Source organism: Symphalangus syndactylus, chromosome 17, assembly GCF_028878055.3.
Source record: "Symphalangus syndactylus isolate Jambi chromosome 17, NHGRI_mSymSyn1-v2.1_pri, whole genome shotgun sequence".
Classification (NCBI taxonomy): domain Eukaryota; kingdom Metazoa; phylum Chordata; class Mammalia; order Primates; family Hylobatidae; genus Symphalangus; species Symphalangus syndactylus.
Window position 1 is genome coordinate 87,610,067 of NC_072439.2, and position 71,486 is coordinate 87,681,552.

Genomic DNA, 71,486 nt, shown 5'->3' on the forward strand with positions numbered 1-71,486 from the left:
GCCAACTTCAACTTCTAAGGGTTAACAGTGATTACCTGGTCTTGGCCGGGCGTGGGTGGCTCACGCCTGTAACCTCAGCACTTTGGGAGGCCGAGGTGGGTGAATCACCTGAGGTCAGGAGTTCGAGACCAGCCTGACCAACACAGTGAAACCCTGTCTCTACTAAAAATACAAAAATTAGCTGGGCATGGTGGCGCGCGTCTGTAATCTCAGCTACTTGGGAGGCTGAGGCAGGAGAACCACTTGGGAAGTGGAGGATGCAGTGAGCTGAGATCGCACCACTGTATGCCAACCTGGGCAACAAGAGTGAAACTATGTCTCAAAAACACACACACACACACACACACACACAAACCAACCAACCAAACCCCCCCACACACACCAAAAAACAGTGATTACCTGGTCTCTACTAACGTGGGATCCCATTTCATCTCCTCTTGCCAGGCCAGTAAAGCTCTTCAAATAGTTTTAACTTCATCAACTGATTACTCCTGGGGAGAAGGGATTATTTTGGATCTTGTCTTGCTAGTAAGGGGCAGAGTGGAATAGAACCAATCCAGTATTCTTGTCACTTTTAAGTCTTTACATTATATATTATATATAAAAGATTACATATAATCCTTTACAGTATATACGATAATCCTTTACATTACTGCAGTAGGATTCTGGCTTTTTGATGACATTTGGCATAAGCTAGCATTAAGTCCAATCCTACAAGAGCCAATCAGATAAAATCCACTGAGATGGCATGCTAAAGGAATATTGGAGGCATGTCCACTGCTAATAATAAATCCAGCCTAATCCATCCTCAAAATTTCCACAGAATTTACAGAAATTTTGATAACGCAAACCAAATCTTTTTATTTCTTCTGGGTGAAACTTCTAATTCTCAATTTCTCCTCCTGAGCCTTGCAGAATTGGAATCCTAGTCAATGGGGTAAGAGGGCTAGGGGGGTATTAGTTTTATCTTAAGGCATATATTCCTTATGTAGGGGCAACAATGTAAATATTGCAGAGCTTGAGCATTCTCTAACATGTAGTTAGATTTCCATAAGGAAATGTGAAGCTAGATCCCTCTCAAGCTCACTTCACAATAGGATTCCTGCTATGAAAATCTGCTGTTGCTGATGTGACAGGAGGCGGAGCTCAGGCAATCTATGGCCAGGAGGTCGAAAACCCCTGCTCCCTCCCAGGTCTACAAATCTTTTGACACAGCCTTATTTCCACTTGCTGGGACCCTGTTGATTTCCTGAGAAGTTTCACAAAAGCCTAGTATACAACTATTTAACTTATTAATCTTCCAAATGAACTTTACATTTGGTTTTAGTAGTCTCAGCCCTACAGCTATAAGCAATGGATTGTTTGTACTGGCATATAAAAGCCTCCAAGTCCCTTTGCCTTGAGGCAGTAGTAACTTTAAGACTCAAATTTATCCTTTCCCATGGCTTTTGTCCGATTCAGCTGCCCATGGCAGCAGTTACCTAGGGGTTACTGCTGCCTCCCTTTCATGAAACTGGTGACTAGCATTACAGCACATCGAAAGACTACCACTTCGTCTCAACTACTTTTCAGTCTGTCTCAACTTGGTAAAATTCCAAATTTTCCTCAAGGTCTTTTGCCTGTTAACACTCTTCGTAGCCATGTCAAATAGCTAAAATTCTTTCAAATCCAAAAGCCAGAAAATAACTCAAACTAGCCTAAAAAAGAAACTTTCAATCAGCAGGATAAAGATGGCTACACAACGAAAGGGCTAAAACTCAGGCTTTAGGATAGAAACTGAGGGTTATGTTCGAGATTATCAGAAGCATGAACTCCCAAAGCCATCAGTTAACTGATGGGGAGAGGTTTGGTTAGGGAGAAAATGGTGGAGAATGTAGTTACTTCAGGAAAGGATACCTTCAAGAAGTATGTACTACCACGATAAAACCAGGTTTCTTAGCCTTTAATTTATCCATCTATATAACACAACCCCCTCTGGGACATCCTAAAACTCAACTTCATATGTAAATACTACAAATTCTTGTTTCAAAACTCATTGAGAACAATTTGAAATAACCCATCAGGCATATACTAAGTTGTTTCCACATGCTTATCAGAAACAAACCTAAGGGCAGTTCTCTAAGCATATTAATTTACCAAAAGTTGGCAGACACTGAAAACACCCTGGACGGTAAGTTTTACAAATTAAGACCTGCCAATACTGCCTATGCTCCATTACTGGCATTTTCCATCACCCAGCTACCCAGATTTGAGACATCATGATTAAGAGAACTGTGGACTAAGATCACCTAGGTTCAGATCGTGGCATTGCCACTTCAACAGCTATTTGAACTAAGGTAAGTTACTCTACATCATTTCATTGCTGAAGATTATATGTAAAGTGCCTCCCAAAGTACCTGAAACATACTAATACCTAGATGCGATAAAGGTTAGCAAGGCAACAAAATAACCCACCTGTAGCAACATCCAATTGGTCATGAAAATTACTTAAATGCAAAATAATACTAAGAACATGTATTGCAAGTACCCTCAGTCTAGTTATTTACTGTAACTCCATCCCCAAATGGAGATCACTCTAATACCTAGTTATGCACTCTGAATTTTCCAGGAATACAGAAATCCATCCCCCCCTCACCCCACCCCCAAAACAGCAAAGATACACCTCAGCCCAAGGAACACATTGCCCTAACGATTAAACTACAGAAGAACTCTAATTGTAAGTAATAGAACAAGAACACTTCTTTGTGAACAGCTGCACCAATACTTTTCTTTTCATTTGCGTTTATTTAAACACAGTTCTCAAAACATTTGAGTGAAATTGGGCCTCCTTTGGTAAGCAAAGGACCTGAAAATAATATTTAAAAAATGAACAGGCAAAGTCTTCAGTTCATCCATGACACAGGTGTAGTGTTCCCTTATCATGTACTTTGAAGCACCCGGTTTTTTCATATAGTCTAAAAGCTAGAAGAACAAGAGTATATTTGTGGTGGAATGTATTGTCACTTGCTGATAACTAGTTGAAATACCATTATCCCCTTGTAACAGCTTTAAGTAACAGCCTTTTAAGGCATACACTGTGTAACTCTTCGTATTATTTCCTGCTATACATATTACAGATTACATAAAAGCCGACAAATCCACATTGATATAAGCATTAAGCACTGGCTGTATTTTAAGATTTGTAGTTCTAATACTAGCAGTACAGAGTTACAGAGCATAATTTTAAACACTTAGTTGCAGGTATATAAGTATGGTATGTTTCATGGACTGGAGGAAAACGGGCATTTGTCTTTAAATTTACTACTGACAATCTGAATAGTTCTGCTAAGCATTGATATGTTAGAAAAAAAAGTAAAAATCAAACTGTTTATTGTTGCTTTTTGCCATTTGGTAGCATTTTACACAGGCTTCGATCTTCAGAATACCCTGGATTCAGTAGAAAAACCTTTTAAATGAAGTTTTGTACAATAGAAACTTCTCAGCAGTCAAAATTTAGACTGTAAAAAAATACATGCAAAACATACTTTTCTGAAAACACTTAACTTTGAACAAAGCACCAAACTACACAAATGCAGAATGAAAACAGCATTTCAACTCCACCAAAAGTAGTCATCATAAAAGGTGTAAAAGTCACCTAACTTCACTAGGCACTGTTCACTTTTTAAACAAGAGACAATAAAAAATATTGTCCACAAACAATATCCCAGTTCTAGGGCAGGTTTCAGAAAGTCTTCATGCTTTAATAGCGACCTGGGAAAAAAAGAATGAACATGCTTTAATATTAAGTGAACTAATTATCAAGTATACTTCAACGCTGAGAATTTCAGAATATTCTGCCATTAAGAAATTCCTATGTATCAGACCCCCACCACCCCCAAATAGAGAAAGACTTCCATATAAGTATTACACCAGAAATGAGATAGCAATGTTAAATAACAGAAATTGCTGGGAAGTACATAACTCAATCTGAGAACTAAAGGGCTAAGTAATCCATGTTTCTGTGCTGTCCAAAAATTTTTAAGGACTCTTGAAAAGCTACTAAATGGTGGAAATATATTATTTACTATTTCAATTAGAAACAACAGGAGTCTCTGAGTCTACTCTGGCTCAGGAGGCTGTCCAATTTTTCTTTCTTAAAAAATAATAGGATTCTAAGGGTTATTTCCATAAACTTTCTTGAACCAAAAAACATTCAGGGTGTGTGGGGAATCATAGGCATAAGATTTAACTATTTGATATCTGCAAAAGGGAATACACTGTCATCAGAGCAAGCCATACTACAACATAAACAATCATATTAAGATAAAAACTTACGAGGTGAGTATGATCGAGATCTGGAACGTGATCTGTATCCTCCACGACTATAGTAAGGAGAAGGTGACCGCCTTCTATAAACAAATGTCAAGATTGTCTAAGTCTCAATAGATCACAATTAGACCAAACATATAAATTTATGACTATATATACTGCCTTTTCATCAGTTCCCACAAAAAGGAAAGCTGCATGAACCTTCAAGGCTGTTTAAATCTTGAGAATGAAGCACATTATCAGGCCCAAGTGTCAAATAAGCACTCTTAATAATTTTCAGGTCAAATAATCCTTGCTATATTTTAATCTGCTTATCTTTTAAATTTTGTGAAGTATGTTAAGAGAGGTAAAAGAAAATTACTGGCTGGGTGCAGAGGCTCAACGCCTATAATCCCAGCACTTTGGGAGGCCAAGGCAGGAGGATCACTTGAGGCCAGGAGTTTGACCAGCCTGACCAACATGGTGAAAACCTGTCTCTACTAAAAAAAAACTGGCTGTGTGCGGGAGGCAGAGACTGCAGTGGGCTCAAATTGCTCCACTGTACTCCAGCCTAGGCAACAGAGCAACACTGTCTCCAAAAATTAAAAATGAGAAAATTCCCATACCATTAAATAATTCCAACAGCACCCTCGTGAACACCCAAAACTAATTTCACAAGTGCTTCAGGATTTAGCTTTGTGTAAAAAAGCCTGGCTTGAATGTTCATGTGCTATTTGAGATGCTTACAAAAAGCAAAGAAAATGTATTACAAGAACATAATGACAAAAAAATGAGTTATCAGTGACTAACTTTAACATCACTGTACCTCATCACGGTATAAAATGGTACCACTAAATAACCTACTGTAAACCCAATTTTTATAAATATACAAAGACTTTACACATTTAGTTTCCGTTAGAATATTTTCACGAGCTTCAAACAGTCTGATTTTGGGTATTCCACTTATAATTTACCAAAACATTAGTAGGCAAACATCTTTATGTGAAGCTTTATATTGTTGTACAGATGCTAAGTCCTCTCCTGGCATACCTATAAATCTGATCCCTGTCTTGAGCAGCTCTCCATCCTCCTCCTCCTCCACCTCCTCCTCTGTGAAGACAGAAAGGCAACATGCATTCAGTTTGTGAGTTTTAAAAAATTATGTCATTCATTTAGTAAAATAAAAACTTTCATAGAGCATGAATGAGATGTTTCTTGCAGGTCAAGTGATTTGCCACCCTTTTTAGAAACTGGCATAGGGTTCTCTCTGGTGGCTGAAATGAGTAGTATTAGAACACAGAACATTCCTAAGTAAATACTCTTAAAAAAAAAAAAAAAAAAAAAAAAAAAAAGTCAAACTAACAGCTTAATCTTCTTAGCCCCAACAAATTTGTACCTTTAGTACCATTCAACAGAGTGATGCGGGCCGGGCGCGGTGGCTCACGCCTGTAATCCCAGCACTTTGGGAGGCCGAGGCGGGCGGATCACAAGGTCAGGAGATCGAGACCATCCTGGCTAACACGGTGAAACCCCATCTCTACTAAAAATACAAAAAATTAGCCGGGCGAGGTGGCAGGCGCCTGTAGTCCCAGCTACAAGGGAGGCTGAGGCAGGAGAATGGCGTGAACCCCGGGGGGCGGAGCCTGCAGTGAGCCGAGATCGCGCCACTGCACTCCAGCCCGGGTGAAAGAGCGAGACTCCGTCTCAACAAACAAACAAACAAAAAAAAACAGAGTGATGCTTTTAATAAAGGGTTTTCATGGGTGATAAAATGCTGAACAATACACTTACAGACTCACTTTCAGACAATGATTGACAACTGTTAACTTCTTAAACATTACCAAATAATGCACAAAAAAGACATCCACATACCTCAATACCATTATCAATGACAACTGTGGTCAATACTTACTAACATTATTTGACTTGTCAAATTACACATTTTGACAAGGGAGGACCAAAATGTCACAATTTTACTTCATTTTTATCTTTGGAAGTATTCTCAAAGATATCTTTAACTATGACTGACATTTCCCTACCCAAACCCCGACATACCAAACTTTTGGCAATAATAAAAAACCACATACCCTTGTCATACTAAATTAACGTCTTTAAAATTATTCTCTGGACTCTTTCAAGGCATCAGTTTTACCTGCCCTCAGTGTATGATGCATGCATTAAGAGACTCCAAGAAACTGCCTGAAAAGTGTTGGCTTTCCAAAATGGCTTATGAAATTTGCTTTTATAAGCCAATATAAATTTGCTTTTAAAAGGCTAAGACAGAGGCTGTATTTTTTTCTTTTAAGGTGGGGTCTTGCTCTGGGGGAGGAGACTCAGGTGGGAGCGTACTTGGCTCACTGCAGCTTCAACCTCCCTGGCTTCCTGCCTCATTTTTTGTAGGTCTCCCTATGCTGCTCAGGCTGGTCTCAAATTCCTGGGCTCAAGCAATCCCCCCGCCTCAGCCTATAATTTTGCTTTATCTATTCATTTTTTTTTTTTAGAGTCTCGCTCTGTTGCCCAGAGTGGAGTGCAGTGGTGCAACCTAAATTCACTGCAACCTCTGCCTCCCGAGTTCAAGTGATTCACCTGCCTCAGCCTTCCGAGTAGCTGGGACTACAGGCATGCACCACCACACCCGGCTTAATTTTTATTTCTGGTAGAGACAGGGTCCACCATGTTGGACAGGCTGAACCTCAGGTGATCTGCCTGCCTTGGCCTCCTATAGCGTTCGGATTATAGGTGTGAGCCACTGCGCCCGGCCTCATTCAATGTTTAAAAATAAAACACATTTTATTATTAATATTCCAAGTTATCATTTAAATCCCACTTATATTCTAGAATATTTGAACAGAAATCCAATTACACATTAAGACACAGAACCTTAAAATCTGATTTAAGCTTCTACTCTGCGTTTCTCAGAGTAGAAGTACTAAAGCAAAGCTTTTAACAAAGACTTAAGCATAGTGCTGCTCTGTACACTGTACTGAGATTCAGACGTTGACCCTTCTACCTCATAACTTACCTGTATGATCTGCTATAGTAGTCCCGATCATCATAGCCCCGATCATATCCTCTGTCATAGTAATCCCGACGGCGAGAGCTGCCACTATGAAGAAAAAAATATCAGGTGACCTCCCTTATCTTTCTGGGCATGAGTTTTTATATCTACTAGTAGGTCTGACACATTAACTGGAAAATGAACATTATTCCTGTTAAAATTCTCACCTATATTGAGCAAACATTGCCCTTTCCCTTGTTTCAATATATGTAAACCTATTTTTAAAAATCTTCGGTTAAGGAGGCACCCAGATCCTACCACAGATCAATCAATTTGCATATCCCACATATTTCTAAGAGGAAACAAAAATATTATCACCTTGCTCTATTGAAGAAAATTTAGGCCGGGTGCAGTGACTCACGCCTGTAATCCCAGCACTTTGGGAAGCCGAGGCAGGCAGATCATGAGGTCAGGAGATCGAGCATCCTGGCTAACATGGTGAAAAACCGTCTCTACTAAAAATACAAAAAATTAGCTGGGCATGGCGATGTGCACCTGTAGTTCCAGCTACTCGGGAGGCTGAGGCAGGAGAACTGCTTGAACCCAGGGGGCGAAGGTTGCAGTGAACTAAGATTGCACCACTGCACTCCAGCCTGGGCGACAGAGCGAGACTCAGTCTCAAAACGAAACAAAAACAAAACTAAACAACAACAAACAAAAAAGAAAATTTAAAAATGCACTTGACTAAGATTTATGGTTTTACCTGTAATGGCTGAACTTCTACTATGAGAAAAATGCCCTAATGAGCACTTAATCAACAGTCAAGTTTATGGCACAAACCTAAGTGCTGAAGACTTTCCACTAATACAAGTGTTTCTTTGACAAGTAAACAATTGCCAATTATATTTATTTTGAAAATAAACTTACTAGGTAGGTCTCCCCATGTAAATTCCTGGTGTTGGTGTATGTGGTCTTTTTGTTATAGAGAAATCAACTCTGATCCTACGCCCATCAAGCTCCATTCCATTGGCACGTTCTTTAGCCTTCAAAAGATAAATAAATTGTTATATACATCCTGAACAAAGCCACTAATTATCCTGTGGCTATGAGTAAGGTCCCACTGGACATTTCAGTTACGTGCGTTAAGTTATCTTAATGTTAGCCAGAACATAAGGTCTACAACTTACAAATGGTTGTTCCCTCCACTAAATGTTCATTTGTAAAAGCTACTCATAAAAACTTGAAACAATTATTTTATCTAACTATAATCCTGACAGTATTTCCAGCTCCAAAGCAGCACACAATTGGCAAACTATAGCCTGTAGGTCAAATCTGGCCAGCTGGCTGTCTCTGTATAACCCATAAGCTAAGAATTTAAATAACTAGGGGGAAAAATAGTATTTCATGACAAGTGAAGAAACACACAAAATCCAAATTCCAATGCCCCAAAATAATCTGTTATTGGAATACGGCCCCAACTCATTCATCTGGCTGCTGTTGGGTTAAAACAACAGAGTTAAATAGTTGTGACTGAGATCCTATGACTGAAACCTGAACATATTATTTAACCCTTGGAAGTTTTCTTAGCCCTTCTCTGGAGGCCAAAAGCTAAGACTGAAGTAAAGCCTTAATACATATAGTTCCTTTTCCCAGAGTACGTACTAATAGCATACATTAAAAAAAAAAAAAATACCCCATTTCAGAGACATTAAAGTTTGTTCATAATTTGAGGAAACATCCTTTCACCTAAATAGAATTTTTGTTTCTAATTCCAATACTATGCTATCTTCTAGTTCAGATGTTCAAACTAGTGTTTGTGCCCAGGCAGCTTCTGGCACTAGAGAGTAAGATAAAATTTATGCTCTTTTCCGAGAGCTATGACCCTACTGCAAAAACTTAATTAGGAAATGGGTGGTCGTGCACGGTGGCTTACACCTGTAATCCCCCAGCACTTTGGGAGGCCGAGGGGAGCGGATCACCGGAGGTTGGGAGTTCGAGACTACCCTGACCCAACATGGAGAAACCCCATCTCTATTAAAAATACAAAATTAGCTGGGTGTAGTGGCCTGTAATCCCAGCTGCTCAGGAGGGCTGAGGCAGGAGAATTGCTTGAACCCAGGAGGCGGACGTTGGGGTGAGCTGGAGATCGCGCCATTGCACTCCAGCCCAGGCAGCAAGAGTGAAACTCCGTCTGTCATTAAGCGTTTCTCAGTTCTTCCTCTTCTCTATACTTGGAGACGACTTTAGCTACCATCCTTAATGTACCTAAAATCTGAATTTCTCAAATGGGGTCTAGCCCCACATATCAAATCTTGACTCTTTCTATATTCTGCCTCAAGACAAATCAAAATCCAAATATGACATCATTCACTAGCCAAAAACGAAACAATGTTTTCCTTCTGCATCATAACTTTGCTTTTGGTTGTTTTTGACTCTAGAATGTGAACCCGATGTAAACACTGACTACATATCCTGGTGGAATTGGGGTATAGTTGACCCCAATAGGTGGCAGCTAATAAAGCAGGTGGTAGGACCAACTTCCCCAAGTTATACAAAATTTTCTGTTATTCTGCATGTATCTTGAGTTTCCACAAGAGGTTGGAGAAAAAGTTCGAAGTATTACTGACTTGTCCTTGTCCTTATCCTAGCAATTGGTCACTGGTACTTGGCGTCAACAATAGAACTGATGGTTTACAAAGGAACAGGTTGACTTTTACTTACTTCCTTGGCATCATCTACATTTTCAAAATATACAAAGGCAAATCCTCTTGAACGCCTAGACTGCTGGTCATATACAATAGACACATCGGCAATGGGACCATATTTAGAGAACACTTCTCTTAGATCTCTTTCTGTGGTGTACAAGCTCAGCCCAAATACTCCAAGACAACAGTTAGGATCAGGATTTGCCTAGGGAAAAAAAAAAGTTTTAAACTTTGGAAAAGTTGTCATAAAATCAAAGTTGTTTAAAAAGGGAGCTGTATACTAGCCAAAATGTCACTAACAAGAAAAGTACATAATAATTAGACCAAACACCACTTAGAAATTACAAAACTACAGCAAGTACTACGAGTATTTTTGGGAATGGGTAGCAAAGAATGCAAAAGAAAAAATTTCAACCTTAGAATTAAGTAGGGAAACAAGCACTCGTGCTGGCGAAAAGCAACCTGGCATCTTTCCTTCTATGAATTTAAGAAAAATTCACATATTCATAACATGACATACAAGGATAACTGGAACCACACTGTGTCTATCAGCTAGAAAAAATTGCAATGTTGACACACCTTCCATTCAATAGAATGCTCTGAATTGCCAAAAACATGAGCATGTATGGTTTGATTTTTTTAGAAACACAATACACAAGTCTATGTACATAAACGAAGCCTGAGGGGATGCGTACCAAACCATTTTACAGGTCATGAACAGCTTGCAATCATAAGAAACAAGAGTTGGTCAGGCGCAGTGGCTCATGCTTGTAATCCAAACACTCTGGGAGGCCAAGGCTGGTGGACTTCTTGAAGCTCAGCAGAGTTTTGAGACTAGCCTGGGCAACACAATGAGACCCCATGTCTCTACAAAAATGTAAGAAGTAACTGGGTGTGGTGGTGCATGCCTCTAGTCCTAGCTACTCAGGAGGCTGAGGTGGGTGGATCACTTAAGCCTGGAAGGTAGAAGCTGCAGTAAGCTGAGATTGCACCACTGCACTCCAGATTGGGTGAAAGAGTGAGGCCCTGTCTCAAAAAAAGATGACAAGAGGAAAGAATAAAGGGGTGAACCATATTGCTAACATTCCAGATGCTGTGCCGAATTTACCTAAAGATTCCATTTATTTCATAAACAATTTACTAGGGAAAAACTCAACTCTAAAAACATTAAGTCCCCCCACCCCGCACCCTCCTCCTAAACCACTTGGATTATACAATGAAATCACAATAAATATCATCTCATTTGAAGACTTTCATGAAATGTAAAAAATGCCTTAACAACACCCAAAAGAAATTAGCTTCAAAGTAAATGGGAAAGTCGGGAGAGCATCTAATTAGGTTTATGCAGCCTGGAAAGAGTTAACGTTAGTTAGCACAGAACTGTATTTTGAAATAATGTACTAATACCATAGTACAGTATAGTAATGCAGTCGAAGTTTTTTTTTTGATGGGCTAAGGAGTTACACCATTGTGTCAGTATTATGCTTAAATGACAGGTAGCCCAAATGCAGACCCCATCATGGAAGATTAACTTAAAAGACTCTCTCCGAACACTAAAAAAGCCTCTGAAGATTTCATTCACGCACCCACTGCTAAAGCTGTATTGTCAAAATCAGCTCTAACTTTAAGAAAAAGTAAATTTAGGCAGTTCACTGCTTCAAAACCAGTTTTTCATCTTACCCGATTCCCAACATGACGCCTGCGAGTAGACATGGGAGAATGGCTGTGGCTGTGCCGTCTACGATAATCTCGACTGTAAGACCTGCTACGTGATCGTCTATGGGAGCGGGAGCGAGACCGTGACCGGGTATAATGCCTTCGGGAGCTTCTTCTAGATCTAGACCTGCAAGACAAAGACCTCCTAAGGTTACGACTGAAAACAAATATTGTCTTCTTTATTACCTGTTCTAAAGTTAAACTCCAAAAGAGGGAACAATGCAGGAATATGCTAACATGGTTACCAATTTAGTAGGATCAATACTTTTCTTCTCTAATTAGTCATTTCAACTTTGCTAGGAAGCGTTCTAAAAACCACAAGCTCTCCTCCAGTATTTCTTCCAATTAAAGACATATTACTTATCTTTTACAAACCAAGGCATGCAGCATTTTACTAGCTTGGCTTGTGCCCATCTTTCCCCCTCAGAAGACCATTCTCTACTTTTCTGTCTCCCATTATGCCCACCATTAATTTAATACAGTAACAAAATCACAAGTATTCCCCAGCAGTTAAAAAAACAAAAAAATTGAGTGGCTCCTGACTAACTAGAGTGATTCTAAATTGTCATCAAAACCAGGACATATTTAAGGGGTGCTGTTAATTATGCCTGACCACAGGCATAAATGGTATCGCCCCAGGCAAACCAGGATGTATATATAGCCTACTCTTGACCAACATTTAAAAAAAAAAAAAAAAGCGCACCATGTATATACTTATTTATCAAGAATTCTAATTACTGAAAGCCAATGTTCTGCAGTATATTTGCCATACTAGTAAGCAGTTTATTTACATTCAGTAAATCCTCACAACAACCCTGAAGAACTGGTACTATATTACTAATTTGCCTTTTATGAAGAAGCTAAAGCTGAAAGGTTATATAATCTGCCCAAACCAGCAAAAATAAGAGAACCCTGACTCCAAAAGCCCAGGCTCTTAACCGCTTTTAGTCTTGCCTCCCAGAACGTAAGTTCACTTCTAGTGCCAATATTTAATAGGCCAACAAATAATCTAACCCTCTCTACCTTCCTGGTTTACAAAACACGCACCAATTTCAGAGCTAAGAGTAACGAGGAAATCTCAAGACAGTCTTTCTTACCTAGATTCAGATCGGGACCTGGACTTTGATCTGGAACGCCTGGAATCTTCCTTGGAGCGAGACCTTGCAGGGGTATGCCTTGCAGATTTCCCCGATCCGTGAGCACTTCCACTTCTGGAAGCAGAACGGGATTCCTACACGTAGATGTTAAAAGTTTAATTTGCACACTTTCTGGGCAACTTTAAAAACAAATAAGCTGCTGTGAGATAAATGGTGAGGGACAGCAATCCCCTTCCAAGATAAGAAAATGTAGGTAAGGGCAGGAACTGAGTATACCTGGTGTTAATAGTTTCATTGCTCCAAATGACATAAGTCAATTAACTTGTCCTTTCTTCCACCTTTTTGGAGCAGGGATAAGAGTTATTTGACCCCACTTCCTTCAGAAAGGGGTGCCAAAGTCAAGCAGTTAAGGGAACTGTCCAAGGACCGTGTTTCAGAATGTTACTCCATAAAGACTAGGGTGAGACGGAACCTTATTAACTATGACACCTATACTTTATACCTATTTCAATCAAGTTGCAATCAATAAAACAAAATCCTATAAAATTTATATAATTTACTTAAAAAATGCTTGATTTTTAAAAAGACCTTGACCTTTCAAGTTATTACTTATAATTCAGTGATAAAAGAGATAAAGATGATGATCTCAGTTTCAAATCCTAGAGAAAAGCAGAAACCTAGTGGAAAGCAAAGGCTAGCTTGAAGGACACTAAACCCTGTAAAACCCTATTGCATCTAGCCATGGTGGGAGGCCCCCTAAAAAACTGAAAGCAACCAGATGGAGCTACAACAGAACAGCGAACTACACACAAACAAGAGTAGAGAGGGTGTCAGAGATCCTCCACAGCTTCTCCAGCTAAACGGAGATGAGCCAGGGCAAACTTATGGGAAACCAGGAATTAACCTAACTTACCTAGTTACTTAAGTACACATTAAAACCAAAGCAGCTAAATCAGGAGCTCCTAACCTAGGGCCCAGGAAGCAAGAGAGTATAGAAACTACATACAAAAGCCAAAGTTTAGGTAAATATTGTGTACTCATAGCTTTCCCAACCAAAACTGGGATTGGCTGGCAGGTTAAGGGGGCATTTGTAATGAAAAATAGCAAAGGAATGGTAACCAGGATAACTAGGTCACCAACGAGCTAAAGATACATAGTCAATCAACAAAAGGGTATACTAAGTAATGAAACCAAGGAAAAGTTCTGCCAAGGCACCAAAACAGTAGATGAGGAAAGGACAGAACCTACTTCTAGTCAGTCTGATAGCTAGGTAAAATTATCAAGGCAACCTTTATTTTAGGTTATCAAACTTAGACAAAGTAAAGCCTGGTGAGCCTTTCTACTCCAGAGAGCAGAAATGGCAAGACTCAAAAGGAAGCAGTATTACAGTAAGTCACTATATGGCATGAATCAAAGGTGAAGCTTTCAGACAAAATTTAATCACAAGAGACTTCCTTGTGTGATACATCTTCAGAATATTCTGGACATTCTTGAAAGGATAGTAGAGGATTATTCTAAATTACAGCTCAAAACACTTTAGAAGATAGTTCTGTGGTTTACAACATAATGGAGAAAATTTGGATGATCCTTTAATGCTCAGGGAAAACATAATGTAACACAGAAGAGACAAATTAAGGTTTGAGGTTTAACAGAGAAGGAAAGGCTAACTCATCCAGTAAAATGAGTTCAGGTCTCTAGGCCCCAGATGACTCTAGAAACGTTCGAATGATTTCAAAGCCATTATAAAACATGGTGGGGTGACATGAAATGTGACAGCCTTTCCCCTCTACCTCCCTCCATGAGTGACTGTAAAGAGATTAAAAGAAAAATATGATACCCTTCTTTATTAATGAGGACAGCTCTGCCTTTAACATCAAGAAATGGTTGAAGAATGTAGTGATGCTCTGGGGATTCCAATTAACAACAATCCCTTGGAATTCCCTACTAAGTATTCTGAACGGACACTTCCCTTCTCTCCATGGACAAAGGAGGAAGTCTCAAAAATGAGGGTGTAGTTTTTGCTATTTTTACCACAGGCAAAAATTAATATAGGTGAGAATATAGAAATGGGGAACGCAAAAGTTGCTAAAAGCCTGTTTACTCCAACACTAGAAAGATTACCTCAATGGAAATGAAACAATTTTCTCAGGAAGTGAAAGCAGAATATGGGTGTTTCACAGTAACAGTTAAGACTACCAATAAAGTAACTGTAGTTAACAGAAATCAGTCGGCCCAGGAATCTGAGTATAAAGGAAGAATGGGTCAAGTCAAGATCCTCTTTAAGCTCCTGGCTTTAACAGAAAAGCCTTTATTCTAAGCTAAGAGGCTTCGGCAGCCTGTCCACTGAGGGAAGAGACAGTACTCCTAACCTAGAAAATAAGACTTAAATCTAGCAGATCACAGATACAATATTACTGAAATCACAGGAGTTTTCACTCAGCCTCCAAAACTAACGGACTATGCAGATATATTTTGTAAGCAATCATTTCTTGGGCCAGGAATAAGGGAAATACCAGAATGCAAAGGCTTCCTTTCTATACTGACACTTGTTTGCGTAACACCTAAACGTCTCCACCTTTATCAGGGATATTTTCTTAAAGAAGTTAAAGCTTTCTGAAATTATTTTGGCCATTTAACTGGCTGGGAAATATATATGCAAGGGAATAAAACTTGCCTACAAGAAGTAAGACCTAAAATTAGCACCCAAATCGAAAGCATAATTAACTTTAAATCTTAATGCAGACAGGCAAATCTATAAAACCAGTTGAGGAAGTCCCTAAATCTAAGGATACTTCAAATTCCACTCTCAGGGCTGACATGGTCAACACATTAAAACCACACCAACAGACAGAACTGGACACCACTGCCTCAAAAAAAGGGACCATGAAACGAAAATTAGCATGAATAAAGCCAAAATTTCCCTGAAAAAATGCTCAGGGAATCAATCAAGCTCTCACAGACTGGATCTCAGCCACATCCTAACACAAAACCTGCAGGGAATACATCAAGTAAAAATACAACATACTTAGCCTTCCAACAAAATAATCCACATCTCCCTATTCTGAGAACAGCAACCACTTTACAAAAACGTATTTGAAAGAAGGACTAACCATCCAATCCCTGTATTATTTTAAAAACTGAATGTAGTTTGTTAGATTTAAAACAGTGGCTCATAAACACTGCATCTCTTAAAACACTGTTTATCATACTAGTTAAGTCTGACTTACTTGACTTAGTCAACTTCAGAAGTTACATGCTTCCTACTCATTTTTTTCCCTTGGCAAAGGTATCTTTCTGAAACATTGTCATCCCCTTCCTTGTTTTGACTCCCCCTAGCATTAATCAGACCTCTGACTAAGGCAGTCTTTCACACACTGCCTGTTCTCAGAACAGAACCCGGCCTCTTCCTCATCTTCCCTATGGCCCGAGGAAGAGACACATTAGGACCCACAGATGTTTTGGTTAAGGGGGAAAACAAAAACAAATGGACACAATGGTCCACTAGCAATGTTTTCTCACCTTAAGTCTATCCAGCTTGGGTCATAACCAGATTCCAAATTGCTTGCTTTCCTTTAGTGGGCTGGGGGTTAAGAGGTCTTTTCCTCTTTTGCACCCCAAGGACCTGTCAGGTTTTTTGATAAAAGAATCCATGGGCTTGGAATTAAAATGTAATATTAATTCACACATTTACCTCAGTTTCCTGCCTGCTCTTTGAGTAATTTGGAACATAAAATAACATTTGTTATCATTACTTTATCTATGGCAAGAAATTTGACAAAGGAATGCAAAACTTCTCAGAAGAAAATTTTCTTCTGCTTGCAAGATACAGAAATAAACAGGCCTGAAAGCATCAGAAAATGGATTCTCCAAGAAATGCCATTTAAGTCACTTTCTCCAAGAGCATGATGACCTGACAACTCTCAGAGAAAGTTTATTTCAGGAAGACATGTATGAGATGATACCCTTGGCATTCTCAATTGGGTAGTAAAACTGTTGGCTGGCTACTACTGGGTATTATTTTTGATACGTGTACTTGTCTCATTCAACTGAAAGTAACGTTACACCAATCACTTGACCCCTCTACTCAGCTAAAACAAAACACACAGAAAAGAAGGGACTGCTTTTGGGTTGAATTCCTCAGTAAGTGGTAGGGATGGGTAACCAGAATAAAGCTACTTTGTAACCTTTACCTCTAACATTACAATAGCTAAATGTTGATAGCAGAAAAGGAGAAATAGGAATGAAAGCATCTGCCACTACTGCAATTTGTATTAGCTATCCTGTTCACCTGTGTGACCCACCTCTTCTAAGGGGAAGCTAGAGTATTTTATCAGTAATCCTAGTCAATCAGCTGAAATAGGCATTAAACAGAAACAGAATTTGAAAAACCATCCCTGTGTATTTAGCAAATATGCATCTTAAATTTAGGGCCCAAATGCTCACAGATTTCCACTACTGCCATATGGAAAAAACTAACACACTAATGCCAAAGGGAACTATTTTATTCAATGCTTTGTTTGGATTTTGGGGGTTTGGTTCCATAACCATCCTGGTGACATTCTTTTGAAAATTGTTTAACAGAAAATATTCTACTATACATTGCTCAGTACTGAAGGAAAGGGGTCAGTGCAATCTAAGAGTCCAGGGAGGTGGCAAAGACCACCAGTTCCAACCCTGGAGGTATTCACTCATGCCCCAGGACCAGCAACATTAGATAGGTAAAGTTTATCTAGAGAGGACAACATGAAGCCCACTGTTACCCATGCTGGAGAGCTCATTGCTGCCTGGTGCTTGACTACTAAATATTATTTTTAAAAAATTGCATTTCAATCATTTGACTAAGCAGTTAAAATCAGAATTACCTAATTTAAACGTTTCCCCTGGAAGGCACTTCTTTACCCTGTATATATTTTCCTCTATTAAACAAATAATGCATGCATGTTTAGCAAAATATACAGGGACACATAAACAGACTAGTAATTACTTAGCGTAGTGCTTTCTGATTCCAGATTACTTCTTATCTTAACTTCATTTTTATTTCTTTTCTTCATTCTTCCGTTTCAAATTCTGACTTCTTTCATCTTCCCCACTTCACACAAATTGCTCAATATTCTACAAGTGGGACTTCTGGTCTGATAATTAGCATGCATTCTTTCTTTTATTTTTTCAAATTTCAGCTTCACTTATTCCTGAGCTTCAAATACTCATTTATAAAACTTGTCAAATGACGACTTCCGCATTTTCCTTCTTCAACATTAACCTTAATAGAAAAAGAACAGGATGAAGAATATTTTAAAACTCCAGGATAAAATCCAGTGCCAAAACTGAAACTAGAAAAAAAAAATCCCTTTGTTGATTTGGATTTAAAAAAAAAAAAAAAAAAAGAAACCAGAATATGCAGCTCAAAAAACTGAAACTACATAGTTTTCTGCTGGTTCTAGAATATATGGTAATCAATCTCATTTCTCTACTCCAAATAGATTTATCATGCTTAAGTTGAATGTGAAGTGCGCCACTGAACATTTACTGTTCATTTAACATTTTAAGAACTATTAGTTACATTTCACACTTATTATATTCAACAGAAAATAGGTTAAGTGTCAAAAGCACACCTCTAGTCAAAAAGTGACACATTAATACATAAGTGCATGAAAGGAAAGCACGGACAATTGATTTGTACAATGACAAACGCTCAGGGTTGAAGAGGTTTACAGTATTGTGACTTGTCTAGATAGGATAAAGAAACGTATTTAGCGTCACACATTTTTGTACTGTATTTAAAGAGCTCTGTAGAAAGACGGTGTCAGGGAACCTGACAATTTGGAACTGAAGTGTAACCCACCCCCTGGAAAAGCTGCTCTAGTGAGATTTTATAGTATGAATCATAAAAAGACAAAATCAAGTCAACCACCTACAATATGCCAGTAGCTATGAAGGAAAGCAGAACAAACTTGAATCCAACACTGGTATTTTCAAAGAGTTTTGTTGTACATTTTCCCCCTCAATGAAGAAAATATTAAGTCTTCTGGATGTCCAAAGGAGAAATACTACTTTAAAAGGTGGCACTATTTAAATTATAGCTCACCTCCTCAAATAATTAAAAAGACTCAATTTAGTTCATCTGTAAATGTCTGTTGAACATACTAAACAAAATAAAATACTGCCTCCATAAAACATGCTAGTTTTTCTTGTTATCCTACATTTCACTTTGATGATCTTTCATTTCATTGTCAATTATTTCCTCTCCTGGTTTTTCCTCCTGAAAAAAATGCAAGGCTTTGTTTAAAAAAATTACAAGTCTTTATACCTATCTGGGCATAAAGACAACCATCGTTAACCTGGCAAGTGCTGTGATGTCTTTCCTAACAAAAGGATAATTTCCAATCTAGTTTTAAAGTCAATTATTGTTTATTTAATCCAAAAAATTTTAAATATGTTTTTATTTAAGGGAGTTACAGTAATTGGTTTTCTTTAAATATCCATCACTAAAATGCAATGGGAAATGTTTTCTGGCAGCACAAATGTAATCATGGAATCAGAATGCCCAAGCAGGTTTCCTTAGGGCCTCCTAAAACTTCAATACAGACAGGGCACTTAGATGCAGAAGATACAAGAATAGAGGCCATAGGTCTAGCTATCACAACTGTTTTCAATGTGGATACCTTCCTGCTGTTATTTCATTACCCCTTCCTAACCTGGTTCCTTCTCTTATAGTCTAAGAACAAAACCATTACTAAATCATTATAAATATTAGATTTATTTCAACTCAGCTAAGTTCAAGTGGCTACTTTATAAAACCAGAAGACCAACTCTTGGGCTAATGTTATGTACATTTAGTTAAGAGACCCTAGTTAGAAATAAACAGAAACTTGTCCTATCAACACAATTTTTGTTAAAATGTTTCTAGGGGATACAACTAGAATCCATTTAACATTAAACATGCACAAACTCATTCAGTTGACTGACAAGGCAATATTTTAAAAATTGGGAGGGAAAGAGGGAAAGAAAAAAACTCATTAATCCTGTTATGGAAAGGTCAATGCTCATATCAATATAATAAGGACTATATTTTTTTCTGGCAGCCAAACTGTCTACCAGAAGGGTGAATGGATAGATAAATCCTCAAAAACTGGAGAATAGTGTCTGGAAAAAACCATCATCTGAAATTAGTTGTAGGCCCGTGCTTATAAACTCTCTTGCAAATATAGCACAGACTGTTAAATTTACATTCATAAAACATTCAATACTCCCCAACAAAAGCAAATGTAAGTATCTTTTGACTTTTCAGAAGACTACCTTTTAACCTAATTTCTAACCACAAAAATTAAAGAGAAAAAGGGGCCCCTTATCCAAACCGTCAGGTAACAATCTATGCTGATAACATCAATCTCAATGTAACCTCCAAAACCCAATTCAAAGCAAAGATTTTGGGGGAATTTCAAGACTATAATTTGCTACAGTGAAGAACTTGTTTTCGTTTGCAGTTTAAAAACAATACTAAGTGATTTCAGTATCTAATTCTACATATCCCACACCCCCAATACTAACCTGGGTCAGAACACTTAAAATTCCTAAACATCAGTCACCATGCCTTGTTAAGAAAACAGTCGCATATGTAAAAACACTGATCAACATAAAATGCTAAAGCTCAAGAAATATACACAACTGTAGCTCTGCCCTTGTCCTGGGCAAAATAACTATGAAAGCATTAATATTTACCACCTACGTTCGGGTTTTATTGTAGAGAAAGAAGAAAAAAGGCTGTGTAAGGCAAATCCCATTAACACTTCCCCCACCACCTGAATTCCTCTTCAACCTTCTGGCAAAACCGGTAGTACTTACCTTATAAAATCACTTGTAATGTCAGCTTGAAAATGTCACGTTCTAGTTCCAGACAATATCCACAATATTAAAGCATTCTTGTTTAAAACCAAGAAAAAAAATATTTCAACCTGGTTTCAAGAGACTGATAAACCTAACCAGACTCACAATACAAAACAATTTCCTCCTATTTGACAATTCAATCCTTTTTTAAAGGAATTTGGTGAGATGTCTACAATTCTTTAGAAAGAAGTAGATTCAGAGATGTTTCAGTTTTGAAAATTAGAATTTAGAGTTTAGGAACTAAAACCAAGGAATATAAAAAGACATCCCAAGATTAAGCAGAAGATGAGAAAAACTGCAGAATTTGAAAGGCAGTTTGATGGGTTGGTGTCCAGATGCTGCTATTCATCTCTAATGATAAAAGATTACGTGCCTATATTGCAAACACATCGGTTCTACAAAAATAATAGCCAGTATTCTATCAGAGTATCTGCTGGGTCAAAACATTTTCTTTAACATCTGGTCCATACATCAGTGTCTCCTTAGTTTCTGGATTCCTTTAGTAAAGACTCACTTGTAGAAACTCATTACAATGTTGAGAGGGTCAGAACACTACACCGCGTGCAAGACCAACATACAAATCTCACACACCCTATACGCTGAGACCATTACTGGGCTCTAAAGATTACCCTGCACTTCTAAACCTGCCATCAACTTTTTATTCAAGTTCTTGTAATTGTGACTTAAAGGCCAGGAGTGCCTCTTTTTGCAAAGAAATGGTGCTAGTCAACCCCTTTACAAAATGCAAGCAATTTGGGGGGGAAGAGGCTTGAATCTGGAGATGAAAATGAGATCTTACTTTTGAAAGTGGTTTGGCCAGATCAGGTTAAGTCTGCTAATTAGACCACTACAGACAGATTTTAGTGTTAATTACCTTTGAGATGGGGGAAAAAATAAAGCCCACAGACCAACGAGGGATGAGGGACGCACCAGTTCTTTAAATGTCATTATATTCATCTAAATGTATTCTATTGAGTGATCAAACAGAATAATTTATCCCACACACCCAACCTTAAAGGGGAGGGACACAACAACAAACTCCTACAGTCACTGGAAAAGGTGGGGCACAGAGGGGTGGGGTTGTCTGGATTAGAGACAGATAAATAAGGGAGAATTCCACTGATTTGAAGAGACTAGTGATTTACATTAAGACCCAGTCCAGAAGCCTGGAGTTAAATAACACTCATTTTTCTGGCTCCAGAGAAGCATCATTTACACCACAGGCATGTCTAAGATTAAACTGTTCCATTGAGCTTTATGGTTTCCCCAAGCTTGCTTTGGAAGCCTAGACAGGTGTTTCATTCAGGTGTATTCCAACCCTTAAAGGTTCCAACTGGAACACAAACACGCAAACACCAAACACAATATGGAAGTATTTCACAACGTAAAAGTTTAGAGATCTCGGCCAGAAAGCGAAGACTCTTACGTAAGAAAAAAAATCTCAATTTTTAACACATTAAGTTAACCTCCCTCTACAATTCAAAGATTGCGAAAAACAGTGTACTTTTACTAGTAAAAAGATACCAACCAATCAGAAAATTTCAAATTTCTCGAGCCGAGTCTCAAACTGGAACCTAGTTTCAATTGTTTCCCTTTTCACGTAAAATATACTAATGAACTCTTTGGGCAATTTTCCATTCTCAAGCATTCTTCACGTGTATTTAACCGAGAGCTCCTCTAGTCAGAAGCCAGTCATTTAGTCTAATTTCTGAAGAGTACAAAGGTACCCAATAATTGAATTTTTCTGTTTAATAACAAGACTTGAAAATCGCTTACTTTGCAGTCCAAACACCAATGACTAGTTTTAACAGATTCAACTGCCAACGATCAGAAGTCACGACTTTTTAACAACTTTTGAGCTCAATCCCAACTTTCTTACCCAGAAAGCAAGAACTTAAAAAAAAAAAATCTAAAACACTCGTGACATTGGAGTCAATCAGCTTCGGGAAAAACATCAAAAACTAAAAACTCTATGCTCATCCGAATATGTAAACCCAAGGCTTGATTAGTTCAAACCAAATTAAGCAGTTTGGGCTCCAAAATTACGCAGGAAACTCACGCTTCATCAGTGAAAGTTTCTTCCTAAAATAACGAATCATCTAAAAGCTTAGTCAAAAATTTGCTAAGACATTTAATAGTCTTATTTACCTGATAAGTCATATTCAGATCTTAAGGTAGCTTTACCAACAAGGGGTAACTTAGGTAACAAATTGTTTTTAAAAAAAAAAAAAAAAAAAACACAAATTATTCCCATAACAGCCTTAAAAATCAATTTCTATGGTGCTTTTCTATTACCCTTCTAACAGATTCCTCTTAATTCTAGCAAGCCTCGTATCTTCGGATCATTCAATGCTTTCCGAATCTAATACCCAGAGGCCCCACAGACCAGCTAGCTACGTATGCTGTTTAAACCCTAGAACTGTCTTGTTCCCGCAATTCAACCAACCCTCACTGAACACCTTTAAAAGGTGGAAACTTAAGGGAAAGAAAACTGTAGCCAATACACGCTGTGGTTCTAAGTATTAGAACGCCTCAAAACAAAGGAAATAACGGCGCCGTAAATGGTTGCCCGCCAATTTCTCCTTCACAATCCCGTGGAAATGCGATGTCCCCAAAATCATCTTAGCGACTTTGTGGTCTGTCCTAATAGAATACTGATACAGATTCTTGCCTGGGAAGCCCTTTCAGCATCAGAGAAAAGCGCTTCATTTAGGCCAAACACAAAGCCCTCACGCAATCCCCTCCACCTAACGGGCCCAGAACTTAGTCGGCCTCGGATTAGTTTCCATCTTAAGAAGCCCCAAGGACATCCCAGACTCCATCCTTTCCGTGGAGGCAAAGACGGTCCTTCATTAACCTGAACACCAGCCCAAAGACCCAAAAGAACGTCGTCTGTCTCCTTGCACCCCACCACGCTGCCTTACGAAGCGCGGCCCGCGGCGGGTCGGGCCCGCGTTGCCGCGCTGCTTCTCCGCCATTTTGTGCCTCTGGCAGCGCGCCCAGCCCGCCAGCCCAAGATGGCTGCGGCGGACCTTCGCAGGAGAGCAACGCCGAAATAAGATATCGCTCCCCTCCCCCAACACCGCGGGGACGCAGCGGCCATTTTCATCTTCCCCCGCTTATAACGGGAAAAACGGCCGTCTCGGGCAGAAGCCACATAAACCCGCCGGTGGCCTCCCTCCTTCACGACCAAAGGCACTAAGGCACTATCCACAAGGGCTTTTTTTGGTTAAATGCTGTCTCCCTTTCCTGCCCTCCCGGCTTCAGACTTCGGAGCCTAAAACGCCCCTGCCTCCTGGCCCGAGGCCGATGGGCCTAGAAAAAGATGCAAGGAGCTAGGACCACACAGCCGCCCCCTACAGCAGCTCTACGTACCCGCTCGCCGTAGTTCTGCTCGCCGCTGTCGCTCATGACTCCTGGCTGCTGTCGCCGGCCGATGTGCTTCAATCGAAGCTGCCAACCTCTTGCACCTTCCTTAAGGAGGCTCCGCCGCAGCCCCGCAAGACGCGCCGGTCGCCCAGCCGCTCAGAGCAGAACCGCTCCGCACCGCCTCCGCACGGGCTCTAACTCTACCGGAAGTGACGCGGCGCTCCTTAGCCAGGCTCCTCCCCTCCCAGAAACGCGCGCTTTCTTGGCCTCGCCCCTCCTCGCTCTGCCTTTCCTCTCCAGCCGCCCCTCGTCCCGCACAGGAAGTGACGTGCCCCGCCCCTCTCAGGGCCCCACCCCCCCCGTTCACGAGCCTCTATGAGGCGGGAAAGCTAGCGTGTCGTTTGGCCGCTGTGGTGGGCCCTACGGAGCTACAGTGATGTCACCAGCCACTTCTGAATCCCTTCTAGAACTTTCCAGGGAACCTGCCGAGAGTGCGGGGAGGGAGGAGATGCTGTTTCCCCCAATCTCAATTCCTTTCTCCGCCTTGTTAGTTTCTCGTTTTGTGTCTTTCCTTTGTTAGAGAAGTGAATGTTCGTACAGTGGGTACTTCATTTTGCCTTACTTGTAGATATTTCCTTCCTAAATACGTCTTCATTTAAAAAAAGGTCAGATCGGCCGGGCGCGGTGGCTCACGCCTGTAATCCCAGCACTTTGAGAGGCCGAGGTGGGCGGATCACATGGTCAGGAGTTTGAGACCAGCCTGGCCAACATGGTGAAACCCCGTCTCTACTAAAAATACAAAAAAAGTAGCCGGGAGTGGTGATGCATGCCTGTAATCTCAGCCACTCGGGAGGCTGAGGCTGGAGAATCGCTTGAACCTAGGAGGCGGAGGTTGCAGTCAGCCGAGATTGCGCCGCTGCACTCCAGCCTGGGCGACAGAGCGAGACTCTGTCTAAAAAATAAATAAATAAAAATAAAAAAGGTCGGATCTTAATACACAGGAATCAGACACAATCTCTATTCCGAAGTTACAAAATAATGTGCTAGAACCGTGAAACATAATTAGAAAAAATGATTGTAATTGCCAGAGGCATGTATAACTACAGGGGTGTCACAAGGAGGGAAGATTAATTCTGCCATTTTGTAAGAGAATATAGTTGGATTATAGTCGCTCAGACTGGAGTGCAACGGCGCGATCTCGGCTCACTGCAACGTCTGCCTCCCGGGTTCAAGTGATTCTCCTGCCTCAGCCTCCGGAGCAGCTAGAATTACAGGCTCCCGCCACCACACCAGGCTAATTTTTTGTATTTTTTATAGAGACGGAGTTTCGCCATATTGGCCAGGCTGGTCTCCTGGGCTCAAGCGATCGATCCTCCCACCTCGGCCTCCCAAAGTATTGGGATTACAGGCGTGAGCCACTGCCCCCAACCCCCAAGTCGGATACTTAATTCCTCTATACTTCAGTCTCCCCATCCATTGAAAAGGTGGTACCTGGCTGATGAGGCACTTTGATACTGGTAAAGGGCCATTTGTTTTTTTTTTTTTTTTTTTTTGAGACAGGATCTCTCTGGCTCTATCGCCCAGGCTGGAGTGCGGTGGCTCATAGCAACCTCCACCTCCCAGTCTCAAGTGATCTTCCTGCCTCAGCCCCATATCCCCAACTCCTGATTTTTTTTTAACAGCTTTATTGAGATACAACTCACCTACTATGCAATTCCCTTATTTAAAGTGTACAATTCAAATGGCTTTTATTCACAGAATTGTGCAACCATCACCACAATTTTAAAACAGTCTCATCACATTAAGAAAAGAAACACTCATTAATAGTCTTTTTGCATCCCTCCTCCTCTCCACTCCTCACGACCCTCCCAGTCCTAGGCAATCACAAATCTTTCTTTCTCAATAGATTAACCTATTCAGGACATTTTATATGAATGGAATCATATAATATGTATCTTTTGTAACTGGCTTCCTTAGCATACGTTTTCACGGTTCATCCATGTTGTAGAATGTACTACTATTTCATTCTTTTTCATTGTCAAGTTATATTCAATTGTATGGCTATATCACATTTTATTTATCCATTCATCATTTAATAGACATTTGGATAGTTTCCATTTTTTTTTTTTTTTTTGAGACGGAGTCTCCCTCTGTCGCCCAGGCTGGAGTGCAGTGGCGCAATCTCGGCTCACTGCAAGCTCCGCCTCCCAGGTTCACGCCATTCTCCTGCCTCAGCCTCTCGGAGTAGCTGGGACTACAGGCGCCCGCCACCACGCCCGGCTAATTTTTTGTATTTTTTTAGTAGAGACGGGCTTTCACCGTGGTCTCAATCTCCTGACCTCGTGATCCGCCCGCCTCGGCCTCCCAAAGTGCTGGGATTACAAGCGTGAGCCATCCATTTTTTAACTTATGAATAATCCTGCTGTGAACATTCATGTACAAGTTTTTGTACGAGCACGTTTTTATTTCTCTTAGGTATACACCTAGGAATGGAATTGCTGGATTGTATAGTAATCCTACGGTTAATTTGGGGGGAAACTGCCAAACGGTTTTCCACAGTGGCTGCATTCATTTTACATTTCACACTGCCACCAGCAGTGTATGTGGCTTCCAATTTCCCCACATCCTCACCAATACTTGTTATATTGTATTAAAAAAAAATTGACCAGGCACGGTGGCTTATGCCTGTAATCCCAGCACTTTGGGAGGCCGAGGTGGGCAGATCACCTGAGGTCAGGAGTTTGAGACCAGCCTCAACATGGCGAAACCCTGTCTCTACTGAAAATACAAAGTTAGCTGGGCGTGGTGGTGCATGCCTGTAATCCTAGCTACTCGGGAGGCTGAGGCAGGATAATTGCTTGAACCTGGGAGGCGGAGGTTGCGGTGAGCCGAGATTGCGCCATTGTACTCCAGCCTGGGCAACAAGAGTGAAACTCCGTCTCAAAAAAAAAAAAAAAAAAATTATAACCACTCTAGTGGGTGTAAAGTGGTGTCTCGATGTGGTTTTGGTTTGCATTTCCCTAGCGATAATGATAATGCTTTCATGTGTTTATTGGTGATTTGTAGATCTTTGGAGAAACGAATATTCTGATACTTTGCCCATTTTTAATTGGGTTATTTATCGTCTTATTATTGAGTTATAAGAGCTTGCAATTTGGCTCTTGGTTAGTGTAAAATAGTCATCCGGAACAGGATCAATATTTGAGGTACCTGAGACCCAGAGATCTGGTGATGACTCAAGTGTTAAGTGACTAAATAACTTTTGAATGGGCTGTGCCCTTTTCCTGAGAACACCTGTACTCCCAACACACACCTAAACCTGGACTCCTACTCAGATCTCTGGCCTTATCTTACTTTTTGGTTTAGATTAGATTAGATCTCTTGTTTATACATTCTTATGGCACCTCTTGACATTCATATTACTCACAACTATAATTAAAGAATAATAATTATATAATTATTTTATTTTCATTATTATTTCTTTGTGGGTTTTTTTTTTTTTTTTGAGACCGAGTCTCGCTCTGGCGCCTAGGCTGGAGTGCAGTGGTGCGATCTTGGCTCACTGCAAACTCTGCCTCCTGGGTTCAAGCAATTCTCCTGCCTCAGCCTCTGGAGTAGCTGGGGCTACAGGCACCCGCCACCACGCCCGGCTAATTTTTGTATTTTTAGTAGAGACGGGGTTTCACTGTGTTAGCCAGGATGGTCTCGATCTCCTGACCTCGGGATCCGCCCGCCTTGGCCTCCCAAAGTGCTGGGATTACAGGCATGAGCCACTGCGCTCAGCCCTATTTGCATTATTATTTCTGTGATTGTAACTTGTATGTCTGTCTTCCACACTAGATAATAAGTTCCTTAAGGGCAGGGCTGGTGCCTGTTTTGACCACTGCCTTATACATAGTGCCTGGCACACAGTAAGCCTTTAGTAGTACTTGTTGAATGATTAAAAGAAAGCAACGTATGAATTTAGAATTGATTGGGTAGGCATCAGGGTGCCTTTAGAGGTCCCTGAGCAGGAGACTAACTTGCTAAAAGTAGGCAAGATTGTCCTGGCAAAGATAGGGAGGTCAGGCTGCAGGTCTTGTGTCATTCATGTCTGTGTCTCCAGCATCTAGCGCAGGGCCATGCTGTTGAATGAGTGGCCATGTGGGGTATGGATCCAGTACTGTAAATATGAGGCAGTGAGGATTAGATTCCCAAGGCAGCAAGAATGAGGACTAAGCAGGGAGTAGGGAGACTATGAAAGGGTGGGCTTGATTGGCCAATGTGATAGGAATATGGGGAAAGGGATAGTCAGAAATGACTGTAAAAACCTTGAGCCCTAGGCTGAGTGAGGTGGCTCACATATATAATCCCAGCACTTTGGGAGGCTGAGGCAGGTGGATCACCTGAGGTCAGGAATTCAAGACAAGCCGGGCCAACATGGTGAAACTCCATCTCTACTAAAAATACAAAAATTAGCCGGGCGTGGTGGCAGGCACCTGTAATCCCAGCTACTCAGGAGGCTGAGGCAGGAAAATCGCTTGAACCTGGGCAGTGGAAATTTCAGTGAGCCGAGATTGCACCACTGCACTCCAGCCTGGGTGACAGAGTGAGACTCCCATCTCAAAAAACAAAAACAACAACAAAAATGTCTAGTCCTGGTAGGTGAGATATATACAGAGAAAATAATGCACCCAATTGGGAATGCTGTCTAACAGGCTTACTCCTGTAGCTTAGAGCCAAGCCAGAGGCTGCACTCAAATTTGTTTGTTGTTGTCTCCTTCCAGAGTCATAGACTCTCTCATCCAGCATTTCTTGATTAATTTTCAACTTCTGCCCTGGGATTCACTAGTGCATTCTGTCTTTAGTGGGGTTTTTGTTGTTGTTGTTTTGTTTTGTCTTCTCTCATTTAGTCATTCAACATACTGGGTAACAGGCAAGGAGCAGATCACAGATGACCATGTATGCCTAGCTAAGGAGTTCAGATTTTTTTTAATGGGCAGTAGAGAAGTATTGAGGGGTGCTGAAAAGGTGAATTATACTTTCAATTTTAAGTTTGAGAACAGTGGTGGCAGTGTGGTGCATGGGTTTGAGGAGTGATTTGAGCAGGGAAGATTGGAGACCGGGAGCAGGTGAGGAGCCAGGCTTCTGTTCTGAGCTGCACCCGGTGGACGTAGCAAGGGTCAGTAAGAGCTGAGAGCCGGGCCTTGTGCTCTGTACAACCAAAGGAAGGGCCTCCTTTTTCACATTCACATGTCATCCTTTGGGACAGTGGCAGCCAGGCCGGGAGCCCAGTTCCTAGACTCTTTCAACAGTCCAGATAAGGAATAAAAAGAGCAAGCAAGTGAGTGAACCTGACCTAAGGCGGTGGCCAATGAGGTTAGAGAGGATGGAGATGACTTGCTGTGCTGGTTGCTCCCAATTCATACTTTTTGCCTGCTCTGTGAAAACAGATCTGGAACCTTTCAATATTTTTCTTTGTCAGAATTGGACAGGCATTACAGGTGGAAAGGTTTTACTTCCCGATTCCTGTGTGTGTGCCACAGGCTCCTGCAGCACTTGAGGCTTCCCCAGGGACCAGCTCCTGCAGAGCATAGCTGTCTCCAACACTGAGCTTCTGTAGTATGCTGACAGTGTCTCTAGTTTCCTGGCTCCTGCAGTGCCTGGCAGCCAGCAGCACCTAGTAGCCAGCAGCTGCCTCTAGAGCACCCGTTCCCACCCCTGGCCAGGTTTGGTAACGTTTGCAGCTTCTTCAGCGTCTGGCTCCTGCAGTGTGTAGCTCCAAGCAGCAACCAGCAGAGGGCAGCCCCTCCTGGAGCCACATCAGGTAGTTTTGTAGGTGAGATGTCCCCCATAAACAACTGTCCCTGGCACCTTAAAGATTTCTGGAAAATCCCAGGGGCAGGTTTTCATGAAGTTCTGCCAGTGTGGCATCATGGCAACTTTTCTGTGTTCCAGAGATCCATGGCTGTGCCCTCTCCAAAGTCTGAATCTGAGTTCTTGAGGGAAAAGGAGGTTCTTCTTGGGGACTCTATCTCAGACCTAGAGCTAGGGCTCCTCCTTATATCTGCTATTCCCATATTATTAAGAGTTCTCTTTACTTCTTACTAGTTAATCCATCATTACTCCTATCCTCACTCACCTCAGTACCCCTATTACTAACTTATAGTTAGTAATTACACATATATAACTTCCCCTATTCAAATTACTGTGTATTTGATCTCTCCTGATTGGAGATATCAGAATTCAGAATGGACAGACTGATTCAGAATTTTTGCCAGGAGTGGTCTCTCAAAATACTACTGAGATGTGGAGGTGAAGGAGAAAGGGAAGCTAGAGTAACTGCTCATCATTTTATCCCTCCTGACCTCATTTTTCTTCCTAGCTAATGGTATCAGTGGTACCATCTCCAAATGGAGACATCAAGTGAGTACTGGTTATAGCATTCTAGGGCTCAAGGGATAGCTGGGTGGAATATACAGAAATGAAATTACTAGTATAGAGATAGTCAAGGAAACCTTACTTTGAGTAAGTGAGATCTTCAAGGGAGTGGTGTAGGAGTGCTCTCAGAGAACTAATGGCACTGCATCTCTGTATAAAAAGTGACGAACACCCACTCACTACTTGGAAGTACGAATGTGGAAGTCAAAAACTTTGAGACTTAATTAAGGCAGGTCTTCATGAACCAGCTTAGGACTGAGTGGAAATTAAGAACAACATTGAGTTACTATACTGACTATGGCTACATATTGTAGATAATTGAGTTGAAACAACCAATCACTTTCAATGTTCTGAACCCTAAAAAAGGTGGATCACCTAAGGTCAAGAGTTCGAGACCAGTCTGGCTAACATTGCGAAACCCTGTCTTTACTAAAAAATACAAAAATTAGCCGGACGTGGTAGGTAGATGCCTGTAATCCTAGCTACTCGGGAGGCTGAGGCATGAGAATTGCTTGCACCTGGGAGGCAGAGGTTGCAGTGAGCAGAGATCGCACCATTACACTCCAACCTGGGTGACAAGAGCGAAACTCTGTCTCAAAGAAAAAAAAAAGAGAGAGAGAGAGAGAAGAACTAAATAAAAGACTTTCTCCAGATACTTAAGAGAAATCTGGGAAAGAGAGGAAGAGAATACAAATTAGAATACCTAAATAACAAAATTTAGAGCTCAAAAATTAAACATGAAGAAAGTGTTTTGTCTTAGAATTATTATTATGTTACTAATATAGGGTGGGGATAAAAATTCAAACAATAAGAAATGTGCAAAGTGAAAAATGCAAACCCTATTTTCTATCCTCTCTTTCCCAGTCTCGCTTCTCAGAGGTCACCCTAGTTAAAAAATGTAGTGCATAACCTTCTAGACCTTAGATAGATAAATTTTAAATTTTTATTTATTTTTATTTATTTATTTATTTGTTTATTTTGAGACGGAGTCTTGCTCTCTCCCAGGCTGGAGTGCAGTGGCAAGATCTCGGCTCACTGCAAGCTCCGCTTCCCGGGTTCACGCCATTCTCCTGCCTCAGCCTCCCAAGTAGCTGGGACTATAGGCGCCCGCCACCACACCCAGCTAATTTTTTGTATTTTTAGTAGAGATAGGGTTTCACTGTGCTAGCCAGGATGGTCTTGATCTCCTGACCTCGTTATCTGCCCGCCTCAGCCTCCCAAAGTGCTGGGATTACAGGCATGAGACACCGAGCCTGGCCTTAACATTTTCTTTTCATAAACAAATCAATCATGCTATACATATTTTTTATTTTTTTATTTTTATTTATTATTTTTTTGAGACAAAGTCTCACTCTGTTGCGTGGGCTGTTGTCTCGAACTCCTGACTTCAGGTGACCCACCCGCCTCAGCCTCCCAAAGTGCTGGGATTGCAGGCATGAGCCACCATGCCCCGCTCATATTTTTAAATTTTTAACATGGTATTCTGTAACTTGCTTTTTTCGCTTAGCAATCTAAAATATACTAAATATTGTTCCACGTCAGTACACATAGATTTATCTCATATTTTAAAACAGTTATATGGTATTCTGTTGCAAATATGTGCCATAACCTATTTTACCATTGCCTATTTATGGAGACCTGGAGGGTGAGAAGCCAGTCATTTAAAGAGCAGAGAAAACTGTGTTCCTGGGAAGGGCTTAGCAAGGTCACAAAGGCACTGGGGTGAGGATTTTGTCGGGTTCCAGGAACAGAGAGACCCAACCATGGGATCCCAGTGGGTCCATCTGAGGACCAGAGAGAGACTGTGGTGCAGAGAGCAGGGCTTGGACTTCCTGGGGTTGTTTCCTGCCTCCACAGTAGCTCTCTGAGAGACCCTGGGCAAGTGTAACCTCTGTGCCTCTGTGGCTTCATCTGTAAAATAGGAATGATAATAATACCTACTTCCAAGGCTTGTTGTTAGGATCCAAAGACTTACTATCCATAAAGCCCTTAGAACAATGTCTAACCCATAATAAGTCAGCAGTGATTATGCAGGTCATGGAAAGGATGTCAGATGTTATGTAAGTGCAGTGGGGGCTGGGCGTGGTGGTTCACGCCTGTAATTCCAGCACTTTGGGAGGCCAAGGCAGGTGGATGGATCACTTGAGGTCAGGAGTTCAAGACCAGCCTGGCCAACATGGCGAAACCCTGTCTCTACCAAAAAAATACAAAAATTAGCCAGGCATGGTGGCAGGCACCTGTAACCCCAGCTACTCGGAAAGCTGAGGCAGGAGAATCTCTTGAACCCGGAAGGCAAAGGTTGCAGTTAGCCAAGATCGTGCCACTGCACTCCAGCCTGGGCAATAGAGTGAGACTTTGCCTCAAAAATAAATAAATAATTAAATAATTAAATAAATGCAATGGGAAGCTATCGAAATGTTTTAATCAGGGGAATGTCTTGACTCAGTTCTTTATTTTTATAAGATTACATTCTCCATTGGATGGAGAATGGGTTGGAAGGAGGTAAAAGCTAGAAGACCAGTTAGGAAGCTATTGCACTTGTCCAGGTAAGAGACCATTGCAACACAGTAATAGCGAAGGAGACAGAGAAAAAAGGGCAGTGGTAGATCTATTTTGGGGCCAGAATTGAGTGGACTTGTAATAGGGTAAGGGGATGGAGATGTCAAGAACTCAAGAAGGTCTATTGTGCCCCAGACTGAGATGGGGAAACTTGAGGAAGAAGGAGTTTGGGCAGGGCTAAGGGGACAAGAATTTGATTTTGAATTAAGTTTGAGATGCTTTGAAACATCAAAGTGGAAGTTGTCAAGTAGGCAGTTGAATATACAAATATAAAACTGGATATTCTTTAAAATCTTATTATACATTTGGAAGTTATAAATCATATTTGCTTTCATCCATGAATTTTTATTTAACATGGAGTAATTAAGTGACTAATTATACACTGAGCACTGAATTTTTTTGTTGGCAATGGAATGTTGTAATTGGCTTTTTTGTCCTGATTATGAAAGTGATGTTATATCTTGCATGTATAATACTGGCTGCATAATATTCTACCATATGGCTGTACATAATTTATTTAATCATTTTCTTTGTTTTTCTAGTTTTTCAATATTTTAAATAACAAAATTGAGTATTTTTGTATATAAATTTATATCTGAGTTTTAAACTTTTTTGCTTAAGATAGATTCCTAAAAGAAGAATACTTAGGGAAAATACTTTGTCAACAAGTATGATCTTTTTTAGGACTTTTGAAACATATTGTCAACTTACTTTCCAGAAAAGTTGCATTAATTTACACTCCTAGTAGCAATGACTGTTCACTACACCATTGGCATCATAACTAAAAAGTTTTTTAATAGGTGAAAAATGGCATTTTGTAGTTTTAATTTGCATTTCTTTTACAAGTGACATGGATTATCTCTGCTAATCTCTTACTGCTTTTACCATGAAATGGTGGCTGTGGTTCTCCCTGCCTGCTGTGCTCTCCCCACCCACACTATCTCCTTCACCTGGTTAATTCCTACCCATTCTTCATCTTTCATCTCCAGTGACACCCCTCAGTATTGACTGCCCTCCTCCTGCCTCCAATAATATGTCTGATTTTTTTGATAGATGTTCTCATAGACTTGTGATCTTCTCCTGAGCCACTTATTTCTACTTGAAATTATATATTTACTAATGGAATTGTTCAGTTAATGCTTATTCCCCCAAAACTCTAAGCTTCAGGAAGGTAGGAATCTTTTGCTCATAGTTGAATTTCCATTCAATAAACGGTTGTGGAATGAATGAACGCATGAAAAAGAATGAATAGGAAGTAGGAAGGGAAAGGTACTATGATTGGCTAACCTGGGTCATGTGTCTACCCCTCTTTCTTGGAGGCAGGTCTATTACTGGAATAAACAGTGACACAAATATAGTTAGTAAGAAATTATTATGAGCTGAGCAGCTATTCCGATTTGTGTCAGCCACAAGAAGTTTAAAATTTTTCTGTACTCAGACCTACAAATATTCTTTGTTAAAATTTTATTGCATTTAGGCTTAGAATGTCTTTTCTCACTCTGAGATGACATGTATCCTTACATTTTCCTCTAGGTTTTAAAAAGTGATTTCTTGGCCGGGCGCGGTGGCTCACGCTTGTAATCCCAGCACTTTGGGAGGCCGAGGCGGGTGGATCACGAGGTCAGGAGATCGAGACCACAGTGAAACCCCGTCTCTACTAAAAATACAAAAAAAAATTAGCCGGAGGCCGGGCGCGGTGGCTCACGCTTGTAATCCCAGCACTTTGGGAGGCCGAGGCGGGCGGATCACGAGGTCAGGAGATCGAGACCACGGTGAAACCCCGTCTCTACTAAAAAATACAAAAAATTAGCCGGGCGCGGTGGCGGGCGCCTGTAGTCCCAGCTACTCGGAGGCTGAGGCAGGAGAATGGCGTGAACCCGGGAGGCGGAGCTTGCAGTGAGCCGAGATTGCGCCACTGCACTCCAGCCCGGGCGACAGAGCGAGACTCTGTCTCAAAAAAAAAAAAAAAAAAAAAAAAAAAAAAAAAAAAATTAGCCGGGCGTGGTGGCGGGCGCCTGTAGTCCCAGCTACTCGGAGAGGCTGAGGCAGGAGAATGGCGTGAACCCGGGAGGCGGAGCTTGCAGTGAGCCGAGATCGGGCCACTGCACTCCAGCCTGGGTGATAGAGCAAGACTCCGTCTCAAGTGATTTCTTTTAAACATTTGACAGCAGTTGGGAAGTTCTCACTTTGAAAACACTGGAGAAACCACAGAAAACAAGGTTCAGTGCAGGAACGAATTTTCTGAACTGAACAGAAGAGAAAGAGGATGACAAAGTTGATATGGGAGATTGTCTTTTACTGATTTTCTATGGGCAAATGGAATGTCTTAATGTTAATATTGTCCTCGCCAGAACTTTTTTGCTTAAGATAGATTCCTTAAGCAACTTTTTTGCTTAAGATAGAATATTTATGGGGCCAACCAACACCGTTAAAAGAAAACCCAAAGAGTGGACTGAGTTTTTAAAAAAATGTAACACAGCCTGGGCACAGTCGTTCATGCCTGTGATCCCAGCACTTTGAGCAATCAGGGATGGAGGATCACTTGAGCCCAGGAGTTCAAGACCAGCCTGGACAACAGTGGGAAACCCCATCTCTACATTGAAGAAAAAAAAAAAAAAAAAGGCCAGGTGCAGTGGCTCATGCCTGTAATCCCAGCACTTTGGGAGGTCAAGACGGGCGGATTACCTGAGGTCAGGAGTTCGAGACCAGCCTGACCAACATAGTGAAACCCTATCTCTACTAAAAATACAAAAATTAGCCAGGTGTGGTGGCCCACGCCTGTAATCCCAGCTACTTGGGAGACTGAAGCAGGAGAATTGCTTGAGCTGAGGAGACGGAGGTTGCAGTGAGCTGAGATCGTGCCACTGCACTCCAGCCTGGCTGACAGAGCGAGACTCTGTCTCAAAAAAAAAAAAAGTAACACAAATATTCACAGACAACAGCAGTATGTATGACAAGGTGAAAGGTCACATGACCAGTTATAAAAGAGTTTTCAATGCTGAACTAGTTAAAACCCTGCCTCCCATCCCCAGTCAGCCCCAACCCTTCCTGATTAGTCTAGGGAGTCCTTAGGGAGATGCTTGCTTTCTCCTTTTGGCACTTCTCTACCACTGCTTGCCACAACCCTGGGAATTGGGGGCTGTAATTCAGACTGCGTGGCTTACTTCTAAGTGTCTTAATGGAGACTCTGCTGATATTGTTCTTCTATTTGATACCTGTCAGGCCTCCGAGCCCAAGCCAGGCCATTGCATGCCCTGCGACTTGCATGTATACGCCCAGACCGCTTGAAGTAACTGAAGAATCACAAAAGAAGTGAAAATGGCCGGTCCTTGCCTTAAGTGATGACATTACCTTGTGAAAGTCCTTTTCCTGGCTCATCCTGGCTCAAAACTCTCCCCCACTGAGCACCTTGCGACCCCCACTCCTGCCCGCCAGAGAACAAACTTCCTTTGACTGTAATTTTCCTTTACCTGCCCAAGTGTTTAAAACGGCCCCACCCTATCTCCCTTCGCTGACTCTCTTTTCGGACTCAGCCCGCCTGCACCCAGGTGAAATAAACAGCCATGTTGCTCACACAAAGCCTGTTTGGTGGTCTCTTCACACGGATGCGCATGAAAATACCCTCTCTATTAAGGCTTTTTTTTTTTTAAGGTACTTTTATTGTAGCACCTCTTTATTAAGTCTTAAACTGGCTACCAGTATACTAGGAAATTTTGTTTGGTATAAGATGTAGATCGTATTATTTTTCTCCATATAGATATCACCAGTTTTGTCAACATTGGGTATGAAATAAGTTGGCTCCTCTGTGGTGCTACTTTTATTGTATATTTCCATATATGCACATGTCTATTTCTAAGCTATCTACTCTGTTCGTTTGTCTACTTGACTATGCCTGCAACAATATTGCTTAAACATTTTATTACTAAGGTTTATGGGCATGTCATTAAAACTGGTAAGAGGAGACTCTCTTTGCAATTATCTTTTTTTTTTTTTGAGACGGAGTCTCGCTCTGTCACCCAGGCTGGAGTGCAGTGGCGCGATCTTGGCTCACTGCAAGCTCTGCCTCCCAGGTTCACGCCATTCTCCTGCCTCAGCCTCCCGAGTATCTGGGACTACAGGCACCCACCACCACGCCCGGCTATTTTTTTGTATTTTTAGTAGAGACAGGGTTTCGCCGTGTTAGCCAGGATGGTCTCTATCTCCTGACCTTGTGATCCACCCATCTCGGCCTCCCAAAGTGCTGGGATTACAGGCGTGAGCCACTGCGCCCAGTCGACTTGGTTTGTTGTTCAATGAAAATGAATCTAGGTGTTGTCAGGAAGGTATTTTGTAGATGTGATTAAAATCCATTACTCTGTTAACTTTAAGTGAGGGAATTTATCCTAGATAAACTGGGTGTGCCTAATTCAATCAGTTTAAAGGTCTAAAGAGCAGAGGTGGGGCTTCCCTAAAGAAGAAAAAATTAGTCCTGTGGACTGCAGAGTCCTGTCCCTGAGAATCCCAGCCTGCCTGTCCTGATACCCTGCTGTATGGATTTCAGACTTGATGGGGGCAACCCACACAAATTCTGTGAGCCAATTTCTTGGAATAATTCTCTTAATATATATCTCCCATATAGGGAGGGTTCTGTTTTTCTGTCTTAACCCCGATACACTTTCTTTATAAAATATTTTTTAAAAGATTGACTTAGTTATTTATGAAACTTTATTCTTTAAAATAAATTGTAGAGATGTTTATTGAGTTCCTCAAAAAACGTAAAATTTTGATTTTCTTTCTTTTTCTTTTTTTATTGGTGTATAATAGTTGTACATATTTTTGGGATCATATGATATTTTGATAATTGCATACAATATGCAATGATCAAATTAGGGCAATTGGGATAGCCATCACCTCAAGCATTTATCTTTCCTTTGTGCCAGGAACATTTCACATCTCTTCTAGCTATTTTGAAATATACAATAAATTATTATTAACTATAATTTTCCTACTGTACTGTATTGAATACTAGAACTTACTCCTTTTATCTAACTATATTTTTTTATCCCTTAACCAACTTGTCTTCAGCCCCCTCATCTCTTCCTCACCTCTGATAACCACCACTCTACTCTCTACCTTCATGAGAATGAGAATAACTTTTTTTTTTTTAAACATGGTCTCACTCTTTCACCTAGACTGGAGTATAGTGGCGTGATCTCAGCTCACTCCAACCTCCGCCTCCCAGGCATGTCTTTCTATGCCTGCTTATTTCACTTAATATAAGGAACTGGATCTCCAGTTCCATTCATGTTGCTGCAAATGACATGATTTTATTATTTTTTACGGCTGACTAGTATTCCGTTGTGTATATATACCACATTAAAAAAAAATCTATTCATCCACTGATGGATGCATAGGTTGTGGCCCTCTTGGATCTTGTCTTTATTTAGAATTGTGATTTTTTTTTTTTCTTTTTGAGACAAGGTCTTGCACTGTTGCCCAGGCTGAGTGCAGTGCATGATCATGGCTCACTGCAACCTCAGCCTCCCAGGCACAAGCATTCCTCCCACCTAGCCTCCCAAGTAGCTGGTGATATGGGCAGGAGACAAGGAAGGGTAGAAGAGGGTGGCTCCCTGGCAAAGGCCCTACCCTCAAGCCTGGATACCTGCAGCCCTAAATGAGAACAGGCATTTCTGTTTTCGTGCCCTAAAATTTGCCTTTTAGCCTGCCAGGTCCACTATCCTGCCCCAGTAGAAACCCCAAACCTCAGGCTCCAGAGGAGACCAGCAGACCAGCAGACCAGCAACATCGGAACAACAAGGCAGAGAAAGGGAGAAGAGGAGGGACATCTGGATGCCGAGGTGAGTTTGGCCAGGGGTCGTTGGAGAAGAGGCCAGCTGCTGGAAGAGGCCAGCTGCTGGGAAGATCACTTTCCCACTCCATTCCCCCTTTCAGCTCCCCACTCATCTCGCTGAGAGCCACCTCCACCACTCAATTAAACCTTGCACTCAGCTGGGCACAGTGACACATGCCAGTAATCCCAGGACTTTGGGAGGCCGAGGTAAGCAGATCACCTGAGATCAGGAGTTTGAGACCAGCTTGGCCAATATGGTGAAACGCTGTCTCTCCTAAAAATACAAAAATTAGCCAGGCTTGGTGGCAGGCACCTGTAATCTCAGCTACTCGGGAGGCTGAGGCAGGAGAATCACCTGAACCCGGGTGGCAGAGGTTGTGGTGAGCTGAGATTGCACCACTGCACTCCAGCCTGGGTGACAGAGTGAGATTCCACCTCAAACAAACACACAAACAAACAAACAAAACCTTGCACTCATCCTTGGAGCCTGTGTGTGATTCGATTTTTCTGGAACACTGGGCAAGAGCTCAGGATATGGAAGGCTGTTACACTGGCCCTCTGCCCTTGTGATAAGAGCTGATTAACACTCAGGCTGTCTGCAGACAGCAAAGCTGAAAGAACTTGGTAACACTGGAGTTGCAGGCACCCACCCCTAGACACTACTGCAGGGCTGAGAGCCCAAAGCACTTGCCCTGGCCTCTGCACCTGCCTCTTTGCATGCTCCCCCTAGGGATTTGAGCTGCAAGGTGACGAACGGCAAGTTACACCCCTGTTGCACGTCCTGCAAGGGGAAATCAGGGAACTCTCCCACTTCCCTGGGACTATAGATGTGCGCCACCACACCTGGCTAATTTTTCTGTAGAGATAGGATTTCATCATATTGCCCAGGCTGGTCTTGAACTCCTGGGCTCAAGCAATCTGCCTGCCTCAGCCTCCCAAAGTGCTGGGGTACAGGTGAGAGCCGCCACGTCTGGCCTTATTTCTCTTTATAAAGGAATTGTTGTTTTTTGAGCACTACCATTTTAGGCAGGAGGTGGGAGAAGATAAAGTGTGAGAGGCTGGTTGGGGCAGGAAACTAGGCTGATAGTGAAAAAAATGTGTTGAGAAATAACAGCACTTAATTTCTTTTGAATGTGCCACATAGATTAAGTGGGTTAATTTTATTTAATCCTCACTACAACTATATGAGGTAAATACCATTATTACACCCATTTTACATAGATGAGGACATTGAAGCTGGGAGGAATAGTAAAACCTGCCTAAGGTCACAGCCTGTAGGTGGCAGAACTTGGTATTAAACAGTAAACCCAGGAATGTTATGCTCAGAAGCTTTAATCTTTCTGATATACAGCCTTCCAGTTCAGAGTAGGCTGGGCTGAGCTAATTACACTTGGAAGTAAGAGATAAACGTAGGCAAACGATTATACAGCTGAATGTTAGGAGTCGAGAATCATGCTCATTTTCTTCATTGGATAGACCTCAAAAGCAGACTTTTTTTTTTTTTTTTGAGACGGAGTCTCGCTCTGTCACCCAGGCTGGAGTGCAGTGGCGCAATCTCGGCTCACTGCAAGCTCTGCCTCCCGGATTCATGCCATTGTCCGGCCTCAGCCTCTCCGAGTAGCTGGGACTACAGGCGCCTGCCACCACGCCCGGCTAATTTTTTGTATTTTTAGTAGAGACGGGGTTTCACCGTGGTCTCCATCTCCTGACCTCGTGATTCGCCTGCCTCGGCCTCCCAAAGTGCTGGGATTACAGGCGTGAGCCACCGCGCCCGGCCCAAAAGCAGACTTCTTTCATCAAAGGGACCCTAAATAAACACCTTGACCTCAGCTCAACAAACTGTCAAACTTAAAAAAGGAAAAAAAAAAGGGCATCATTGATGATGCTCTGCGAGCACAATGCTTTTTAATGGTTTGTAAGTTTAGTAGGTTTGTCCTGGTAGAGGTTAGCCTATGTAAAAAGCCACAGCTTCTTGCTCGCAGTGTAAATGTTTATAGACTGGTGCTTGTTCATTTTAGCTTTTCTTGTTGAGTCACTTATACTTCTCATTTTTCCTTAAAGATTATTTCAAGCCGGGCGCGGTGGCTCACGCTTGTAATCCCAGCACTTTGGGAGGCCGAGGCGGGCGGATCACGAGGTCAGGAGATCGAGACCACGGTGAAACCCCGTCTCTACTAAAAATACAAAAAATTAGCTGGGCGTGGTGGCGGGCGCCTGTAGTCCCAGCTGCTCGGAGAGGCTGAGGCAGGAGAATGGCGTGAACCCGGGAGGCGGAGCTTGCAGTGAGCCGAGATTGCGCCACTGCACTCCAGCCTGGGCGACAGAGTGAGACTCCGTCACAAAAAAAAAAAAAAAAAAAAAAAAAAGATTACTTCAAAAATAAACTTTTTACTGAAGTTGAAGATACGTCTAGAAAATTACATATATCTTAACTGTAAAGCTGGATAAATTTTTACAAAATGAATGCACTCATGCAGTCAATACCCAGATTAAGAAATAGAACATTACTAGTCCTTCTGAAGTTCCCATTAAGCGTCTTTCAGTAACTTTCCATCAAAGTATCCATTATTCTGATGTCTACACTGTGGATTAGTTTTTCCTGTGGTTGAGTTTTATAGAAATTGAATTATGTGCTAGAAACTCCTTTACTTTTTTTTGCTCAACATTGTATTTGGGAGATTCTTCCAGGTTGCTGCGTGTTGCTAAAGTTAATTTATTCTTTTTGCTGTATGGTATGTCATTGTTTGACTATGCCACACTTTACCCTTCTACTCCTTAGAATTGGACATTTGGGTTGCTTCCAACTTTTGGCTACCATAAGTAGTGTGGTTATGTCCTCGTAGACTTTTGATTTTTTTTTTTTAGTCAGCCTTTAAGATGTGCAGCTCATCATATCATGCTGTAATCAAGGTGTGACAACAATGATGTCACGTCATGCCACCCAGTCCTTTGATTCTACCACCAATGTATTGCATAAAACCACTCGATTACTCTTAGGCAATATGTATGTGTGTACATGTGCATGTGTGTGTGTGTGTGTGTGCATGTACAGATTTTTTTTCCTTTACATCCTTAAATCACATTATATAGGAAGTTCTCTATACTGCCGATGTAGCGGCTTCATTGTCTGGGGTAAATACCTGGGGTTTGTTGTCTTGCACCAAGAAGATTAAAGACATGGACACACACAAGGAGTGAGTTTAGGAGCAGAGGTTTAATAGGCAAAAAAAGAGAAAGGAGAGCAGTTGCCTCTCTCTTACCAGACAGAGGGGCGTCTAAAAGGGAAAAGCTGGTCTGCGGTGGACCACAGCAGATTTTACAGGTAGGCTTGAGGAGGCAATGTCTGATTTTTATGTAGGGCCCACGGATTGATTTGACCAGGTGTGACATTTACATAGCTTGTGGGGAAGGCTGGTCATCCCACCCTAATCTTATTATGCAAATGGGCTTTCCACTTGGCCAGTGACATCTTGTCTGCTCCTTACTGTATGCATGGCTGGCAAAGAGAAGGGAAGATGGATCCACCATTTTGATCATGCCTAGTCCCAGGCAGCCTTTTCCTATTGGCACGACTGGCGACATTCACCTGTGCAAGTTTCCAGCTTGCTTGTTTATGTCTGCAGCTTGATTTTACAGGCTGCTCTTTGTTAGAGAAGAAAATGATGTTAGCGCTGCTTTTCATTAAAGGGAAAGCATTACTGAGGACTTCCTTACCCTCACTATCTGCCTAAATAATTTCTTTTTAACTCCTATGTCATTGATTCTTTATGACTTTGCATTGTGAGCATTTCTCACATTATAAAAATTCCTGCAAAATGTAATTTTTAATGGAGATCTCTATTATTCTGTCTTATGGCTCTACCACAATTTATTTAACTAATCCCCTAATGGTTGATATTTAGCTAATCTGCAGTTCTTGTCAATACAAATAATGCTGTGGATAAACTACCTTGGATGTAAATCTTTGTCTCTTTTGCGCCTCTGCTTTGAATGGGACTGAAAATTCCCCATATGGTTAGTGTAGGACTGTGTGTAGTTTAGGGTAGCAGAGGCACTATATATCTTTCTTGTGACATATCTCGCTTTATTCCATTAGTATCTTCATCTTGGAAATGAGAGCATACATTTTCCCACTTACCTGGGCCCTCTGGATGTAGCTTGTCCAGGCCAGCCACTGCATCTTTGCCCTCAAGAAATGAACACTTGTGTACAACCAACTCTTAATCTTTACAACTCCAGAATTTACCTCTCAGTTTCATTGTGGTTTACAATTGTGGAGGAGGGAAGTTAGAATTGCTTCCTCTTGGGAGAATAAACAGGCAGGAGCAGGAGATGCAGATGAAAGAGTAGAGGGACAGGTAAAGGGCAGAGGGGCTGCAGATCCATGATTTGCCCTTGTTTTGGGTCTGTATTCATTTCTGTTTGGCAACAAGGCTGAGGTATCATTTAGGTAACCGCTATTTTCAGTTTCCATCCATATGCTATTATAGTCCATTCATATGCCATTCTATTTCAACTGCTATTTTCTTTCTTTTTTTTTTGAGACGGAGTCTCGCTCTGTCACCCAGGCTGGAGTGCAGTGGCGTGATCTTGGCCCACTGCAAGCTCCATCTCCCGGGTTCACGTCATTCTCCTGCCTCAGCCTCCCGATTAGCTGGGACTACAGGCACCCGCCACCACGCCCGGCTAATTTCTTTTTGTACTTTTGGTAGAGACGGGGTTTCACCGTGTTAGCCAGGATGGTCTCAATCTCCTGACCTTGTGATCCGCCCGCCTCAGCCTCCCAAAGTGCTGGGATTACAGGCGTGAGCCACCTCGCCCGGCCTCAACTGCTATTTTCAATTCCATTCATATACTATTATGAATGTATAATTGGTGGAGTTAGGTTCCTGAGACAGCTGAAGGGCGTGGAGGCAGAATTCAGAAACATGTTCATATCTTTCCTATTAAAATAATTACAAGGCCAGGCCTGGTGGCTCACATTTGTAATCCCAGCACTTTGAGAGGCTGAGGCAGGAGGATCACTTGAGCTCAGAAGTTTGAGACCAGCCTGGGCAACATGGCAAAACCCCATCTCTACAAAAAATACAAAAATTAGCTGGGCATGGTGGTGCACGCCTGTAGTCCTAGCTACTCGGGAGGTTGAGGTGGGAGAATCACTTGAACCCAGGGGACAGGGTTGCAGTGAGCTGAGATCACGCCACTGCACTCCAGCCTGGGCAATAGAGCAAGACTCTGTCTCAAAAAAAAAAAAATTCCACTTCATCTTGCAACCACAGTTCACTTGTCCTTCCTTCATGGCAGGGCTCTTCAAAGGAGGCATCTGCACTTGTATGCTTCACATCCTCACCTCCCAAGCTGTAGTTTCAATTCCAACCAGTCCAACTTTGAAGTCATTCCCCATGACCCCTGCTCCTGCTCACCATTCCCCATCCAGTTGGCAGAGTCATTTTTTTTAGTCCTTCCTCTTCCTTACTTTCTGTTTCTTCACATCCAATCAATCATGAAGACCTTCTCAGTTTACCTCTTAAATTTCTTTCACTTTACTCCCATTGTCACCACCTGTAATAGTTTGCTGTGGCTGCCATAACAAAGTACTGCCGAGTGAGTGGCCTAAATAACAGAAACGTCCCATTGTCTCTTCTTGGCTGGAAGTTGAGGTGTTGGCGGGGTTGGTTCCTTCTGGGGGCTATGAAGGAAGGCTCTGCTCCAGCCCTCTCTCCTTGGCTGGTAGACAGCCAGCTTCGTGATCATAGGTGTTCTCCCTGTATCTTCACATTGCCTTTCCCCTGTACCTATCTGTGTCTCAATTTCCCCTTTTACCAAGGATACCAGTCATATTGGATTGGGACCCACCCTAATTATCTCATTTTATCTTGATTAGCTTTGTAAAGATCCTATCTTCAGGCTGGGCGTGGTGGCTCACGCCTGTAATCCCAGCACTTTGGGAGGCCGAGGCGGGCAGATAACTTGAGGTCATGAGTTCAAGACCAGCCTGGCCAACATGGTGAAATCCTGTCTGTATCAAAAATACAAAAATTATCCAGGTGTGGTGGCACGCGTCTGTATGCCCAGCTGCTTGGGAGGCTGAAGCAGGAGAATCACTTGAACCTGGGAGGCAGAGGTTGCAGTGAGCCAAAATCGCGCCACTGCACTCCAGCCTGGGCAACAGAGCAAGACTCTGTCTCAAAAAAAAAAAAAAGAACCCTATCTCCAAATGAGGTCACATTCTGAGGTACTGGGGATGAGGACTTCAACAAGGATTTCGTTGGTGGAGGGAGGACACAATACAACCCCTGACACTGCCTCTGTTCAAGCCTTTAGTATTTCTCACCTATGTTATTTCTTCAGCATAAGCTTAGGACTGTCCCTGCTTCCAGCATTGTCTTATTTCAACCCAGCCACTACTCTGCTGCCAGAAGATCTCATAATACTGCTGTGGCTGTTGGGATAAGCCAAGCTCCTCACCATGACTAGCATGCCATTTGTGTTCTGGGCCTTTGCTCTCCTTCCGTCTTATTTCCTGCTGCTCACATGGCATTGTTGTAGCCATCACGACCCTGTGGGATCATTGCCCTGCCCTTGGGCTTGGCTGTGTGAAGCTTTTCCTGCCTGCGATGGTTTCTCTCCCTATACTCACTGATTAAATGACTCATGTTGGGTCTTCAGGCCAACTGCAGCATTATCTCCTCTGAGAAAACCTTCCCTAATTCTGGGTTTTTGTGCTTCTCCTCCATGATTTAGGTCCCTTGAGTTTCCTTTGCCATTCCCTTGTACTACAGTTTTATTTATTTATGAGCTTAGCCCCCTTACAAGATCCACATCACCAGGACATCTAGTTCAATGCCTTGTATACCAAAGGCACTCAATACACATTTGCTGAACAAATAAATACATGAGTGAATCAGTCTTCATTTAGAAAATTGCAGTGTCACAGTGAGTAAGCGGACTAGTGGTAACAGGAACAAGGAGGGGCACAATAAAAGGTGTGGTAATTGGAGTGGTTTATAATTCTCACCAGAGAAGAAACACAGCATTTCGGCTGGTGTCGCTGCTCCAGGGAAAGTTCTTCTACTCCACCGACTGTCTCTTTTCCTGGTAACATGGCCAGCAAGAAAGTAATTACAGTGTTTGGAGCAACAGGTAAAAAGTCTTTAATTTTTAGGGCATACTGACTTTGCTCACTCTCCTGTCTTCCTATTTGTAACTTTAGAGCCTGCAAGTGTGGGCTGAACAAAGAGCTCTTTGGAAGAAATTTTTTTAAGTATCCTATTGCTTTAGTTCTTGATGTGGTAAAGGGGTGGCATCATTTGATTTGTAACTTGATCTCAGCAGGACAAGGACACTGACGTAATCTCCCTTTCCCAGTCATGGGGCTAACTGGTTGGTATAAGTCTCATTTCAACATAAGCTATACTCTGAAGTCTTCTCTCCACTCACTTCCTAATAAGCAAAAGTACAAGTGTGAGAGGCCTGGGGGTTTGTAGTGAATATCCAACGCCTGATCAATCTCCCGGGGAGTCTGCAAGGATGGAGTGTGTGGGCAGTTTGCATTCCTGGCTCCCTTACAGTTTGTTCCTCAACAGTCAGAGCCATCTTTGCACAATGTAAATCAAATCAGGTTATTCTCCTTCAATCTATTCTCATTTCAGCCTCCCAAGGATCCATTTGAAACTGTCAGATCACGTCAGGCCTCTGCTCCAAACCCTCTAAAAGATCCCAGCCCCATGGCACTCCCAGTAAAGTGCGAAGTCTTGCTAATGCCCTGCAACGGGGCCTTGGAAATGCCGTGTCAGAACTCTCTTCCTGCCACCCTCCTCTGACTCCACTTCATTACCCTGGCTTTCTTGGTGTTCCTCCAAAACCATCCCACAATACAAAGGCTCTGGCCTTTGTATTGGCTGCTTCTTCAACCTAGAATGATCTCCCTCTGTTACTGATATGGTTTGGCTGTGTCCCCACCCAAATCTCATCTTGAATTGTAGTTCCCATAATCCCTACATGTCATAGGAGTGACCAGGTGGAGATAAATGAATGTTGGGGGAGGTTCCCCCAGCCTGTTCTCATGATAGTGAAACGGGAGAGTTCCCTGGTCCCCCACCACAGGATGTGCGACAGGGGTGTGGCTCTCTGTTCTGCCACTGCAAGCTCAAACTCTTTAAGGGAGGGGGAGCATGCATACGGGTAGGTGCAGGAACTGGGGCAAGTGCTTCTGGGCTCCGGCCCTATGGCAGCATCTAGGGGTGGGTGTCTGTAACTTTCAAAGCCCAATTGTGCATGTATTACAGTGTACTCTTTTAGCCTTGCCATCTGCAGATGGCTTAAGGGTTAACCAGCTCTGTGAACCCTCTGCCTTTTTGCAAAAGGAGGGGGCTAGTGTGACAACTTTCTGTATCCCAAGCTCTCATCCAGCATCCCAGAAGAATAAGGTCACACATGGACTTGAAGGATGAATGAAGGGGTTTTATTGAATGGTGGAAGTGGCTCTCAGTGGGATGGATGGGGAGCTAGACAGGGGATGGAGAGGAATATGATCTTCCCCTGGAGTTTGGCTGTCCAGTGGCTGATTCTCCGAACATCCTCATCCAAACTCCTCCTGATGTTCCTTCTCTTCTCTCCTCTGCCGCACCATTCTGCCGTCTGTTTGTCTCCTTGTTTCCTAGTCTGCTTCGGGAGCCTGGGGTTTGGGGCTTATATGGGTACAGGACAGGGGGTGTGGCAGGCCAAAAGGCAACTTTTGGGGTGCAAAAACAGGAATGCCTGTTTCTCACTTAGGGCAGCAGGTATCCAGGCTTAAGGGTGGGGCCTTTGCCAGGAACCACCCTCTTCTACCCAGTATTTCCCTGTCTCCTGTTTGTATCAATAGTGAGTTAGTTCTCATGAGATCTGGTGGTTTTACAAGGGGCTTCCCCCTTCACTGGGCACTCATTCTCTCTGCTGCCACCCTGTGAAGTGGTGTCTCCCGCCATGATTGTAAGTTTCCTGAGACCTTCCTAGCCATGTGAAACTGTGAGTCAATTAAACCTCTTTTCTTTATAAATTACCCAGTGTTGGGAATTTCTTCACAGCAGCGTGAGAAAGGACTAACACAGTTACCCACTGCTTTCTCCCTCATGCCATTCAGGTCTCTGCTTAGATGTTACCTTTTCCATGGGGACTTTCCAGACCTCTATATTTGAAATTGCAACTCTGCTTCCACACTGCCCATGTCTGGCTCCCTTCCTTACTTGAATTCTTCTATTTCTGCCTGTCTTTCCACACTAGAATATAAGCTCTATGAGAACAGGAATTTGTCTGGAGGAAGTCAAGGGCTAAAGCAGGAAGCAGAGTGAAATAAATTCTCAAAAATCAACAGTCAAGTATGATATTTAAAGGAGAAGAAGAGGCAATGGAGTGGGGGATGACTCTATTAAGCGTTAGGGTGATGGTAAAGATGTTGGCTTTTCTTTTCTTTTTTTTTTTTTTTTGAGACGGAGTCTCGCTCTGTCGCCCAGGCTGGAGTGCAGTGGCGCAATCTCGGCTCTCTGCAAGCTCTGCCTCCCGGGTTCACGCCATTCTCCTGTCTCAGCCTCTCCGAGTAGCTGGGACTACAGGCGCCCGCCACGACGCCCGGCTAATTTTTTGTATTTTTAGTAGAGACGGGGTTTCACTGTGGTCTCGATCTCCTGACCTCGTGATCCACCCGCCTTGGCCTCCCAAAGTGCTGGGATTACAAGCGTGAGCCACCGCACCCGGCCGATGTTGGCTTTTCTTGAAAGAGAAAAGTGATCGAAGGGTTTGGTTTTGTCAGTGTGTTTGTGTTTAGCTACAGGGTCTCACTGTGTTGCCTGGGCTGGAGTGTAGTGACTCTCACAGGAGCCTTCATAGTACACAGCCTCAAACTCCTGGTCTCAAGTGATCTTCCCGCCTCAGCCTCCCAAGTAGCTGGGACTGCAGGATTGCAACAGCATGCCAGACATTGAGGGATTTTGAGCAGAGGAATGACATGACTTTGGTGTTAAAAGGATCATTTTAGCTTATGCTTTGTGAAGGGACTATAGCTGGTAAGGGCTGAAGCAGGGAGACCTGTTAGGAGGCGGTTGTCATGAAATAGGTGAGATGATAGTAGCTTAGACCAGGGTGGTAGCAATGAGATTGTGGAGAGTGGTCAGATTCTGCAGAGGTTTTAAAAGTAGAGTTGGCAGGATTTGTTGGTGGACCAGATATCAGGGGTAAGAAGGGAAGAGTTGAAAATGACTCTGAAGTTTTATGGCTTGAGTAACTGGAAGAATAAAGTTGAGATTCACTGAAATATGGGAGACAGTGGGGAGGAGGAGGTCAGGAGCTCCTTAAACTTGAATTGGTCTCATTAAACTTGATTTTTTTTTTTTTTTTTTTTTTTTTTGAGACGGAGTCTCGCTCTGTCGCCCAGGGTGGAGTGCAGTGGCGCAATCTCGGCTCACTGCAAGCTCCGCCTCCCGGGTTCATGAGGTCTCATTAAACTTGAATTGCCAACTAGGCATCCAGAGACTGGGTAGGCAGTTGGATAAGATTTTTGGGAGTGGCCAGTCACTCTATTAATTCTGTCTTCTAAATCTCTCTCAGATTTTTTCCATTCTCCCTCTTAGAAGCTTTTTCCACACTCCATTTGCCTTCTCTCCATGTTCTACCTTTAAACAGAATCATCTTTCAAATCTGATTAATTTTTCAAACCTTGTAGCCAGCTAATACCACCTTGTATCACATTCCCGTTCTCCTTCATTACTGCCCAAGATGTAAGCCCCTCTAGTTTTTAGTCTCAACCCTATATTTCTCCACGCATCCTTTCCCTGACTCCACATCTCAGACTCCCTTGCCTCCAAAACCTTCTCATGGTATCCTTCTGTTCCAACATCAACATCTTGCTAAATGCCCCCTCAACCTCTTTGAATAAATGGTCACACTTGACTTTTCTCTCTCAATCCTCCCTGTTCATCATCACCACATTCAGTTAATCACCAAAATCCTGTTGATATCACCTTGTCAAAGAAAACTGTGAAAGACTTTGAAATGGGGAAAAAAGTTTGCTGGGTGTCCTTGCCCAGGGCACCGTTCTCACTTTTGTGAGCCTTTCCTTGTTTTTAAGATATTTATAACTATAAATTGTGGCAAACAGATAATAACGCAACCGATTCTTATCCATAGAAATGCAAATGAAGGCTGGGTATGGTGGCTCACGCCTGTAATCCCAGCACTTTGGGAGGTCGAGGTGGGCTGATCATGAGGTCAGGAGTTTCAGACCAGCATGGCCAATATGGTAAAACCCCATCTCTACTGAAAATACAAAAATTAGCCAGGCGTGGTGGCGGGTGCCTTTAGTCCCAGCTACTTGGGAGGCTGAGGCAGGAGAATCACTTGAACCCAGGAGGCGGCAGTTGCAGTGAGCTGAGATCACGCCACTGCACTCCAGCCTGGGTGACAGAGCAAGACTCCGTCTCAAAAAAAAAAAAAAAAGAAAGAAATGCAAATGAATTGTGTCTGGTGGACCACAGTTGATTATCATCTGGCGGATATTGACTGGTTTTGTCCCTAATTGTACATTCATTTTAGCATTTTGGCATTCTTGATCGCCTATATATATGTGTGTTCTTTGAATTTTTCTTATAACATTGTACTGGTTCGCTCATTAATTAATGAGTTAAGTAAAATTTTGACACATTCATTTTATGTGTGTATAAATTATTATTTTACTCTTTAAAAATGTATCCTTTAATAATCTGAGTATCTCTTAAATTTGCATTATTCCCTCCACCCGAATAACCCCTTCTAGCACAGGTCATTATCAACCTTTACCTAGATTATTTTAAAGCCCACTAATTGTACCCTTGTCTGTGGTCTCTCTATCCTATTCCACACTCTCCATTAACCAGAGCGCTTTCCCAGCATGTAATTCTGAACATACTTCTCAACTTCATAAAATCTCCTGCTCCCAGAACAAAGTGCAGCCCTCTAGGCCTATTTTGCTTCTCTAGCCTCATGTGTGACATTGACCTGCAGTTCTCAGTCAGATTCATTTCAGTTCTCTGAATTCACTGGCTTCTCTGTCACCTCTGGAATAGAGCACTTGCAATCAGCTTTGCATGCAACACACTCCACTTGCCTCTCTTCTCCCAATTCTTGTCTGAGGGTCTTTGGGGCTCACCTCTGTTACTACTTCCTTCAGGAAGCCTCCCTCTAGTCTGGGTTAGATGCTCCACTTATATCCTCCTCTGGAGCCTGTATTCCCTCAGGCCTTTACCTCCTCCTCTAATAGCACATATCACACTGTATTACAATTGCTCTTTTTTTTTTTTTGAGACGGAGTCTTGCTCTGTCCCCCAGGCTGGAGGGCAGTGGCGCGATCTTGACTCACTGCAAGCTCCGCCTTCTGGGTTCAGGCCGTTTTCCTGCCTCAGCCTCCCGAGTAGCTGGGACTAAAGGCGCCTGCCACCACGCCCGGCTAATTTTTTGTATATTTTAGTAGAGACAGGTTTCACCATGTTAGCCAGGACGGTCTATAGTTGCTCTTTAATGATCTCCTCTGCTAGTCTGTAAACTCTGTGCAGGCTGGTGTCATGTTCAGGTTTGAATCCTGAAATCCTTACTTAAGCAGCTATAGGATCTGGAGTAAGTCCTTGACTCTTTAGGCCATAATCCAATATATTAATAATGTCTTTCATAAATTATATCTTATATCCAACATGTTCAAAACTGCTATTGTTTACCACTACATCCCCAGGGCATAGCACAGCATGTAAAAGTCATTCAAAAACATGGTCCCAGGACAATAATAGAAACTTCCCTATAAAAATCCTTTTCAAGGACCATGACCCACCCTACCTACTCCAGCACCCCCCAGCCCCCTGCAAAAAGCACAAATTATACTCAAATAGAAGGTACTTCAGTTTGTTTAGGTTTTTATTTTATAAAGTCAGAGTAAAATATTCAGCCCACCTGCTTTTTAATTGTGAATGGTTCCATATAATGGCTATCCTAAGAGGGATGAAAAAGGGTTTTGTTTTACTTTCTCTAATTTATAAAGAAAAAAAGTTTATTTGATTAATGATTCTTGTGGCTGGGAAGTTCAAGATTGTGCATCTGCATCTGATGAGGGCCTAAGGCTGCTTCCACTCATGGTGGAAGGTAAAGGGGAGCTGGCATGTGCAGAGGTCACATGGAGAGAGAGGACACAAGAGGGAGGGTGGAGGTGCCAGGCTCATTTTAACAGCCAGCTCTCACAGGAACTAATAGATGAGAACTCACCTCTGAGGGAGAGCATTAATCTATTCATGAGGGATCTGTTCCCATGACCCAAACACCTCCAATTATGCTCCAGTATTGGGACTCACATTTCAACATGAGGTTTGGAGGGGACAAATATCCAAACCAGCACCCAGTGTTCTGCAATTCCACAGTGATGTGCATAAAGTGGGAGTTCATTTATCATTGTATTGGGCACTCAGTGACCTCTCAATCTGGAAGCTCAGTTAATATCCTTGGACTCAGAGAAATTTCTATTTTCTTAGATAATTTCAATACCTCTATCTATTTCTCATTCTTTAATTCCCCTGGCTTGATCTTCTAATTATTTTTCTCTCTCTTATTTTACTTGCTTTTTTTTTCCCCCTTCTAATTCTGGGAGATTTCTCCAACTTTTTCTACTGACATTTTATTTCTGCTATAATAAAATTTTGAGAGCTGCTGCTTATCATTTGAATGCTTGCTCTCTTTCTCCGTCTCTCTTCTCCTCTTTTTGGGCCGATATAGTGTTAGGAATACAAAACCTTTTCTAATCTCAGAGGATATTAATTCGGAGTCTTGCTCTGTCACCCAGGCTGGAGCGCAGTGGCGAGATCTTGGCTCACTGCAACCTCTGCCTCCTGGGTTCAAATGCTTCTCCTGCCTCAGCCTCCCAAGTAGCTGGGATTATAGGCACCTGCCACCACACCTGGCTAATTTTTGTATTTTTAGTGGAGAAGGGGTTTTACCATGTTGGCAAGACTGATCTTGAACTCTGATCTCAAGTGATCTGCCTGCCTCTACCTCCCAAAGTGCTGGGATTACAGGATTGAGCCACTGTGCCCAGCCCCAGAGGATATTAATTCTTTTTAATTTTTTTCTTCAGTTCTCTGGACTGTTTCTGTTTCCATCAGTTTGTTTATTTTGGTTTTGCCTTTCATGTTGGAGGCTTTCCTCAAACATCTGGTGAACTTTGACTGTCTGTTCATATTTACTAGTAGACAATTTACTATGAAATTTACTATGAAACTCTGTGTGCAAAGACAGAGCGCACTGAATAACCCCTGACCCTCCTATAGGGTTATCAGTGGTGTATTAGCTGGGGTCCCACAAGAAACAGGTGCCACACTCCTTCAGAGAAGCTCAGAAAAATTTAATAATGGTGGACAAGGAAGAGACCAATAAGGAATAAGCAAGCAACAAGAGGAAGGAGAAAAGGGCAAGAGAGATGACCAGAACTTGGGGACAGTAGCGATGTGAAGGGGGTCATCTCTCTTGCCCTTGGGTCTCTGGCTGATGTCTCTCATTGCCCAGACCCAACCTGAGGACATGAGAGCCCATTGACGGAATCCATAAGGATCAGCTGTTGAGTCCACTAAGTAGAAGAGAGAAAGTGAATATGGATAAACACAAAAAAGTATCCAGGACAGGTATCCAGCCAATTTGATGGAGCAACCCAAATGTTAGTAACCCAGCATAGCACCTGGCCTATATTACAGGATATTCCATAAATATTTGCAGGGCGAATACATTAGGCAAGTAATGATCATATCATAATCAGCCTTGAATGTGGTAAAAAATTTTTACAAGTTTTTAAATTTCTCAAAAAATATAGACCAGGGCCAGGTGCAGTGGCTCATGCCTGTAATCCCAGCACTTTGGGATGCTGAGGCAGGTGGATCACCTGAGGTCAGGAGTTCGAGACCAGCCTGACCAGCATGGCGAAACTCTGTAGCTACTAAAAATACAAAATTAGCTGGGCGCACGCCTGTAATCCCAGCTACTCGCAGACTGAGGTGGAGAATCGCTTGAACCCAGGAGGCAGAGGTTGTAGTGAACTGAGACTACACCATTACACTCCAGCCTAGGCCACAAGAGCAAAACTCCATCTCAAACACACACACACACACACATATGTATAAATATATAAAATATACATATATAAATATATAAAAAATATAAATATATATAAAATATATGAGTGTATATATATATATAGAGAGAGAGAGCGCAGGAACCTCTTTTGATGAATTGTCTTAATAACCCCAATATAAGATCTTTTTTTTTTTTTTGAGACGGAGTCTCGCTCTGTCGCCCAGGCTGGAGTGCAGTGGCGCAATCTCAGCTCACTGCAAGCTCTGCCTCCCACGTTCACGCCATTCTCCTGCCTCAGCCTCTCCGAGTAGCTGGGACTACAGGTGCCCGCCACTATGCCCGGTTAATTTTTTGTATTTTTAGTAGAGATGGGGTTTCACCGTGGTCTCGATCTCCTGACCTCGTGATCCGCCCGCCTCGGCCTCCCAAAGTGCTGGGATTACAAGCGTGAGCCACCGCGCCCGGCCCAATATAAGATCTATAACCAGGTAAAAGTAGAATAATCGCCCTTATTGAATCTGGAGAACCTGTGGGCATCCCTCATTTTGACACTCTGCTCACTTGCCCTTCTTGTTGCCTCAAGCCTCTCCCACTCCTCTCTTCCCATGTCCTCTGCAAAAATGCCTCTGAAGAGGCCACAAAGAACTTAGTTTGAAAGCCATGGGAATATGTGAAGGGCCATGTAGCACCCCCTGCAGTAGATACTGCAGCAGCTCTACTCTGAATCATGAGATTTCTGACCTTCTTTCAGTGAACATTCTTCCTGATCCTTCCTGTGTTTCTTCTTCCCTTGACCCTGCAGGAGCTCAAGGTGGCTCTGTGGCCAGGGCAATTTTGGAGAGCAAAAAATTTGCCGTGAGGGCAGTGACCAGGGATGTGACCCGACCAAATGCCCTGGAGCTCCAGCGCCTTGGAGCTGAAGTGGTAAAAGGTGACCTGAATGATAAAGCATCTGTAGACAGTGCCTTGAAAGGTGCCTATGGGGTCTTCTTGGTGACCAACTTCTGGGACGCTCTCAACAAAGATAAGGAAGTGTGTCAGGTAGAAACCAAATTGTTGGCCGGGCGCGGTGGCTCACGCTTGTAATCCCAGCACTTTGGGAGGCCGAGGCGGGCGGATCACGAGGTCAGGAGATCGAGACCACGGTGAAACCCCGTCTCTACTAAAAGTATAAAAAAAATTAGCCGGGCGTGGTGGCAGGCGCCTGTAGTCCCAGCTACTCGGAGAGGCTGAGGCAGGAGAATGGCGTGAACCTGGGAGGCGGAGCTTGCAGTGAGCCGAGATCGCGCCACTGCACTCCAGCCTGGGCGACAGAGCGAGACTCCGTCTCAAAAAAAAAAAAAAAAAAAAAAAAAAAAAAAAAAAAAAAAAAAAAAAAGAAACCAAATTGTTTCTTTTTTCCTTTTGAATCCTTTCCTCTTACCCTCCGTAGCAGCTTCTTTCCTTCCTAGAAGGGGACAGGCCTTCAGTCTGGGCAAATATATGTCTTACATCCCTTTTGACATTTATAAAAAATATGTACTTTAAGTACTTGTTAAAGGTATCTTTGTAAAATTAATGTTATGTAGCATCTGTCTAGGTCTCAAGACCTTGAGTATTCGAGAGTGGCCGTTTAATGAAGCTGGTCATTGGATTCTCCACTTCTCACCATTTGTTTGTACATGGCATGGGGGAGGTGGTAGCAAGTGTACCCCCAAATTTGAGGCTAGTTTGAGAGTGAAATGGAGAGAATAAAGATGTAATTTACACTTTATTTACACTTCAGATAGATAATTTGGGGATGGGTACATAGAAAAAGAAATAAAACAGCAAATAAACCCACAATTAATTAAATTCAGGGAAAATGAAAGTTTGTAGAAAAAGTAAATGTAGGCTGGGTGCAGTGGCTCACGCCTGTAATCCCAGCACTTTTGGAGGCCAAGGCAGGTGGATCACCTGAGGTCAGATGTTCAAGACCAACCTGAACAACATGGTGAAACCCCATTTCTACTAAAAATACAAAATTAGCTGGGCGTGGTGGTGCATGCCTGTAATCCCAGCTACTTGGGAGGCTGAGCCAGGAGAATCACTTGAATCTAGGAGGCGGAAGTTGCAGTGAGCGGAAATCACCAGACTCTGTCTAAAAAAAAAAAAAAAAAGCGGTGGGGAGAGGAGGGAGGGGGGAGGTGGGGAGGTGGAAGAGATCCTGCTCTTAATATCTGTCCAAATGCAAATACAAATACAGCAGCCTATACGAGGATTTACTTTTGACCCTCAGGGGAAGCTGGTGGCAGACTCCGCCAAGCACCTGGGTCTGAAGCATGTGGTGTACAGCGGCCTGGAGAACGTCAAGCGGCTGACGGACGGCAAGCTGGGGGTGCCGCACTTTGACAGCAAGGGCGAGGTGGAGGAGTACTTCTGGTCCATTGGCATCCCCATGACCAGTGTCCGCGTGGCGGCCTACTTTGAAAACTTTCTCGCGGCGTGGCGGCCCGTGAAAGCCTCTGATGGAGATTACTACACCTTGGGTAAAACGAAGTGAAAGCACACTAGGCACCTGGTTGCCCTCCTCTCCACTCACCTGCCTCCCTCTCTCCCTTCTTGCCACTCTGCAGTGGACACCTATCATCTGAGTGTCTTCTATGTGTTTAGCCCTGTGTGAAGTGCTGAGAGGGATGCCAAATTGTCCTCGGCTTCTCTAGGGCACTACACTAAGTTGTTCTTTCAGGGCAGAGAACTAGATCTGGGATCAGAAGCACAAAGGGTTACATTTCCAATCTCAACATACTGACCCTCCTTAATGTAAGTACTGGAGTTAGCTGTGTGACCTCCAGCCTCTGTTTCCTCAGGTTATTTATTTTTTTTATTTTTTGTGATGGAGTCTCACTCTGTCGCCCAGGCTGGAGTGCAGTGGCGCAATCTCGGCTCACGGCAAGCTCCGCCTCCCGGGTTCACGCCATTATCCTGCCTCAGCCTCTCCGAGTAGCTGGGACTACAGGCGCCCGCCACCACGCCCGGCTAATTTTTTGTATTTTTTAGTAGAGACGGGGTTTCACCGTGGTCTCGATCTCCTGACCTCGTGATCCGCCCTCCTCGGCCTCCCAAAGTGCTGGGATTACAAGCGTGAGCCATCGCGCCCGGCCTCCTCAGGTTATTTTTATTTTATTTTTTGAGATGGAGTCTTGCTCTGTCGCCCAGGCTGTAGTGCAGCAGCACGATCTTGGCTCACTGCAACCTCCACAGCCTGGGTTCAAGTGATTCTTGTGCCTCAGCCTCCTGAGTGGCTGGGATTACACGAACCCGCCACCACGCCCTGCTAATTTTTGCATTTTTTAATAGATACGGGGTTTCACCATGTTGGCCAGGCTAGTCTCAAACTCCTGAACTCAAGGGATCCAGCCAATTCAACCTCCCAAAATGCTGGGATTACAGGTGTAAGCCACCACGCCTGGCAGATTCCTCAAGGTTTAACGGGAAAATTGCACAAGATGACTTTTTTTTTTTTTTGAGTGTGAGTCTCTGTTGCCCAGGCTGGAATGCAGTGGGTCTTTTGCCCATACTGGGTTTCATTGCTCACTGTGCAGCCTTGAACTTTTGGGCTCAAGCATCCTCCTACCTCAGCCTCTTTTTTTTTTTTTTTTTTTTTTTGAGACAGAGTCTCGCTCTGTCGCCCAGGCTGGAGTGCAGTGACGCAATCTCTGCTCACTGCAAGCTCCGCCTCCCAGGTTCACGCCATTCTCCTGCCTCAGCCTCTCTGAGTAGCTGGGACTACAGGCGCCCGCCACCACACCCGGCTAATTTTTTGTGTTTTTAGTAGAGACGGAGTTTCACCGTGGTCTCGATCTCCTGACCTCGTGATCCACCCGCCTCGGCCTCCCAAAGTGCTGGGATTACAAGCGTGAGCCACCGCGCCCGGCCTACCTCAGCCTCTTGAGTAGCTAGGACTATAGGTGTATACCATCACATCTGGCCAATTATTATTTTATTTTATTTTTGAAGAAATGGGGTCTCTCTTTGTTGCCCAGGCTGGTCTTGAACTCCTGGGCTCAAGTGATCCTCCCGCCTCTGCCTCCCAAAGTGCTGTGATTACAGGTGTGAGCCACCATGCCCAGCCTCAGGATGACTTCTAAGAGCCCTTCTAGCTCATCCATCTGAACTTCTGTGGCAACAATGGAGGAAAAGTGTTCTTCTGATCTAGGTCCCATGGTCAGAATTAGAGCTGAGAGGGACTGTGACCTGCCTGGGAGACAGGTTCCCAGGCCCCACCTGCAGAGAGTCCAATTCTATAGGTCTGGGTTGAGGCCTGGGAGAATGTAGTTTTAACAAGGACTCCGGGTAATTCCAACGCTGCTGGTCCACTGGCTGGCATTCCCCTTCCCTTTGGGGACACTTTCTGTGGCCATGGTCAGTGTTGGCCTTTGTGCAGTGGGGGGAATGTGGGAATACCAATGACAATTCAGGCTTTCTTCCTAGATTCAGAATTAACACTCACTAGAAGCCGGGAGGGGTGGCCTATGGTCTCAGCTACTCAGGAGGCTTAGGTGACAGGATTGTTTGAAATAGAATGAGGGAGGAGAGGGTAGTAGGAGGTGAGGTCAGAACTAACAAAGGGTCTGGTTGTGTAAGCTTTGTAAACAACTGGCTTTTCCTCTGAGGGACACAGAGAACTATCAGAAGGTTCTGAGCAGACAGGGCCAGGTGTGGTAGCTCATGCTTGTAATCCCAGCACTTTGGGAGGCTGTGGCAGGCGGATCTCTTGAGGCCAGGAGTTTGAGACCGGCCTGGCCAAGATGATGAAACCCCGTCTCTACTAAAAGTACAACAATTAGCTGGGCGTGGTGGCGGGTGCCTGTAATCCCAGCTACCAGGGAGGCTGAGGTGGGCGAATTACTTGAACCCGGGAGGCAGAGGTTGCAGTGAGCTAGGATTACACTACTGCACTCCAGCATGGGTGACACAGCGAGACTCCGTCTCAAAAAAAAGAAGGTTCTGAACAGAGGTAACATTCACCTGAGCTGAGTTTTTTACAGGGTCACTCTGATTTTTATGTTGAAAAGAGACTACGAAAGGGCAAGAGTTTGGCCAGGCGTGGTGGCTCATACCTGTAATCTCAGCACTTTGGGAAGCTGAGGCCAGTGGATTGTGAGGTCAGGAGTTTGAGAGCAGCCTGGTCAAGATAGTGAAACCCCATCTCTACTAAAAATACAAAAATTCGCTGAGCATGTGTGCCTGTAATCCCAGCTACTCGGGAGGTTGAGGCAGGAGAATTGCTTGAACCCAGCAGGCGGAGGTTGCAGTGAGCCGAGATCGCACCACTGCACACTCTAGCCTGGGTGACAGAGCAAGGCTCCGTCTCAAAAAAAATTTTTTTTTTTTTTGTATTTTTAGTAGAGACGGGGTTTCACCGTGTTAGCCAGGATGGTCTCGATCTCCTGACCTCACGATCCACCTGCCTCGGCCTCCCAAAGTGCTGGGATTACAGGCATGAGCCACCGTGCCTCCGCTGCTATAGCATTTCTGACGGGCTACCTGGCCAACATGGTGAAACACTATCTCTACTAAAAATATAAAAATCAGCCTGGTGTGGTAGCGGGTGCCTGTAATTCCAGCACTTTGGGATCCAAGGCCAAGGCAGGCGGATCACGAGCTCAGGAGATCGAGACCATCCTGGCTAACACGGTGAAACCCTGTTTCTACTAAAAATACAAAAAATTAGCTGGTCTTACTGGCGGGTGCCTGTAGTCCCAGCTATTCAGGGGGCTGAGGCAGGAGAACGGCGTGAACCCACGAGGCAGAGCTTGCAGTGAGCAGAGATCGCACCACTGCACTCCAGCCTGGACGAAAGTGCAAGACTTCATCTGAAAAAAAAAAAAAAAAAAAAAAAAAAGAAAGGGCAAGAGTGGAAATAAGGAGACAAATTTTGCAATAACTCAAGTCACGGATGATGGTGGCTTGGACCAGGGTGGTAGCATTGAAGATGATGAGAAGTGGCCAGATTTTGTACATATCGTGCATATGATTTCCAAAACAAACAAACAAAAAAAACAAAAAAAGGATATGGGATGTGAGAGAAGTGTCAAGGCTGACTATAAGATTTATGACCTGAGAAATCAGAATGATAGGGTTGCCATTAGCTGAGGTGGGAGGCTGTAGGGAAGCAGGTTGGGCGGTGTAAGAGTTCAGTTTCGGGCCTGTTGAGTTTAAGATGTCTATTGAAGAGTCAGGTAAGGATTTGAGTACGTAGTGGGACACATGAGTCTGGAATTCAGCAGAAGTTTTGGCTGGAGATACATTTAATCATACTTTACATAGAGAAGATATTTAGTAAATGGTTGCTCTTTTAAATCAATATCGAGGCACTATAGTATTCTCTTTTTTTTAATTTTTTTTTGAGATGAAGTCTTGTTTTGTTATCCAGGCTGAAGTGCAGTGGCACGATCTCAGTTCACTGCAACCTCTGCCTTCTGGGTTCAAGTGATTCTCCTGCCTCAGTCTCTGGAGTAGCTGGGATTACAGGCATGCGCCATCACACCTGGCTAATTTTTGTATTTTTAGTAGAGACAGAGTTTCGCCATGTTGGCCAGGCTGGTCTTGAACTTCTGACCTCAGGTGGTCCACCCTCCTCGGCCTCCCAAAGTGTTGGGATTACAGGCGTGAGCCACCGCACTCAACCTGTAATTTCTCAAACAAAACCTTGTAACTGTGTATAGATTGTGGCCACTGGGTTTTACATTGCCTTCTCACATCTTTTGTTTAAATGATTGATTAGTTTGGGTTGGTGGGACCTACCAAGGATGTGATATAATTAACTATTTATCTTTTTCTATTTTTTTTTTTAAACTAGCTGTACCGATGGGAGATGTACCAATGGATGGTATCTCTGTTGCTGATATTGGAGCAGCCGTGTCTAGCATTTTTAATTCTCCAGAGGAATTTTTAGGCAAGGCCGTGGGGCTCAGTGCAGAAGCACTAACTATACAGCAATATGCTGATGTTTTGTCCAAGGTTTTGGGGAAAAAAGTCCGAGATGCAAAGGTGAGTTCTTAGGGGACATCCATGTGATCACAAGAGGCCACCTTGGTTAACATTCCACTGACTTACAAATTTTGGTAGACTCTCTGTGGATTTAGGCAGGATTGAACTTAAACTTTCAGAAGAAATTGAGAAGGACTGTGGTTCCATAAATCTATGGACTTAGGGTTAATTGACTTGTAAAAGTTAAATTACTTTCGAGTGGAAAGAACATAGAATGTGAAGATTGAGATACAGCCTTTTCACACACACGATCCCAACTCCTCTCATAAGGCCTTGCTGCTGACTACTTCGGTTGTCCAGAGCTAGCTGATGTGGAACAAGGCACTTAGCTTCATTGAACCTCAGCTTCCTCAGTTGCAAAGTGGTGACTGATAGTATCTACTTCGGGTGTTCTTGTGAAAATTACAGAGAATATATTTAAAGGGCTTATCATAGTGTTTGGCACATGGCAGAGATGTATTGAGTCTCTATTATGAACCCAGTGCTACTTTAAGGAATTTGCAGCAAGGTAAAAATATTGATGCCCATCAAGTCGCCATGATCATTATAAGACATAACACTGTAGGTGCTTAATTGTGTTGTTCAGACTATCTGTGCTATAGACGACTAGAAAACAGTGGAAGAAGGTTTCATGGAAGACGTGGGCTGTTTTCATGGTCCTTGAGGGAACATGACTGTGTATAGACCGAGGAGGCACCAAGAAGGCTGGCCTGGCTAATTCTAGAATAAACACGACAAACCAGAGGCAGTATGGGGAGGAGGCAAATTCTGGCTCTGCCTCTGTCCTTGGTAATTTACTTAACCCCTCTCCATCTCAGTTTCTTCATGTGTTCCAAAAAAAGTTGTTATACCTCCTTCATGGGATCATTGTGAGGATGAAATGAGATCTGTACAGCAAGTGCTTGGCACTGGGTCTGGCACTTAGTAAGCCCTCAACAACTGATCATGCTATACATCATGCAGGAATGGCCTCCTTGTGTGGGTGGCTGCCTTCTTGGGCTTGGGGGTAAGTTATTTTCTCCAGGGAATTGTGCCTGGCCAGGACAGACTTTTTACAGAAGAGTGAGAATTGGTGATATTGAGCATTACCAGCCATTTCCCCAAGCAGGCATTGATAAGAGGAAGGGAAAAGAAAACAGGCTGTTTTCAGGGTACAATGATAGAGTTGAGTAGTTCCAACAGAGACCTTATGGCCCACAAAGCCTACAATATTTGTATCTAGGCCTTTAAAAAAAAGTTTGTTTCCCAGCACTTTGGGAGGCCAAGGAGGGTGGATCACAAGGTCAGGAGTTTGAGACCAGCCTGGCCAACACGGTAAAACCCTGTCTCTACTAAAAATACAAAAATTGGCTGGGCATGGTGGTGGGCGCTTGTAATCCCAGCTACTGGGGAGGCTGAGGCAGGAAAATCGTTTGAACCCAGGAGGTGGAGGTTGCAGTGAGCCAAGATTGCGCCATTGCACTCCAGCCTGGGCGACAGGGCGAGACTCTGTCTTAAAAAAAAAAAAAAAGTTTGTTGACTTGTGTTCTAGAACATTTCCTAGAATTAGGGATAGAAGGTTGGTTCTTGTTTAGATCAACAGCTCTTGGTTCAATGATTCTAGAGGGGATCTCTAGATTCCCAATTCAGCCTCGGGTACTGAAGTTGTGACGAGGCAAAGAGATATATTTTTTTTTTTCTGGAAAACCAGTGTGGGAGTCAATCCAGCCACAAAATCACTTCTGGTTATCTCATTGAAGCCACACACACATTTCTTGGAGAGATTGTTACTCCTGAACCCAAGAAGGCAGCCACCCACTCAAAGACCCACTCAAAGATGGGCTCACAAGAGGATCTGCAAGGTTCCTTGCACCTGGGTGCACATTTACTTCTCAGTGACCCTTCTCCCAGGCCATTTGCATTTGGGTCATATATTCATTTTGTCTTGTGGGTTTGAACTCTGTAAGGAAGGAGAGAAAGAGAGAGCGTGAATGTAGGGGCTGAGTGTGTGTATTGATTCTCAGAGGATGCAGTAGACGTTGTTCTGAATTGCTCAGAACCTTCCAAGCATCTGTTAGTCACATACTTGGTCCCTGAGACTTCTTGGTATGCAAATTGTTTTATAATGCAGCTGAAGCTCCTCTGGCACCACAGACTGTAGGGCATCAGAGGCTGGAACTTCTACAGAATGGTCTGACAATTCCGGGGATGCGTGCATCTGTCCACAAGGTGGCGCTCCAGCCCTCACGGTCTGACTTCCTCCTGCCTCCTCAAGCGGGTGTGAAATGTCTGGTTGAAACTGTCTAACCCCCAAAGGAAGATAATTTTCTCAGAAAGTGAGACACAACAGAACAGACCTCCTTCCTTCAAAAATCTGCAGTAAAAGAATCCCTTATTTTACTGAAGCACATTTGGTATCAAAGTTATGGATGAAAGAGCGACTCAAGGAGACAGACATGGAAGAATCTTCCATGCTTCTCACATAGACTTCTATTTCCAAACTCATTTCAAATTTTCAGTGTTTTTCTGATTTCAAAAATAGCAACTGCTTATTGAAGAAAACTCAGAAAATTATGAAAAAGAAAATACAAATCACACGTAGTTCAATCTCTCAGAGATAGCTACTGTTAAGATTTGACAGTTTGTCTTGCCTTTTCCAGTATATATAAATATGTATATATATGTATATATACTGTATAGACTTATATACATTTATTGTATTAAATATACACATATGTATATGTATATATGTATGTGTATATATGTATATATTAATACAATTATTAAATTGTATTATTGTGTTAAATATATACATATATACACACATATATAATATACATATGTATATATTTAACACAATTAAAATAACACTAAATGTACCGTTTTGTTTCTGGCCTTTTCAGTTAATGTTATGAGAATTTTTCTATTTTGTTAAACTTCTCCAAAAACATTAAACTGCATTATGTTCTGAGAGTAGATGTACCACAATTAATTCTACCATTTCTCTATTGTTGGCCATGCAGGTTGTTCTTAATTTTCTCATTATGAATGCATGTGACAATCATAATTTTACCTAAGTTGTTTGTGTCTGTCACGTTTTTTAAAGGCCGAGTAAAATTGCAAAGTCAGAGTTTATCTCTGAGGGATAAAGACAGATTATACTGGATCCAATAGAAATGCTTTTAGCTAATTCAGTAGGGGGAATTATGGATCTAGTTAGTGTTAGAAAGGATTCAAGGAGTGGATTTTATGGAAGGTGACAGAAGGCAGCTCAGTTGGTATGGGATGGGCTCCATTTCTGCTTGGGCCTGGGCCTTGGCAAAGGCTGGGGCAATTGGAGGTAAAATACAGACCTCTAACCAAGAAAGGGAGCGAGGATGGATGGGCCATCAGCCAGGTGAGAAGGAGAGCCTGGTGCCAGAGACGGGGGATCTTGATGCCGCATGGAGGCCCAGGTGGGTGGACGGTTTCAGAGGGCTGGTGGGGGAATATGAAGAGGAAGTGTAGGCAAAAGCACTGTGAGGTGCTATTCACATGAAGGCTGGTACAGATCTACAGTACCTTACCCAAAAGGCTTGGGGCCAGAAACAATTCAGCTTTAGGAATCTTTCAGCTTTTAGATAGGTTATTGTCTACATGTATTATATAACATCACCAGCAGGGGCTGGAGCAGGAACCTGTAATCAAACACATCTGTATCTCTGCAGGCAAATATTTGAATGTTTCCACTAAATGGTATAATTAAAGACCATAAATAGCTTCACATAGTTAGATCGGGTTTGCCACTAATTTAGTTCAAAAAGGTCAGTTTGCTGCCAAATGGCTTATGGGGGAAAAAAGAAACTTTAGAGTCTCTTGGATTTTGGAGTTAGGCTAAAGAATTGTGGACCTGGCTGGGTGCTGTGGCTCACACCTGTAACCCCAGCACTTTGGGAGGCAGAGGCAGGCAGATCACCTGAGGTCAGGAGTTTGAGACCAGGCTGGCCAACATGGCGAAACCCCGTCTCTACCAAAAATACACAAAATTAGTTGGGCGCGGTGGCGGGTGCCTGTAATCCCAGCTACTCAGGAGGCTGAGGAAGGAGAATTACTTGAACTCGGAGGGCAGAGGTTGCAGTGAGCCGCGATCGCGCCACTGCACTCCAGTCTGAGTGACAGAGTGAGATACCGTCTTAAAAAAAAAAAAAGAATTATGGAACTGTATCATCATTAAGGTGAATAATGTCATTTCAAACTATTTTAAGCATGGACTATAACATTTTCTGTCTTCTTATTTGTTCTTAAAAGATTACCCCGGAAGCTTTCGAGAAGCTAGGATTCCCTGCAGCGAAGGAAATAGCCAATATGTGTCGTTTCTATCACATGAAGCCAGACCGAGATGTCAAGCTCACCCACCAACTAAATCCCAAAGTCAAAAGCTTCAGCCAGTTTATCTCGGAGAACCAGGGAGCCTTCAAGGGCATGTAGAAAATCAGCTGTTCAGATAGGCCTCTGAACCACACAGCCTCTTTCCTCTCTGATCCTTTTCCTCTTTACAGCAAACATTCATGTTGACAGAACATGCTGGAATGCAATTGTTTGCAACATCGAAGGATTTCCTGCAGTCGCCTCTTCAGTAGGAAGCATTGCATTGGTGATAGGACGCAGTAATTTGATTCACATTTAACTTGCTAGTTAGTGATAAGGGTGGTACACCTGTTTGGTAAAATGAGCAGCCTCGGAACTTGGAGCTTCTCTCCTAACGCTAATGGGAGGGCAGATTATACTGGGATTTCTCCCGGGTGAGTGATTTCAAGCCCTAACGCTGAAATTCCCCTAGGCAGCTCCGGTTTTCTCAACTGCATTGCAAAATTCCCAGTGAACTTTAAAGTAATTTTAACTTAAAAAAACGAACATCGGCTGGGCACAGTGGCTCACGCCTGTAATCCCAGCACTTTGGGAGGCCGAGGTGGGCGGATCACCTGAGGTTGGGAGTTCGAGACCAGCCTGACTAACATGGAGAAACCTCATCTCTACTAAAAATACAAAATTAGCCGGGCGTGGTGGTGTGTGCCTGTAATCCCAGCTTCTCCGGGGTGGCTGAGGCAGGAGAATCGCTCGAACCCGGGAGGCGGAGGTTTCCGTGAGCCGAGATTGTGCCATTGCACTCCAGCCTGGGCAACAAGAGCAAAACTCCATCTCAAAAAAAAAAAAAAAAACAAAAAAACCCCGAACATCTTTGTAGAGAATTTTCTGGGGAACATGGTGTTCAATGAACAAGCACAAGCAATGGAAATGCTAAAATTCAGTTTTGCCTCAAGTTTGGAAGTTTATTTTCTGACTCATTCATGAAGTCGTCTATTGAGCCACCATTCAATTATTCATCTACTAATTCCTTGATCCTTCATTTATCCATTCTGCAAACTTTTCTTGAGCACCAGCATGGGTGGCCATTTGTGGACTTCTCTTCATTCCTATGTGTTTTCTTATCAAAGTGATCCATTCTCGAAAGGCTCCTTTCCAGTTTGTGGTTGGGTTCAAGTCATGCCAGGGCCAGAGGGCCCATCTCCTCATTTAGCTCTAGGCAAAATCCAGGGGATCTGCAGTGGGGAGTGGGGGCAGGAAGCTGGAGGGAAAGCCTGTGAAGGGCAGGGATATGGAGAGAGGAGGTGACAGAAGGACCCCACAGGACCTTTCTATATCTCTGGCTTAGCATTTTCTACATCATATTGTAATCGTCTTATTTGCTAGTTTTCTTCCTTACTGTGAGTGACTTACACTCATCTTTATCCCAGTGCCTGGTACATAATAAGTGATCAATAAATGTTGATTGACTAAATGAGTAAATAATTCTATCATTACAAGAAAAGAGTGGCCAGGCACAGTGGCTCATACCTGTCATCCCAGGACTTTGGGGGAGGCTGAGGTGGGTGGATCACCTGAGCCCAGGAGTTTAAGACTAGCCTGGGCAACATGGTGAGACCCTCTCTCTGGAAAAGAACAATTAGCCAGGCCATGGTGTTGTGCTCCTTTGGTCCCAGCTACTTGGAGGCCGAGGTTGCAGGATCACCTGAGCCTGGAGGTTGAGGCTGCAGTGAGCCGTGATCATGCCACTGCACTCCAGCCTGGGTGACAGAGTAAGAACCTGTCTCTAAATAAGTAACTAAATAAACAGGTGTATTAGTTGTGTGCATTGGGGGGTGTGGTTTTTATCCCCCCAAAAGAACTAGCAACGGATACTTTTTAAGGGCGAGTGATTGTCCACTTCCGGGAAGGGAGGATCCCCCGCTATCCAACATGTGATGATAGAAGCCCCTGAGCAAGGACAGAGATGGTGGTGCCTTTGTGAGAGCCCTTGGCCTGGAATCTCACTCAGGAGCAGGAGACTTGGTGGTGGCAAGAGCCAGCCTTTTTTCTTTTAGAGCTCCCAGGGATAAGTGTTGAATAAATGATGTTGAAGGTGTTGCAAGCAAATTTTTACCTTGGGGGGAAATCACAATTGAAGTGCATTTGAGGACCACTCTCCTTTTGAAAGTACCAAGTCCCCAGCAATAAATTCAGTGCAACTTAAGTGCTCAGCCCTGGGAAATGGGCCTGGATAAATTTCTAAAAAGGGAAAAGGAAAAGAAAAACAAAACCCTAAACTAAAAATAGATGTCTTATTACTCATCTGGGTGGGCCAGACAGGAAGAACGACTGCTGTTCCCTAAATAACCTCAGGGTCCCCCATGTGGAGTGACTATAGGCCCAAGGGTCCCCTGGACTTTTTGTGTGTTTGCTGGGATGGCAGGTTGCTTCTTTAAGACCGGGATGGCTGGGCATGGTGACTCACACCTGCAATCCCAGCGCTTTGGGAGGCCAAAGTGGGAGGATTGCTTGAGGCCAGGAATTTGAGACCAGACTGGGCAACATAGCGAGACCCGGTTTCTAAAAAAAATAACAAAACTTAGCCAGGCAGAAGTAGTGTGTGCCTGTAGTACCAGCTACTTGGGAAGTTGAGGCAGGAGTATCTCTTGAGCCCAGAAATTTGAGGCTTCAGTGACCTGTGATCATGCCACTGCATTCTAGACAGAGTGAGACCTTCCTTGTCTCTCTCTCTCTTTTTTTTTTTGAGACAGGGTCTCACACTGTCACCCAGGCTGGAGTGCAGTAGTGCAATCACGGCTCACTGCAGCCTAAAACTTCTGAGCTCAAGCGATCATCCTGCCTCCACCTCCTGAATAGCTGGGACTACAGGCACACAGTACCATGCCCGGCTAATTCTTTTTGTATTTTTGTAGAGACAGGGCCTAGCTGTCTGGTCTCAAACTTCTGGCCTCAAGTGATGGTCTCAAACTTCTGGCCTCAAGTGATGGTCTCAAACTTCTGGCCTCAAGCAATCTGCCTGCCTCAGCCTCCCAAAGTGTTGGGATTACAGGCATGAGCCACGATGCTAGGACTTCCTCATCTCTAAAAAAAAAAGGAAGAAAGAAAAGCAAAAAAGAAGACTGAGACAGGCCAGGGCTGCATAGCCATGGATCAGTCCCAACAACTGTTCCTGGAAAGCATGAGAAGTCCTTCCAGGATTTAGAACCAAACTTTACAGTGACTGATCTGAAATGAGACTGTGCACTTTAGGGACCTCAATCTCACATAACAAAGAAGGGAAAATAACTTCCAACTAGTCCGAGACATTTTAATATTTGACAGTGGACAAAAGATTCCACCACTATCCTCTCCCACTCCTGCCCAACAGTCTCCAGGCCAAAGGAGGGAAAGGATTCCCTTTGCAGTTGTTCAGGGTAGAGACTTGGGGACCCAAGAGAGGCACAGAAAGTGGAAATAGGGCCGTGCGTCTCAGTGAACAAGAGCACCCTCTGTTGTCCAGGAGTAGATTAGGGCTGGGGGTGTGGGTGATGGAATAGAAAGGATGCAGAAGATCTCCGTGATTCCAGAAATGGCCCTAGAAATCCAAGCTACAAAGTCAGATAATCCTGGATTTGATTGTCTCTGCCACTGACAAGTTGTGTGAACTTGGTCAAGTTACTTGATTTCTGGGCTTGGTCTCCCCATCCTCACTGGGGACTGCTGGGAGGACTGAGAGATTGAAAGCATGAGAGGCACTTTGTATAGTCTTTGCCAGGTAGTAACTGCTCAAGAAACAGCTGTACTTATTCTCTCTCTCTCACTCTTTTTTTTTTTTTTTTTTTTTTTGAGACAGAGGCTCTTGTTGTCCAGGCTGGAGTGCAATGGCGCGATCTCGGCTCACTGCAACCTCTGCCTCCCGGGTTCAAGCGAATCTCTGTTGTCTCAGCCTCCCGAGTAGCTGGGATTGCAGGCGCGCGCGGCCACGCCCAGCTAATTTTGTATTTTTAGTGGAGACGGGGTTTCTCCATATTGGTCAGGCTGGTCTCGAACTACCGACCTTAGGCGATCCGCCCGCCTAGACCTCCCAAAGTGTTGGGATTACAGGCATGAGCCACGGCGCCCGGCCAAGAAACAGCTATAATTATTCTTGAGCATAATTCCTCCCCTTGCCTCCTTCATATGCCTCCCAAAGTTCTGAGGTGCCTCCTGGGCGGTTCCCGGTGTCGCCTGACCTTGGCCTCCTGGACTGCAGGTTCATCTTGCTCTAACCGCCCGCTGCCCGGTGTCCAGTCCCTTCCCATCTCCCTTCTCCCACCACTAGATGGCAGTATGAGTCCAGCATAAGAAAGGATCGCTCCAGGCTCACCCCAGGTGATTTTTCCCAGGGCTTTTTTGGGGAATAAAGCCAAAGGAGATAGTTACACGGCGCATCTTAAAGCCTTGTCGGTTACCCTCCGTGGCCATTTCGACAGACATGCGCTGGTCACCTTCTCTAGGGTGAAGTGCCTTCTCCGTGCCGGATTTGAAATTAAGGGAAGGAAAGGGAGGACCAAGGAATTATCCAAAGGCTCCAGCACTGGCTCGCCCCATGGCAGAGGAAGGCCCTCAGGCTGAGGGTGAGCCTTCGGCATAGAGGGGTCTCAGACCCTGCTCCAGAGGTGCAGAGCACAGGGCCTGCCCTTTCTCCGCCTGGCACCGGGGCCGAGCCTTGCTGGATGCTGGTGCTCCTGCTGCTGGCTTCTCTGCTGGCCACGCTGCTTGTCATCCTCTCCCCGACCCAAGGGACGTTTGCAACTCTGAAACCCCATGAAGACTACACAAGGCGCAGAGACAATTCACTAAAAGGAAACTGGGGCACTGTTAGGAAGTGCGTACTGAACGGCCCTCAAGCACTGTCCGTTCTCCCAAGTAACAGCAGAACACACTCTGGCAATGTAGTCCTGACTTGGACTCCTCATGGGAATGAGCAGGAAGGCTATAACATGAATTTTAAACCATCTCGAGTAGAAGTTGCTATAGCATTTCTTTCTCCTTCCTTCCTTCCTTCCTTCCTTCCTTCCTTCCTTCCTTCCTTCCTTCCTTCCTTTTTCTTCTTCTTCTTCTTCTTCTTCTTCTTCTTCTTCTTCTTCTTCTTCTTCTTCTTCTTCTTCTTCTTCTTCTTCTTCTTCTTCTTCTTCTTCTTTTTCTTCTTCTTCTTTCTTCTTCTTCTTTCTTTCTTTCTTTCTTTCTTTCTTTCTTTCTTTCTTTCTTCTTTCTCTCTCTCTCTTTTCTTTCTTTTTCTTTTTTTTTTTTGAGATAGAGTCTTGCTCTGTCACCCAGGCTAGAGTGCAGTGGCACGATCTCGGCTCACTGCAACCTCCGCCTCCCGGTTCAAGTGATTCTCCTGCCTCAGCTTCCTGAGTAGCTGGGATTACAGACGCCCCACCACCAGGCCTGGCTAATTTTTGTATTTTTAGTAGAGAAGGGGTTTCACCATGGTGGCCAGGCTGGTCTCGAACTCCTGACTTTGCAATCCGCCTGCCTCGGCCTCCCAAAGTGCTGGGATTACAGACGTGAGCCACTGCACCTTGGCTGCTATAGCATTTCTGATGGGCTGCCTGGCTGAGTGTTGCAAGAGGATTACAAATGTACACACCCTTTACTTGGCAAAACTCCTAAGAAACCATCTTAAGTAAATAAACACAAATATAGATAAAAATATAATTTTGAGGATTTTATATGCAAGTATTTTTTCATGAGAGCAAAAAATATAGAAGTAAGCAAAATGTTCAGCATTTAAGAAATGGATAATTAAATTATTGAAGTTTAAAAATTCCTTTAAACTGTAAATTCTTTAGAACTAGCATTTGTAATGAATTTTTACTGAGAAAAATTATGTTTTAAGTGAAAAATATTGGATTATATACGGCATTATATCTGGCCTAATCCCAATTGTGTAAACTACATATACATAGTAAAACATTGGAAGGAAAAATAGGCCAAAATGTTAATAAATGTTTTCATTGAAGTAAAATTTTGGTTGATTTCTATTTTCCTTATTTTAAGTTTCTTCTTTCCCCTGGTTTTCCATAATAAAAATTGTTACCTTTGGCCAGGTGCAGTGGCTCATGCCTGTAATCACAGCACTTTGGGAGGCTGAGGCAGATAGATCACTTGAGGTCAGGAGCTCAAGACCAGCCTGGCCAACATGG

The 71,486-nt window shown here is 43.1% G+C and overlaps 2 protein-coding genes and 1 long non-coding RNA gene across 5 annotated transcripts; 1 reads left to right on the forward strand and 2 right to left on the reverse strand.

Moving 5' to 3' along the window:
* Positions 1-2,764: 2,764 nt before the first annotated feature.
* TRA2B (transformer 2 beta homolog) lies at positions 2,765-24,381 on the reverse strand. 3 transcript variants are annotated; one of them, XM_063621959.1, is made up of 9 exons: positions 24,063-24,381; positions 12,804-12,937; positions 11,671-11,833; positions 10,007-10,195; positions 8,213-8,328; positions 7,310-7,393; positions 5,338-5,397; positions 4,315-4,388; positions 2,765-3,750 (listed from the first exon to the last, which is right to left on the reverse strand). In XM_063621959.1, the coding sequence occupies exons 1-9, from the start codon at positions 24,096-24,098 to the stop codon at positions 3,740-3,742; spliced, it is 867 nt and encodes a 288-aa protein (XP_063478029.1). In that variant the 5' UTR covers positions 24,099-24,381; the 3' UTR covers positions 2,765-3,739. The 3 variants fall into 3 exon arrangements, with proteins under 3 accessions (XP_063478029.1, XP_063478031.1, XP_063478030.1); XM_063621961.1 differs by lacking the exon at positions 24,063-24,381 and adding an exon at positions 17,788-17,985; XM_063621960.1 differs by lacking the exon at positions 5,338-5,397 and having other exon boundaries at positions 24,063-24,264.
* Positions 18,166-24,056, reverse strand: LOC134733169 (uncharacterized). The gene is made up of 2 exons (XR_010116690.1): positions 22,836-24,056; positions 18,166-20,722 (listed from the first exon to the last, which is right to left on the reverse strand). It is a non-coding gene; the product is annotated as an uncharacterized lncRNA (long non-coding RNA).
* Positions 24,382-45,930: 21,549 nt separating the features above from the next.
* On the forward strand, positions 45,931-66,787 carry LOC134733164 (nmrA-like family domain-containing protein 1). Its single transcript, XM_063621958.1, has 5 exons — positions 45,931-46,008; positions 54,779-55,017; positions 56,234-56,483; positions 60,800-60,990; positions 65,257-66,787. The coding sequence occupies exons 1-5, from the start codon at positions 45,969-45,971 to the stop codon at positions 65,434-65,436; spliced, it is 900 nt and encodes a 299-aa protein (XP_063478028.1). The 5' UTR covers positions 45,931-45,968; the 3' UTR covers positions 65,437-66,787.
* Positions 66,788-71,486: the final 4,699 nt, after the last annotated feature.

Excerpts from the sequence above, each read along its gene's own strand:
- TRA2B (XM_063621959.1), bottom strand. The coding sequence starts at position 24,098 with ATGAGCGACAGCGGCGAGCAGAACTACGGCGAGCGG. Across the intron at positions 8,329-10,006 it reads ATGTAGATGATGCCAAGGAA|GCTAAAGAACGTGCCAATGG; the intron begins GTAAGTAAAAGT and ends TATCTTTTGAAG. Across the intron at positions 4,389-5,337 it reads GACAGGGATCAGATTTATAG|AAGGCGGTCACCTTCTCCTT; the intron begins GTATGCCAGGAG and ends ATTTGTTTATAG.
- LOC134733164 (XM_063621958.1), top strand. The coding sequence starts at position 45,969 with ATGGCCAGCAAGAAAGTAATTACAGTGTTTGGAGCAACAG. Across the intron at positions 46,009-54,778 it reads TACAGTGTTTGGAGCAACAG|GAGCTCAAGGTGGCTCTGTG; the intron begins GTAAAAAGTCTT and ends TTGACCCTGCAG. Across the intron at positions 60,991-65,256 it reads AAAAAGTCCGAGATGCAAAG|ATTACCCCGGAAGCTTTCGA; the intron begins GTGAGTTCTTAG and ends TGTTCTTAAAAG.